Below are 72,089 nucleotides of genomic sequence, written 5' to 3'. Positions count from 1 at the left end.
CGCTATCTTTCACAGCGGAAGGCGGTTATAATCGTCGTCACTATCGTTTATTGTACTTCTTCATGTAAAGTGTCTGAAGGCTGTTTAGCAGAGGTTTCAGATCCTCCACAGTACCAAATAATAGCTTTCGGTGTGTATGTGTGTGTGTGTGAGTTTATGTGTGTGTTCTCATTTTCAGTTTACGGATGAGATTCCTACTGTACAATTGGTGGATGAATAGACAGTGAAGGAATTTTACACACATCACTTGATTCTCATGGAGTAACACACTGCATGTCTGAGTCAAGTGTTGCTGTTCTTAGCAGCTCAATTGCTGTAATATCGGCTCATTTAATAAACAAAAATAAATAAACAAATATATAAAAACGAATTATCATTTGATCCATGAAGTACTACTATCGTTTATTCTCCAGTTGTGTGATTTTTATGCTTGCTACAGTAAATATTGTACCGACAGTTCGCACCTCACATTGTGTAATGGGTGTAGTGTTACGCTTTTAAAACGAATACTGTGGCGGAAACAGTACAAAATTGGGTCTTGCACTTAACACCATCCAACATTCCTTAAACATACATTCAGCAAGGAAGTTTCACATACTATGGTGAGTAGAAGACTTCACCAATAACATAATGTTGATAGGAGCAAACAATATCATGATAACCAGTAATGATTGTTGATTCCAGGATGGATGGACGTGTTTTTCTTGTGTGTGGTACCAGTGTGTCTTAGGCAGAGAGAGATCTCAACCTCTTATAAGCGAGCAACGGTTAAAAATAACACAGTAGCAACGACTGTATTAAGCCACGAATGCATCCTGGCCTTGGTTCTACAGGAAGATGAAACACTGTAATAACATCACACAACTATCGAAAAAAGAAAACCTTAAACTAGGACAGTGCAAGAGTTTTCATCTCGACGTGTGGAATCCCACTGAGCTTTTAGAACCTGTCCTACTCCTCTCCTACCCTTCCCAGTCTCTCCTCAACCATAGGTGGCGATGCTGGCTTTCCAGGCCTGTTCTATCCCGTCGCTGATGGTACAAAAGAGCTCCATGTACTGCAGGTGCTCTGCTTTGGTCGGTGTTTAGTTGATAATAACATTCTGTTTCCAGTCTGCAGCTGGACACTTCGGTAGGCGGTGGTTCTGCTTTACCAGGAATGTTCTATCCTCTCGCTGTTGGAGCACGAAGAAATCCATTTGCACGAAATGTTTTGCTTTGGCCGGTGTCGGGATGACAATGATATACTGTTTCAGATCTGAAGAAATCACACATATTTCTAAGGAATGCCAAACCATGGTACAATGACACCGGAAACCTCCCCAACACCCACCCCCTTCTCCCGCCGACGCTACCTGGCGCTTCCAGCACTAATCTCTAGTAGATCGTGCTCTAATAATTAGTGTCTGTGGACGTCCGGTAAGTAAATTGTCATGCATGTTCACATTACATATACAGGGTTAGTCACTAACTATTGCTACCAAGAATACCTCCGAAACTATGACAGGAGCTGAAAAGTTTGTGTGACAAAAGTTGGATGGGACAATCGGGGCCATAATAATATGACGTCAGAGATATGAATATCAACTTTTTTTTTTTTAAATGGGATGCTATGGTTTGGTACTTATTTTCTGATAGCGGTTATTGAGACGAATCCAATGATGTGTAACAGTAAGGTCTTTGAAGGACAATGAAGGTCACAAAGGTGGCATGAACGTCTACTTACAGAGGGTGTTCGAAGTGATGACCGTTGGTATCAATGCAGAGCTGCAATCTTATTATCATGGACTGAGTGGTATTCCTTATCACATCGGCACTAATCGAAGCACATGCTCTGACAATTCTCTCTCGCATATCTTCAGGTTTAGTTGGAACGTCTTTATAAACAATGTCTTTTATGAATCCCCGCAAGAAAAAATCCAGAGGCGTCAAGTCTGGCGAACGAGCCGACCACGACACATCTCCTCCGCGTCCAAATCAGCGATTTGCAACACATTTCTAGCCATCAGCGAAAAATGTGCCGGACACCCATCATGTTGTTACCACATTCTGTTTCTTGTTCCTAAAGGCATTTCTTCCAGTAACAGACCTAATGTTTCTTGCAGGAATGTGGTGTACTTCCTACCAATAAGATTTCCTGCGATGAAATAGGGGCCCATAATTCTGTCCTCCAGAATCCCCTACCATATATTAACCGACCACGGTTTTTGGTGTGCAACTTTCCACAGCCAGGATGGATTACCAGTTGCCCAATAATGCATGTTATACTAATTTAGATTTCCATGTTTCATGAACAACACTACTCTGGCTGATGCCAGATTCCCTTGCGATTTGAGGCGAACTAACACAACAATCTCGAACCACAGTGGTAAGAGTGCCAATTACCGTTTCCTCGTTAGTAACGTACCTTTTCCGGGTATGTCTCCGATGCATTAAAGATAAAGTTGTAATCTATTTATCATACACATATTTAAATGTAAGACGTGTATGGTCAGTGTGTTGAGGATGTTTTTCAGAGTATAACTCTAGCTCTCACTGAATTTCGTTGGCATTCTCCATAAATGATAAGCATATCGACTTGTTCTTCGAAGGAATAAATCGTACACATCCTCTTGATTCGATGACACTAGGCTTACCACTTCTATTAGTGTTGTATTGCGAAACCGTCGAATGGTGTTTACATGTCAATGACACGTTAGATTTACTATTTGCACGATATACGAGAGAGAATTGTCATAGCATGTGCTTCGATAAGAAGATTGCAGCACTGCGTTGATACCAATGGTCATCACTTCCAATACCTTCTGTAAATGGACGTTCCTGCCACCTTTGTGACCATCGTTAACCCTGAAAGATCTTACTGTTACACATAATTGGATTCTCCTCGATAGCCACTATCAGAAAATTACTACCAAACTATAGCATCCCGTTTAAAAAAACAAAGTTGACCTTCATATATCTGACGTGACCCCACATAGCAACAAAAAAACAACGTCATATTATCGCCCCCTTGTCCCATGCAACATTTGCCCGACAAACTTTTCAGCTACTATTGTCACAGAGTGATGTACTTCTCGCAAGTGAGAGACTGTTTGTTTACTCTTTGGACAATGTATCTTTGACTTGTTGTATTGTATGTTCTGTGACTATGGAATAAAGTGTTGTTGGACTGCTAATCGCTGCTCTATTGTGATTCACGACATATTTTGGTGCCGAAACCCGGGAAGGCGCGTAAAATTTTCGGCGCGAGGACTCGGCCGTATCCGTTCACGTCTTCTCCAAGTGCCCGGAGAGCTTGAATACGTCGCTGGCAACAGAGTGATGTACTTCTCGCAAGTGAAAGACTGTTTGTTTACTCTTTGGACAATGTATCTTTGACTTGTTGTATTGTATGTTCTGTGACTATGGAATAAAGTGTTGTTGGACTGCTAATCGCTGCTCTATTGTGATTCACGACATATTTTGGTGCCGAAACCCGGGACAGACTTTGCCGGAGACAATTTCCACGATTGCCGTTGTGAAACACGAATTCTGGACGCACGTCACGCGGCAATACTACGACGGGGTTTACTGCAGCGATTTGTTACACCACGCAACAAGCTCTTCGACGACAACCGCCATCATATACAGCTAAGTTCAACTGAATTATCACGCAACATGTTTTGTAGTGCCATTTGCAAAAGGAACTGATTACATTATTGCCGCTGTGTACTGCTATTGTAGCTGTTCGATTAGCGCTTTAACGAATTATCAGATCCTACGCTACGCCTACATATTGTTTATGACTAGTGCTGCCATCTAGCGACCATCAATTGAACTACTTCGACTAGCGATCCAAAGATAACGCCTTACTAGGACCAGCTGATCGTTAGCCGACACTGCTTTAAACTTTCGAGTAATCGGACGGAATGGACGTGCCAGACCATAAACCAGAAGCGCAATTACACTCTCTAAAGAGAAAACGTACGAGAGAAAGAGCAAACATTACGCGACTCGTGGCGGAAGTTGCAAGGTTGCCCGACACATCAGAAATCGCGGATTATAAATATTACAATGACAGATTGGGAAGCGTTCTGGACCGCCTCGTTAAATTAGATGAGGATATTCACGAGTTGTTAGACGATGGCGAATACGAAGAAGATGTTCCTAAATGCGAAGATTATATAGACACCGCGAAACTCACAATTTCCCGATTGTCTCACGAAATAGAGAAACAGCTTGCGAAATCGGTAGCAGACATAAAGATTCCCGACAATCCGCCGGCACAATCTGTAACAATGAGTGTTCCCACAGCTTCAGTAAAACTTCCGCCGATCAAACTTGAGCCTTTTTCAGGCGATATTGAAACATGGGCGCGATTCTGGGAGCAGTTTGAGCAGTCGGTTGACAAAGATCCGACGGTAACTACAATCAATAAAGCGTTGCCTACGGAAGGTATTGGGACTCGCAAAGCTCACTGAGGAACAACTGAATACCACCTTGATCAGTATTGAAGCCGCGGTGAACTCCAGGCCCATCACACCAGGAGATGATTGTGATGCACTCACACCATCCCATTTTCTGACGGGAGAAAAACTTACGACTATTCCGACGGGACCAGAGCCTTCAGCGAGCACAAATTTAACAAAGGAATTCCGACTGAGACAGCAACTCTGTGACAGTTTTTGGAACCGTTGGGTTAAAGAATACCTATTGGAGCTCCGGAACTACCATGAAGTTAAACGCCCATCGGGACGAGTCATCCCCTTTCGCCCTGGCGACATCGTGCTGATCCAAGAGGACCTTCGTCCGCGACATATGTGGAAGAAGGCCAGGATAGAAAAGGTACTACCAGGAAGAGACGGCAGGGTAAGGACGATAATACTCCGGACACCAGAAGGTCACATCATTAGTCGTCCTGTGCAGCTGGCCGTACCTTTGGAGGTCGACCAGGGTGGGGAGGATGTCACAGAGTGATGTACTTCTCGCAAGTGAGAGACTGTTTGTTTACTCTTTGGACAATGTATCTTTGACTTGTTGTATTGTATGTTCTGTGACTATGGAATAAAGTGTTGTTGGACTGCTAATCGCTGCTCTATTGTGATTCACGACAACTATCACACTTTAGGCGTTATTCTAGGTGGCAATGCTAAGTGACTCAGCCCGTATAGTGGGGCAGATCCATATTAGATATTACCTGAGGATTATTATCCAAATAGATACACCCTAACCGCTGCCCTCGCGTTTTCATGAGTGAATTCACCCCCCACTACCCCCCCCCCCCCTCCCAAAAAAAAAGAAATTTGCTGGAGCTAGCATGAATAATGTTCCTGGAATTATAACATGCCAGATCCATCCCAAACAATAATCATGGACTTATTACAGGCGGATCCACCTTTCGGGCGCCACGTAAGGTCATACACAGTGGTGGGTCCATTATGAACGTAATCCAGGAATTATCATGTCGATGGATCCAACTCATTCAATATACTCATCCATCCCATATACTACATCAAGGAAGTGACGTGAGCTGGATCCACATCTAATATTATTCCCATATATAGTGCAATGTGGATCTTGCATATTATATGATGAACTACGAGCACCCTCTCCCTCTATGGCTTCTAACTCACCCTTTACAAACGTCCTATCCAGTTAACTGACACTAAAATATCTTGGACTAACCCTTGACCAGAGACTAACATGGAAACTTCACCTACTAACCATCCAACAGAAGGCCACAATAGGGTAAAACTACTCAAAGTACTAACAGAATGAACTTTGGGTTTACACCCTTCCCCTTGAAACACCCCCTTAGAAAAGTTTCTGAATGACTGTGCTGATAAACCTCTTACATTATTTGATTTTCAAACAGCTGAGCAGAACCGAACGTACTCAGACATTTCTCTCTTTACTTATTCTGATCAACAGTAAACTGACAAACTATATTTTTAGCCCAACGCAGTCTGACTTTCAAAAATCCCTACAAAATAATGGCCCTGACTAACAATGACCTATACCTTTCATTAATCACTTACCTCAATAAAATCTTCGTTACTCAAACTACTGCAATTCAGCGTGCGCCAATACAGCCAGCTGAATAAAAGATTCTAACTACTGAAGGCACTAACTACTGGTAGACATAGTTAGCAAATGATATATATATATATATATATATATATATATATATATATAAGTTCCTGATATCCAGCATTACAAATTTACTCTTTACCCATGAACCATGGACCTTACCGTTGGTGGGGAGGCTTGCGTACCTCAGCGATACAGATAGCCGTACTGTAGGTGCAACCACAACGGAGGGGTATCTGTCGAGAGGCCAGACAAACGTGTGGTTCCTGAAGAGGGGCAGCAGCCTTTTCAGTAGTTGCAGGGGCAACAGTCTGGATGATTGACTGATCTGGCCTTGTAACACCAACCAAAATGGTCTTGCTGTGCTGGTACTGCGAATGGCTGAAAGCAAGGGGAAACTACGACCGTAATTTTTCCCAAGGGCATGCAGCTTTACTGTATGGATAAATGATGATGGCGTCCTCTGGTAAAATATTCTGGAGGTAAGATAGTCCCCCATTCGGATCTCCAGGCGGGAACTACTCAAGAGGATGTCGTTATCAGGAGAAAGAAAACTGGCGTTCTACGGATCGGAGCGTGGAATGTCAGATCGCTTAATCGGGCAGGTAGGTTAGAAAATTTAAAAAGGGAAATAGATAGGTTAAAGTTAGATATAGTGGGAATTAGTGAAGTTCGGTTGCAGGAGGAACTAGACTTCTGGTCAGGTGACTACAGGGTTATAAACACAAAATCAAATAGGGGTAATGCAGGAGTAGGTTTAATAATGAATAGGAAAATAGGAATGCGGGTAAGCTACTACAAACAGCATAGTGAACACATTATTGTGGCCAAGATAGATACGAAGCCCACACCTACTACAGTAGTACAAGTTTATATGCCAACTAGCTCTGCAGATGACGAAGAAATTGAAGAAATGTATGATGAAATAAAAGAAATTATTCAGATAGTGAAGGGAGACGAAAATTTAATAGTCATGGGTGACTGGTATTCGGTAGTAGGAAAAGAGAGAGAAGGAAACGTAGTAGGTGAATATGGATTGGGGGTAAGAAATGAAAGAGGAAGCCGCCTGGTAGAACTTCGCACAGAGCACAACTTAATCATAGCTAACACTTGGTTCAAGAATCATAAAAGAAGGTTGTATACATGGAAGAAGTCGGGAGATACTGACAGGTTTCAGATAGATTATATAATGGTAAGACAGAGATTTAGGAACCATGTTTTAAATTGTAAGACATTTCCAGGGGCAGATGTGGACTCTGACCACAATCTATTGGTTATGAACTGTATATTAAAACTGAAGAAACTGCAAAAAGGTGGGAATATATGGAGATGGGACCTGGATAAACTGACTAAACCAGACGTTGTACAGATTGGTTGGTTGGTTGTTTGGGGGAATAGATCAAACACCGAGGTTATCGGTCTCATAGGATGAGGAATGGATGGCGAAGGAAGTCAGCCGTGCCCTTTCAAAGGAACCATCCCGGCATTTGCCTGGAGCGATTTAGGGACATCAAGGTAAACCAAAATCAAGATGGCCAGACGCGGGATTGTTGTACAGAGTTTCAGGGAGAGCATAAGTGAACAACTGACAGGAATGGGGGAAAGAAATACAGTAGAAGAAGGATGGGTAGCTTTGAGGGATGAAGTAGTGAAGGCAGCAGAGGATCAAGTAGGTAAAAAGACGAGGGCTAGTAGAAATCCTTGGGTAACAGAAGAATTATTGAATTTAATTGATGAAAGGAGAAAACATAAAAATGCAGTAAATGAAGCAGGCAAAAAAGAATACTAACGTCTCAAAAATGAGATCGACAGGAAGTGCAAAATAGCTAAGCAGGGATGGCTAGAGGATAAATGTAAGGATGTAGAGGCTTATCTCACTAGGGGTAAGATAGATACTGCCTACAGGAAAATTAAAGAGACCTTTGGAGAAAAGAGAACCACTTGTATGAATATCAAGAGCTCAGATGGAAACCCAGTTCTAAGCAAAGAAGGGAAAGGAGAAAGGTGGAAGGACTATACAGAGGGTCTATACAAGGGCGATGTATTTGAGGACAATATTATGGAAATGGAAGAGGATGTAGATGAAGATGAAATGGGAGATATGATACTGCGTGAAGAGTTTGACAGAGCACTGAAAGACCTGAGTCGAAACAAGGCCCCTGGAGTAGATAACATTCCATTAGAACTACTGACAGCCTTGGGAGAGCCAGTCCTGACAAAACTCTACCATCTGGTGAGCAAGACAGGCGAAATACCCTCAGACTTCAAGAAGAATATAATAATTCCAATCCCAAAGAAAGCAGGTGTTGACAGATGTGAAAATTACCGACCTATCAGTTTAATAAGTCACGGCTGCAAAATAATAACGCGAATTCTTTACAGACGAAAAAGTAGTAGAAGCCGACCTCTGGGAAGATCAGTTTGGATTCCGTAGAAATATTGGAACATGTGAGGCAATACTGACCCTACGACTTATCTTGCAAGCTAGATTAAGGAAAGGCAAACCTACGTTTCTAGCATTTGTAGACTTAGAGAAAGCTTTTGACAATGTTGACTGGAATACTCTCTTTCAGATTCTGAAGGTGGCAGGGGTGAAATACAGGGAATGAAAGGCTATTTACAATTTGTACGGAAACCAAATGGCAGTTATAAGAGTTGAGGGGCATGAAAGGGAAGCAGTTGTTGGGAAGGGAGTGAGACAGGGTTGTGGCCTCTCCCCGATGTTATTCAATCTGTATATTGAGCGTGCAGTAAAGGAAACAAAGAAAAATTCAGAGTAGGTATTAAAATCCATGGAGAAGAAATAACAACCTTGAGGTTCGCCGATGACATTGCAATTCTGTCAGAGACAGCAAAGGACAGCAGTTTAACAGGATGGATAGCGTCTTGAAAGGGGGATATAAGATGAAAATCAACAAAAGCAAAACGAGGATAATGGAATGTAGTCGAATTAAGTCGGGAGATGCTTAAAGTAGTAAAGGAGTTTTGCTATTTGGGGAGCAAAATAACTGATGATGGTCAAAATAGAGGGGATATAAAATACAGTCTGGTAATGGCAAGGAAAGCGTTTCTGAAGAAGGGAAATTTTTTGACATCGAGTATAGATTTAAGTGTCAGGAAGTCATTTCTGAAAGTATTTGTATGGAGTGTAGCAATGTATGGAAGTGAAACATGGACGATAAATAGTTTGGACAAGAGGAGAATAGAAGCTTTCGAAATGTGGTGCTACAGAAAAATGCTGAAGATTAGATGGGTAGATCACATAACTAATGAGGAGGTATTGAATAGGATTGGGGAGAAGAGAAGTTTGTGGTACAACTTGACTAGAAGAAGGGATCGATTGGTAGGACATGTTCTGAGGCATCAAGGGATCACCAATTTAGCATTGGATGGCAGCGTGGAGGGTAAAAATCGTAGAGACCAAGACATGAATGCACCAAGCACATCAGAAGGATGTAGGTTGCAGTAGGTACTGGTAGATGAAGAAGCTTGCACAGGATAGAGTAGCATGGAGAGCTCCATCAAATCAGTTTCAGGACTGAAGACAACAACAACAACAACAACTCTTTCTGATGGACACACGTCCAGATCGTCCACTCTCAAAATTCTGCCATCTCTCTCCCCACATCCACCACTGCTGGCGGCTCACCTCCAACTGCCCAACACTACAATAGCGAATATTCTAACAATGCCAACCTGCCACAGACTGCACACAGCACAGGTCAGTGATTTTCATACAGAGCGCTACGTGACGTTACCAACATAAAAACCTAAACAGCCTACTTACATAGCCCCCATGCTCCCCACAAAAAATTTTACGAATTGTTTTGGGCAGTGGCCAATACAGATTTGAAAAATTTTTAATAATTACAATAACAAAGAAACCAAATGCACAGACTTATTCATACAATGATGGTCTAAAGCTAAAATTTTCTCACAGTCCATAAAGACAGTCCTGATCATTCATCACAGTAAAATTGCAGTGTTTTTTTTTTCCTCAATGTCTGAGCAGTAAAATCAAATGTACACGGAAGTAGTGGATTTCCATGCAGTCATGAAGAAGTAGTGTTGTCCTTGCAACAGAAAGATAAAGCTGACTTGACATGCAGACAGGTAATGGGCCACAACAGAGCAAACCCACAGCAGAGTCAGTCGAAGTTGAAGAATAGTGGTAGGTAGGTCATCACAGAGTAGACCCACTGTAGTCCTGGTAGAGATTATGGTATTGGTGGGCCACCAGAGGTGCAGACCCCTTGCAGTCCTTGTAGAAATAATGGTATTGGTGAGTCATCAAAGGTGTAGACGCACTGTAGTCCTTGTAGAGATGGCCAGCAGCCATCTGTTGCGACTGTATGGGTGCACAGTCACGATTAAAGAGTCTTGCAGACAATATAGCAAGTCCATAAACCACCACTTGTGCATTCACAGATTTTCTGGCATGTCCTTAGAACCAGCAATGCTCTTAACCACTCCCTTGCTGAATTATCAACACACGTGCAAACACTAACTTCTCGTCTACTGTGCATATACTATGACCAACAGAGATGTGTGCAGTGAAATGAATGCTTAATTTGAAGAACTTGTGTCCATACAATTATAAATTTACAACAGAAGAATACATTTACAAAGGTACAAAATCCATCATTAAAGAACATAACAGTACAGATAACGTTTGTCGTAGTACAGGCTTTACAAAAGAATAGAAATAAACAGATACATCAGTGTTACAGAAATTCTGACATAAGTAAATAAATAAAATAATGAGAATAGTTTTCGAAACATTAATTTCACACATGAGCATTGAAACAGAACAGAATTAATAATGTCTAAACATCTTTACAAAATAAATAACACATTATTAATGCAAATTATATTTGAGGATAACAGTATTCCTCATCATAGTGAATGTAGCTTACAAGGGAACCTTCCCATCGCACCCCCCTCAGATTTAGTTATAAGTTGGCACAGTGGATAGGCCTTGAAAAACTGAACACACATCAATCGAGAAAACAGGAAGAAGTTGTGTGGAACTATGAAAAAATAAGCAAAATATACAAACTGAGTAGTCTATGCGCAAGATAGGCAACAACAAGGATAGTGTAAGTACAGTAGCGCTGTGGTCCCGTGGTTAGCGTGAGCAACTGCCGAGCGAGGGGTCCCTGGTTCACGTCTTCCCTCGAGTGAAAGGTTTAATTTTTTATTTTCAGTTTATGTGACAAATTCTTATGTTTTCATCACTGTTTTGGGAGTCATTATAACATCCACAAGAAAACCTAAATCGGGCAAGGTAGAAGAATCATATTACCCATTCGCTAAGTGTACAAGTTATGTGGGTCGACAACATATTCCTGTCATGTGACGCACGTGCCGTCACCAGTGTCGTATAGAATATATCAGACGTGTTTTCCTGTGGAGGTATCGGTTGACCTATGACCTAGCGATCAAATGTTTTCGGTTCCCATTGGAGACGCACGTCCTTTCGTCTACTAATCGCACGGTTTTGCGGTGCGGTCGCAAAACACAGACACTAAACTTATTACAGTGAACAGAGACGTCAATGAACGAACGGACAGATCATAACTTTGCGAAAATAAAGGACCTAAACTTTTCACTCGATGGAAGACTTGAACGAAGGACCTCTCGCTCCGTAGCTGCTCACGCTAACCACGGGACCACGGCGCTCCTTAACTTACTTGTACCTTGATATTGCCTATCTTGGTCACGGACTACTCAGTTTGTATATTTTGCTTATTTTTTCATAGCTCCACACAACGTCTTCCTGTTTTCTTGATTGATGTGTGTTCAGTTTTTCAAGGCCTATCCACTGTGCCAACTTATAACTAAATCTGAGGGGGGTGCGATGGGGAGGTTCCCTTGTTAGTATTATAAAAATTCTACAACACAAATCTTATTAGCTAAACACATAAAGACAGGAAAAACGCAAATACACATAGCGGAATAACACAAAAGAAAAGGACAGGGTTCGTTTTCAGTGTAACATTTGGTACTGCAGTCCAACCCAAAACTTCATTCCATAGATCTTTCCTCTTAGTTCAACATTTGCTCCTGCAAAAAGAAATCCTATCTAACCCTGTTGTCCCTAAACCCTACTGTTTTGTTCGTATCTTCTTTCAAAATGAATATTTCTCATTGTAAAATACTCATTTTTGCCCAAATCTTTTTCATATAACTTCTCAATGCATTCTTTCCCTGTTCTCCATAGTTAGTTTCTTATATGTTGCATTAAAATCTCATTAGCAGTATATGTTATAAGTATGTAAGCCTTATAGTCGTTATGTAATCGTGCAGCTAACAAGCAAGAATGTACACACAATAACACTGTGTCCTCTGTTCACTATAACAATGCATATGTTACTACTTGTCTAAATAAGTTCCCTAGGTTCTTGACTGGATTGTTAACTTCAAACATTATTGCATGTTAACAGTTTCTAAGTGTGACGAAGCGTATTAGTAAAGTGAAGTGAAAGATTTTATGGCAAAGACTAAGTTAAAAAACAGATTATCTCTCAATAAACGGTTTTACATGTGAAATGTGGTGCAATCCTTTACTATTCCTAGTACTCAAAGTTTTAAGTTTAACGCAATAATCATGTGGTATACTAAAATGTTTGTCTGAGCCAGCCGGCGCACGTGACTGCCTGCAGTGCAAGTCATTGTCTGTCTCTTTATTGGCGCACGTCGCTATTAGAATTAGGAGACCTAACTTCTACAAATTCACCTTGACGAGAAGGCCCTGCGTTGTGTGAATCTCGCCAGTTCTGATGAAATTCAGGTCTGTCGTTATGATTATATCGTCTGTCGTCATGTCGGTAATTTCTGTAATTAATTTCTTGTCGGTCACGTGGTGGAGAACTTCTCGCTGAGTCGTAACTGTGCAGTGGACCGATGTCTGAAGTTATTCTGCCTCCCTTGATAATAATTGTTTTGGTGTCCATATTGTCTGTTTCTCTGATTGTCTTTGTCATATTCATTAATACGGAGAGGTGATCTTTCCCTGTGATTATTATTACTTTGCCAGTGGTTGTCATATGGGTGGCGTCTGTTTTGGTCACGATTTGCGTTGTAAGACTAGACTTGTCTTGCCCAGTTATTATTTATGTCGTTGCGGAACTGTGACGGATGTGACCTGTAATTGGTGTGCTCCTGTTTTCGCGTTCCGCGATTGTCAGTGTCAATTTCCAATTCTTGTAACAGTCCCTGAAAAGCTTCAATGTCGTCTTTGCAACGTCCTGCCAAAATAATATGTCATAAATGTTCAGGCAATTTGATTAAGCAAATGTGGATGAGTTCTGAGGTGCTGTATGGGTTTGACAGGTACTGATTATTGTGCAACATGTCTTCACAAGACTGGGAAATTCAGATTGTTCAAAATGTTTCATCATAAATGATGCTATGTTTTACTCGGTCTTGTGTAGCTTGAGACCAATATGCTTAGAGGAAGGTATGATAAAATTCTCCTTCACTGTGACAATCGTGAATGACCGATCGCATTCTTACAGCTGATTCACTTTCTAAATAGCCACACATAAATTCTAACTTGTGCTCCAATGACCACTTGGGAGGAAAACATTGAGAGAATTGATGAAGCCATGCTTGTGGATGAATGTCGTTGCCAGAATTCTTAAATGTTTTGAATTTACGTGTAGTAATGAACAGCTTATAGTCAAAATCATCATATCGGCGAGTCGCATATCGTTCATTGTTACTTCGTTTCGGCGGTTCCATCTCAAAATTCAGTGTGCCTTGCCAATTTCTTTCATAATTTCCGAAATGCCCTGTGTTATTATTTTATGACTTTTCCATACTTCTGAAATATGTAATTCTTGTATTACCTGTGTCAACTGATCTTGTACTTACCGGATTTCTCTTTTGTACTGTGTATTGATTTGGTTTTGATTTTGTTTGAATTTTTTAATTTGTTCATACTCTTCTGTGTCAGTGAAGGCTACGGGTCTTGTGTCATTCAGATCATCATCTACCTTTGTAGATAAGTTAGTGAAGTGATCCGAAAGTTCGGCTACTTTTTCCAATAGTGAACTGATTTCCTCAGTGTGTTGTTCTGAACCAAGTTTCAGAGCGTACATTTATGTTGAAATCGTATCTACTGTGTCCTTTAAGTTTTCCTGAGTTTTTGCAAGTTGCGTAACCGAATCGGTAGATGCAACTGAGTCAATTTTAGCTTGCAAGGTGTCGTGATTTTCATGAACAATAGTTTGCAGTTCTTTTATGGCTGCTTCGTGATTCTGTAATGCATTTTCATGCCACGAAAAAATAGGTTGAAAATGCTCACAAATTTGTGTTTTTACGTCATTACAGACTTATTGACATTTCGATCCGATTTTAAGTAACTCAGCAGTTAAACCTTCACGTGTTTGCTCAAGCGTTTGTTCCATTGAGTCTAACTTTTGAAGCTGTTGCTGTGTTCGTCTCTGATTTTGTTCCATTATGTCTAACTTTTGAAGTTTTTGTTCCATTTGTTGCATTAATTGTAACAAGAATGCACTGGTGTCTGAAACATGTTCCTCAGTGCTATTCGGCAGTACATTTGAACCAGCAATATTCGCATTTTGAAAAGCAGAAAATGTGTCTTGACATATTTGAGAAAACGGTGAGGTCGCAGAACCTGAATCTACAGTATTTGTAAGATTGTGTCCTGTCATTTCGGATCCCAGTGGCGAGCTGTTGCCGACCGACCGATCGACAATACTACCCTGTTCACTAATTGTTTCACTGTCTACAACATTATTTGCAGCCCGCTCCATTTCCCTAGGCACAATTACTAAATTACAATGTTGAACATTAGTTAATTCATTACACGGTGGCGCTAACACACTACTCTCGTCTTCACTGTTATTTCTCAGTTTACTTTGGAGACTAGTATTACGTCTTTCACACGCCATTATTGTCACAATATTTCACATGATAACACAGAAAAGCACAATTTGAAGAGCAAAATAAGAAAACACATTAACATAGCACTGAAAATAATATCTAGTTAATTGCAAGTGCCGCTGCGAAATACTTGGTGCAAATCTACATGCATGCCAACAATGCATGCATGTACAACAATGAAAAACTACAACTACAAAGGAAATTCTCTCTATAATTACGCGCTAGCAATTAACAATAGCTACACTAATTACACAACTTACAAGAAAAAATCAGAAGATTCCAGTGAGCTATCTCGGCTAACGGTCGACATATGAAACACCCCCCTTAGAAAAATTTATGAATCACGGTGCTAATAAACCTCTTACATTATTTGATTTTCAAACAGCTGAGCAGAACTGAACGTACTCAGACATTTCTCTCTTTACTTATTCTGATCAACACTAAACTAACACAATATTTTTAGTGCAACGCAATCTGACTTTCAAAAATCCCTACAAAAGAATGGCCCTGACTAACAATGACCTATACCTTTCATGAATCACTTACCTCACAAAAATCATCGTTAGTCAAACTACTGCAATACAGCGTGCGTCAGCTGAATGAAAGATTGTAACTACTGAAGGCACTAACTACTGATAGCCATAGTTGGCAAATGAAAGATTTTGGTATAGATCAAATTATGTATTTACCTTAATAATGTTCCAAAGTCATCATATATATATATGTTCATGATAACCAATATTACAAATTTACTCTTTCTGATGGACACACGTCCAGATCGTATGCTCTCAAAATTCTGCCATCTCTCTCCCCACATCCACCACTGCTGGCGGCTCACCTCCAACTGCCCAACACTACAATAGCGAATATTCTAACAATGCTAATCAGCCACAGAATGCACACAGCACAGCCAGTGATTTTCACACAGAGCGCTAGGTGACGTTACCAACATAAAAACCTAAACAGCCTACTTACACCCTCTTCTCCACATCTACAAAACCTGATATGACCCATACTCTGCGATACAAACGCTCTGTGCATCTCCAATCCACTAAAGTTCTCTAAGTCCCTCCAAATCGTCTAACTTAATCCACTCCATGTCGCTTTCTGCATTTGTTTACCTTTCGCTACATGGATCCTGTATCACCTCATCAGATTCCCAAACCTCCACACCCACATCCAACAACTCTGCATCTCCTACACTATCTGGAAACTAGATTCCAATAACCCTATTGTCTTCCCTCTGGTCATCAATCCTGATAAGCTGCTGCGCCTTCACAAACACATTCCTCAAATTCCTCTTCTCCTAGACCTACGCACGCTCCATATCCCATCATAACGCAATCAACTCACTTTCAAAGACATGAGATCCTCCCCAATGTTTATCCCTCCTGCCCACTTTAACTATTCTACAACTATCCAAATCAGGGGTCCTTTCTCCTTTTCCCTCTACATTCATCCCTATCTCTTTCCTCTTGTAACCACTGTCATATCCACATACAATACTACTCCTTACGCTCTACCTTTCCCACTGTCTGTATTTCCACTGTACACTTCAACTCCTACCTATCATCTCTATAGTTTTTCCTATCTAACTGGCCCCTATCTTTTCACCCACACGCCTCAAACCTATGGAACATACTTTCTCCTCTCACAATACTTCCCACTCAATGCATGTCCTTCAGATTTCAAATGAAAGTGCAATGCTCAAGAGTTTTTTCATCGAAGAATATTATCACGTTGCATTTGTGTTTTTAAACTCTTTGTATTTTTCGTCCTTCCAGCTGTCCATCTTTATTATTTTAACTTAAAAACGAAAATCAGTCCTCATACATTTTCTCATCTGTGTCATATTTTTAACAAGGCTGTTTGAAGAAGGGAGTATTATACCACTGACAGTCCACCCCCTGCCTGTATGGGGCGAGGGCGATGAAACAACAGTAAATAAAAAAAGTAAAAGTTCACAGATTAGGAGCATACAGCTACTTTTAAAACAGCCATTGCTTCTCGTCTTGGACAACACAACTGTTACTTTCGTTTCGAACTTCAGACAAAGCATTTATATACCTTTACAGAGATCACAATCGGCGGTTTCACAGGTACAAAGATACAAACAAAAGAATTATGCTGTATTTACATCCTTCCGTTACAGTAACCTGACGAACTGTAGAATGAGTATATAATGTAAGCTTTCACATCTAGTACCACAAATCTTCTGGGCTAGTAGACAGTGGTCGACGTGTAAAACTTTTTCCTAACGTTTCCTCTCCGACTGTGGGAGACATATTCAGAGGTAAAATGGCCAACTGCCACGAGATAGCTTTATACATCGACCATGGTCTAATATTCCAGAAGTTTTAAGTGATGTAGAATGAGTAGTTAATGAGGCATTCTTTTACATTATATTTGCAGTATGTGGATTTTCAGTTTCCTATCTAATTGGAACCTATTATACGAAGGTTGGAACTTTAGTAGTGGTAAATATTTATTTACAGCTCGAACAAAATAGATACGTGTTTCAAAGTTTTACTTATCTTCAAATTAGTCGCCAGCATTGTACATAACCCGCTGCTAGCGATATGGAAGTCGTAGGATACTCTTAGCAGTGCCAGTTGTGTTGACAGTTCGAGCGGCGCAGTCTATTGCCCGACGAATTTGTAACAGTTCTGAAGCGAATGCCGTTAAGTGTTTCCTTCAGTTTAGAAATCGAGTTAAACTTTGAGGGCTTCAGTCAGGGGAGTCCAGTAGGCGGTATAGCACTTAGCAGCTCCATCATTCAAACAAATTAGTAACAGCCTCCACTGTACGTGCTTAAGTATTGTGCTGCAAAATGATGTTCAGGTCCTGCAGAAAGTGTCATCACTTCTGTCTCTAAACTAGTCGTAGGTTGTGTTCCAAAAATGAACAGCATAGAGACAGAAGTGGTGACACTTTCTGCAGGACCTGAACATCATTTAGCAGCACAATGCTCAGGCACATACAGTGCAGGCTGTTAGTGATTTGTTTGAAAGATGAGGCTGCTAAGTGCTATACCACCTACTGTCACCTACTGCACTCGCTTCACTTAAGCCCTCGTAAGTTCAACTCGATTTCTAACCTGAAGGAAACACTTAACGGCATTCGCTTCAGAACTGCTACAAGTTCGTAGGGCAATAGATCGCTCCGCTCGAACTGTCAACACAACTGGCACTGCTAAGAGTATCCTACGACTTCCACATCGCTGGCAACGGGTTATGTACAATGCTGGCGACTAATTTGAAGGTCAGTAAAACTTTGAAGCACGTATCTATTTTGTACGAGCTGTAAATAAATAGTTGCCACTATTAAAGTTTCAACCCTCATAGATAAAAAGCTCCCTTCTGATACCTAGATTGGGATGCACAGTATCTTTAGAAATTATTTTTACTTCAAATATTGTGGTTGTAAATTGCACAGTTCATCGTAAATTCACGCCTGTAACTAACCACATTCTTCATTAGGAGTAATTTATTGTAAAAAAAATGTGAGAATCTCTAAGTCTCTATTAAGTCTCTGAAGTGGCCTCAGAGAGATGTCCAGTTACGATCTTTACAGATACCCTTATTAAACGATTTTTTCTCTTTCTGAGTGGGGAGTGAGTTGGATTTCCCCAGGAGTTTATGTCAAAGGACAAGATCAAGTGTAAGTGCCCATAGCATGCGACCAATGTCACCTATAAATTAACAGAACAAGAAAGATTTCGATGTAGTGATACTGCGTAAATTTATTATAAACACAGTCACCTAGAATTATCACACATGGAGTGTCACCCAGTGAATGCCTGGCGAGTTATATTTAGGATGACCGTCAGACAGTGTTATTTGTTTTCATTTTCAGTTTGTGAGATTTTATACGACTAAAGATTAACCTGTTTGCTGTGAAGGTTTTTTAAGCCATTTACACTATCCTCCTACGTGTTTCTCTTACGAATACGGATGAACCTTTTATCACTAAATATGTGTCATCACCAAACATGAGAGATTTTTAAAAATTAAACAACTTCCGAGTAAATCACTTATATAAGTCAAGAGCAGCAGCGAAAAAGGCACATAAATTTGCGAGATTCCATTTTTAATGTTCCTTATTCCCAGTGTAGGCTTACTCCTGTCGTATCACTCGTTAATGTGGCCTTCTGTCTTCTGCTGTTGAGTTTCATGGAGAGAAAGCCTTTAATTCCACACCGCCCTAGTTTCTCTGATAAAGTTTTCTGATGTGCACAATCTAAGGCTATGGCAAGGTTACAGAAAATGCCAACAGGGAGATTTTACTATCAAGTTGACCAAAAACTGAGTTCATGACGTCGTAAACGCCTTCTCAGAAGACAACCCTTCATGGAAGCGAAAGGATATTCTCAGAAACGTGGGTCAGTATTATTGCGTAGACTAACTTTTCGCCAGCCAGAGTGGACGAGCTGTTCTAGGCGCTTCAGTCTGGAACCACGCGACCGCTACGGTCGCAGGTTCGAATCCTGCCTCGGGCATGGATATGTGTGATGTCGTTAGGTTAGTTAGGTTTAAGTAGTTCTAAGTTCTAGGGTACTGATGACCTCAGATCTTAAGTCCCATAGTGCTCAGAGCCATTTGAACTAACTTTTCAAAACAAAAATGGGGAGCACGTAAAGGAGGGAATAGAGTTATTTATTTCGTCGTATGGTTTTACAATCAAATGGAAATGTCCAAATGTGACAACCAGTCAAGAGCACTTTGAGTCACTTGATGTAAAGTCCTTAGATCCTCGGTAAATGCTCGAGGTGGGCACTCATTAACAATGTGATCTATTGTTTGCTCCTCCGCTCCGTAGTCGCAGTCAGCGGATGGACAGAAACGCCGCTTCTTCATGGTGTAACCCTATCTTTCTTGGCCAGTCCTCATATGGTTCAGCCTTGACCGGGTTTGGCGTGGTACTTCGAACCCCTGGACATGCTTTGTTGGGTCTTGAACCATGTGAGTGTTGTTGGGTGGATGTTCGTTCCAGCGGTGTCGCCATTTGTAGGTCACGTCAAAAGAACTGACACCCTCTAAATCAGCCCAGGGTGGTTTGCGTGATTTCAGACGAGTTGGTGGTGGATGTTATAGGGTATCACACAATGGAGAATTCTTATGAGAAGTAATCTTTTTGGGCACGTTTATCTTGGCTCTTTTCTTTCTTATATCTTGCGGAGCAATGTTAGCCAAGACTGGCAGCCACTGACTGGGAGAAGGTCTGATGGTACCAGTGGTTACTCTCATGCTTTCATTAAGCTGCACATCAATCATTGTCAAGTGGTCACTGTTTTCCCACACAGAAGAACAATATTCTGCAGCAATACCCAATTGCGAGTACAACAATGGGTAGAGTTTGGGTCCGCACCCAAGCTGCTTCTGGCAATCTTGCGAAGTAGATTTACTTTTGAACCTAGTTTCTCAGATAACTTGATGCACTGTTGTTTGAATGTCAAGAGCCTATCCGGAATTATTTCCAGATATACTGGATTGTAGTTATGTGGTACTCATATTCCACTGGAAGTAATACGTAGCTTGGGCTTGTTTATTACTTACAATTATATGGAATGCAGTAACATCAGTTTTATCTGGGTTAGTTACATAATTCCAGATCAGTTTCATATATTGTTGTTGTTGTGGTCTTCAGTCCTGAGACTGGTTTGATGCAGCTCTCCATGCTACTCTATCCTGTGCAAGCTTCTTCATCTCCCAGTACTTACCGCAACCTACATCCTTCTGAATCTGCTTAGTGTATTCATCTCTTGGTCTCCTTCTACGATTTTTACTCTCCACGCTTCCTACCAATGCTAAATTTGTGATCCCCTGATGCTTCAGAACATGCCTACCAACTGGTCCCTTCTTCTTGTCAAGTTGTGCCACAAACTCCTCTTCTCCCCAATTCTTTTCAATACCTCCTCATTAGTTTTGTGATCTACCCATCTAATCTTCAGCATTTTTCTGTAGCACCACATTTCGAAATATTCTATTCTCTTCTTGTCCAAACTATTTATCGTCCATGTTTCACTTCCATACATGGCTACACTCCATACAAATACTTTCAGAAATGACTTCCCGACATATAAATCTATACTCGATGTTAACAAATTTCTCTTCTTCAGAAACGCTTTCCTTGCCATTGCCAGTCTACATTTTACATCCTCTCTACTTCAACCAAATCAGTTATTTTGCTCCCCAAATAGCAAAACTCGTATACTACTTTAAGTGTCTCATTTCCTAATCTAATTCCCTCAGCATATATACACTACTGCATACTTTCAAGTAAGAAGTCTTCAGTCATACATTGATTATGGAGATGCCTCAAGGGGATGCTGCGAAGTCAGCACAAGATTTTGATACTTTGATATCTTTATCTGAAATCCATGCCAATTGTTTCCTTTTATAATCCCTTCAACTGTAGTATTGAGTAACGACTCATATCGTAACATGTGCCCAACAACTGTATTTCTTCCATTCATTATCTTCGTAAATAGGCAAATGGATCTCAATGTCCTCACCGGAAATAGTGGAGACAAGTACGACCAACCTTTTTACTTTGTTACTGAGAGCGTATAGCGCTAGTGTGAAGGTTGTGCCACTGTTAATCGCCTTCGCCTCTATTCCTAGTAGTTCCAAGTCTGTATTAGCCTCTTGTGCAGACAGTTTCAGAAAACTGCTTCGCTGCCCCTCTAGTGCACATTCTGAGTTTCATTTCTCTCTTAGCTGCTGACTCATAGTACGGCCCAGTGCTTTGCTATCGCAAGTCATTCCGACCCCTGGGAAAGCTATCCACAAATCACGTAGTGTGTGTCATCCTGACAACACATCACCGCACAGTGGCATTACTTCCATTTGTTACACAATCTGTGATAACAGATTCCGTTCCACCTGCGATAAATCATATATCTGGAGTAGCGAAAGATTATTTTCATGATACTGCATACTGAAATCAAGATAATTACGTAAACAAGACGTATATAAGTTTCTTCGCGAAACAGACAGAGCACTATAGGCTTGTAGTAGCCTGCACACATCTTACGGTCACCGACGTCAGCTGTAAGTGTTTCTGTTGCTTCTCAGTTCTGTAGTTCACAGTGAATGTATATTATATCAATATGTAAGCAGTTTCCATTTCTAATTCTCATAACTTAAAAAAGAGTCAAAGTGTTTCATCTAATCGGAAGCGTGATACTCATTAATGGCAACGATGAATAAACCTGTTGCAAAAGTAAATTTGGGCGTTGCTTATATGTGTTCTGGGGTACTACCTTTAAGCGTGTTAGATTATTCTAATGCAGGTTATTGCACACGAGAGAACTAAAGCGTTAACTTGTCACTGTCAACGCAGAGAAGAGGTCTTCAAGTCCACAAGATAATTTTGTGCTATGGTCAGTTAATTCATGTTCGAAGCAGTACATGAACTAATTGAATTGGAATAATAGGTTCTCATGTAGAAGACTGGCCATAACTTAGCATGTACTGGTACTCTGGTGCCGTTGCTGCTGAGACTGTAAGGTAGGCAACTTACAGAGGGGATAGAGTGAACCAAAACGAAAAAAAAATGTCTCGTGAACAAGAGCTCAAAAATGGAAACCTTAAGAGCTATGTGCACTTGATCAGTAAAAAGATGTATTCCACAGTATCGAAGATGAACAAGTGATCACGGTTGTTAAGGTCGGTATTTCAGAGCCCATGTTCACCACACCTTTTTTACTTGTTTTGGATCATATTATCTCATCCAAAAACGTGGGAACTAAAGAGCTCGCTATTAATGAGATTTGTTTCCTTGAGAATACAGCTACATTTCTTCCAAAGATTCACAATTACGTTCCCTGAAAGATCTGCTACTTTCGTATAGACTACGGTTCTATCACAATGCTTTTGGACTAGTTCGGTATTTACTGCCGTGGTTACTCGATGATGACTCCCCGTGCCGGAGCAGAATGGGTGCATCTAACGTCTTGTAAGGAGTATGTTTTAAAGATGCACTGCACTCTGACAGAAATCTCGTTCGTCTTCAGACTGACTATTTTGGGGAACAAACGTGTACATGTGAACAATAAACATGTATAATGTTAATAACGTTTGTCTCATTTAAAAAACTATGATAGTTTTCACATAGAAAGTTCGGAGGCTGTAATTCTCAGCACAGCTTCATAATTGGAACACTTTCCGGACTCTCGGCCCTGTAATCTAAGTTAATTTTGAAATAACAACTTTCGCTTTATGTGTGCTGCAGTTTTTTCTGAAGTTGCAAAAATTCTTCCTGAAGTTAAAGTTTTTAAAATGTGAAAAACTGTTCTAAGATACAACATGGTCATGCACCTAGGGACAAACATTATATTCGAATTTAGCAGTGCTTGTTTCAAATAACTGCACTACTACAAGCCAATAATCAGTAAGTAAAATCAAATTAAGAAAATGTGTTATCAAAAATTACTTACAAGTTAAAAACTTTTTTAAGTGGAAGCTCATGGCAGCTGACACGAATTTCCATTTCAAGACAGGGAAAATTGTTAACACATTAGAGAAGACTGACTGTGTGGCCGAGAGCTAATAGTAACAATTACTTACTCAGGAGCTGGAGTGCTGCACATTGCAAATTACCTTCCTAGCTGAATGTTGTAAGCTGGTCGCACGGCTCTGAAAGACTTACAAATGAATTTCATTAGTATGACAACCAAGTGTACATTTCCAGTAGAACAAGGCATTGTACTGACACCTGCTCTGTCTGACTGTTGGCAGAGACATCTGGGGAGGATGCGACTGCTGCTGGTGGTGGCGAGTGTGTGGCTGGTGGCCGCCGTGGGGCCGGCAGGGGCCAAGCCGCCCAACATCGTCTTCATCGTCGCCGACGACATGGTGAGTCGCCGTCCTGCCCTGCCGTCAACTGGACAAATAGTATTATACATCCTTGTTTCTTAGGATTTCATAAGGAAACATCGGACAGATTCGTCAGTTATAAGGCTTGAGCTGCCGACGTCAATTTGTTGCAGAGTTACGAGACACCAGATAGCATGTTACAACTTTTTGATAATATAAAGTCTCTAACTTCATTGCTTCTCATTGCAGTAGGTGTTATACGTTTGAAAGAGAGAAACGTAGCTCCAAGGCAACTTTACATTATTTGGCATAATGACTTCATTTCATGGGAGCCATGATTTCACCATCAGCATGTGCAGAGTTTACAGTTCATTATAGATTCTCCAGCTTCTGGTTGGTGTAATTGGCTCGTCCAGCAATCTGCACTGCATGAGTGACAAAGCCTATGATATTACAAAGGAGAGAATCAATTAAAACTAGTGTTTCTAAGTGACTGATATCTACTACTCAGTCGTACCTTCTCTACAGTCCAAGTAACGGAGTTGGCTCCGTACTGGGATCTGCGTCAGGGGTCAACCCTCATCATAACTACATGTGTTCATAGCGTACTCACCAGCCGTACCTGCGAGGGTTGTTCGTCAAGGGAGGTCCGCTCGGCCGCGAAATGGAATCCACAAGGAAAACCATAAATTTTTACATGCAACACCTACACCTTCCAGTTACTTCTTTACATCGTCACCGCTCCGTGACATTTGTCGTAGCATTGTACAAACTTTTCAATACTATCGTCATAGAAGGCAGCCGCCTGTGCCTTCCGCCAATTCTCTAAGCTACTCTACAGCTCGTTGTCTGTGCCAAAATGTTACCGTCTTAGCCAGACGTTCATGAGAACAGAGACAAAAATCAGCGGGAGCCAAGTCTAGGCTGTATGGTAAATGATCAAACACCTTCCTTAGAAAAAGCTGTAGGAGCGTTCTCATTGCCTCTGCAGTGCGTGGGCGAGAATTGTCACGAACAAGGAAGTGCATGACCATTACGTCGTGTGAACTGTACGAAATCAGGTGAAACCTGCTACAGGCACTCAAACTTGGCTAGAGACATCCTTGTTCTAGGCGTATTTACGTGCTCACTGTGCGCTCATCAGCGACGTGACGCAATCGACGAACATACTGGAGACACTGCCCAACAAAGCTATTCAAAGCTTCATCGGATTTTTCACTGTGGTTTCCATTTCGCAACCGATCGGACCTTGCTTTGCGAGTTACCCTCACGCTTTTCAGTCGAATCATCAGGTTGAGCGATAATAAGCCGCAGACTTAGACACAGACTTGTACTTTACAGTTGAGAAATTAAATAAAAAATACTTGCAAGGGGAATGAGGCAACAGTAATTAGAAAGGTTATAGAGAAGAGGGGTAACATATAACGATCTATGCAGTGATCTAAACACAGTACAGTTCCAATCAAGTGCAAAAGAATTCCAGAACTGATATAAAAACCTGAATGACTTCCTAAGGTCTGCTTTTCTTGAGAAAGGTTGGAAGAAAATTGATGACTGAAACGGAACGGCAACGTAAATCAGATATCTAATACATATTCGAGTAATAGGGAAAAGAGTAGGAAAACGGAAGAGTAATAAGCAACACAGAGGAAAGTAAAATCCTGCTAAAACAACTGTCCATGTATATAAATTAACAATTAAGTACACTCTTCTCATATTTGAAAACTCTAAAGCAAAATGATGCTACGTATACCGAGGAAATTAATGTCAAGAAATTAAAAGTAAACAGTTGAACAAGTGAGCTAAGAAACGACCTGCACCATCCGAAAAATAGGTCTTAAAAAGGCTTTTGAAATAAATGTAACAAATGAAGTTGAGTTCCAGATCAGAAAGGGTAGGGAAAGAAATCTACCAAAATCTTGTAAAATTATACGTTATATTTTTTCCTTATGTGCGTAAGTATTCATTTCATTTTTTTAGGCAATGGAAGTAGTCAATGGAGATTAGTTCATTCAAACGTGTCACGTCTATAACGGGTAGTAATAGTATCGATGAGAACTTGTCTTTTTATTTCGTGATATTTTGTTCAACAATACACTGTTTTCAGTCTCTAAACGAAAATTTATTACGTTTGGGGAATAGGCCCAAGCGGCTAGTGAAGACGAGTGGTATTGAGCCGAAGAATGCGTGTGACGTAGCAAAACGTGTTGCAGGGCTGGAACGACGTGAGCTTCCACGGCTCGGACCAGGTGCCCACGCCCAACATCGACGCCCTGGCGTACCACGGGGTGATCCTCAACGGCCACTACGTGCAGCCAGTCTGCACGCCGTCCCGGTCGGCCATCATGACCGGGAAGTATCCCGTCCGGCTGGGTGAGTCTGACGTCAGCTCGGAAGTAGCACTTCTTCGTCATAACGGCTCGTGAGAAATACATAGAAATCCTTCACCAACTTTCTAACTTGCTTTGTGCATGGTTCCTTCTGATAATACCTGCACAAGTTTTCGTTCTTCCTTTTTCATTGCAATGCAGCTCTCAAGCTGTAAGTTACTACACTTCACGATTGAAGTTGCTTTACTGCTGCATTAAATCAGTAAGAATCCCGGTCTTACAGCCGAGTGGTCTTACTTTTACATCTGTCATCACTTTCAAATCCAGGCTCAAAACACAAACTTTTTCTGTCTACAATTTTTCAAACAACCTCTTAGTTGACGACGGACACTGTTCACACTATGTACGAACTGAAAACCCGGAATAAAATATTAAAAACTTATCCTTGTATATTTGTACACATGATCGGGAAAGAATATCGCAGCACGTAGCCCAAGTATAATCAAACGTAAGTTAAAAATGTTGGCGTTAAGACACACAAAGATTGCAACTATGATAGTGACAACTATTTATTTACAACTTATACAAAGAAGATACGTGTTTCCCATTGTGGAAGTCGTGGAATATCCTTAGCAAATTGTTCAAATGGCTCTGAGCACTATCGGACTTAACATCTGATGTCATCAGTCCCGTAGAACTTAGAACTACTTAAACTTAAGTAACCTAAGGACATCACACACATCCATGTCCGAGGCAAGATTCAAACCTGCGACCGCAGCGGTCGCGCGGTTCTAGACTGAAGGGCTTAGAACCACTCGGCCACAACGGCCGAATATCCTTCGCAGCGCTAGTTGTATTTATAGTTCGAGTGGAGCGGTCTGTTCCCTGACGAATCCCTGCAGTAGTTTTGAAGGGAATACCATGAAGTGCTTCCTTCAGTTTACGATTCAAGCTGAAGAGCTTAATTCTGGGCAGTGTGATAGGTGGTACTGTACTTTCCAGCCCCGTAGGCTGAACAAACCAGTTACAACTTGCACCATATGCGCCAGTATTGTCCTGCAAAATGATGGGCGGTTCCTGCAGAAAGTGTCGCCGCTTCTTTCTCTTGGCTGATCAGTAATGCTTTGACGCATATGGCGCAAGTTGTAATTGATCTGTTAGATCTGCGGTGTGCCGTACCCCCACTGCACTCCCAGGACTTAAGCCATCGTGACTTCAATTTCATTTCTTAATTGAAGGATGCACTTCATGGCATTCGTTTTAGAATTGTTACATAAATTCGTTGGGCAATAGATCGCTCCACTCGAACTATAAACACAACTAGCGCTGCCAAGGATATCCTACGACTTCCTTTTTTCTTTGCCGGCCGGTGTGGCCACGCGGTTAAAGGCGCTTCAGTCTGGGTTCGCGCGACCGCTACGGTCGCAGGTTCGAATCCTGCCTCGGGCATGGATGTGTGTGATGTCCTTAGGTTAGTTAGGTTTAATTAGTTCTAAGTCTAGGGGACTGATGACCTAAGATGTTAAGTCCCATAGTGCTCAGAGCCATTCCTACGACTTCCACATCGCTGGCAACGGGTTATACACAATACTTTTCTGAAGGCCAATACAACTTTGAAACATAAGTTGTAAACACATAGTTCCACTGCTGAAGTTCCAATCCTCGAATTTTCGAGACAAAATCTCTTGTGTAAATATTTTACATTATTGTATCCAGCAACATAACTCGTGTTGATCAGAAACGGCTTCCAGACCCTTAACGGCCATCTGACTTGGATCACCTGTCATTTCTCACAGCATTGTTCTTTGAATTAGACCCTTGGAGATATCAGTCGCCATTCTTGACCACTGAGAGCTGGTTTCCAATTTTTAATACCTCTGCTTCAGTGGGGAGCAAAATTGTGAGCTACCTCCTTCTTTCGATCTCGCCAGTAACTGCCGACGGTATTTGCCAATTGAGACCCCTTTTCCTACCTCAGTGAAGCCCCACTAACGTCGGTGACGAAATGTTTTCCCGTTCCCAGCAGATGAGTTACTCCACACATGTACCCTCTACATGTGTGCGCGCTGTGACTAATGGATCCCTCGTGTTGTTGCAGGCATGCAAGGCCACGTGATCCTGGGGGACGAGGTGCACGCGCTGCCCGAGGGCAAGATCCTGCCGCAGTACCTCAAGGACCTGGGCTACGTCACCAGAGCCATCGGCAAGTGGCACCTGGGCCACTACTCCAAGGTCTACACGCCCACATACCGCGGGTTCGACTCCCACCTCGGCTACTGGAACGCCGGCGTCGGCTACTACGACTACATATTTGCAGACCAGGTTAGCAGTCGGCTTCTTTTCTGCGCTTCAGTTCATCTCACAAATTCCCTAGGACCTGCAGAGGGGGTCGGTAGTCAGTGTAAAAGCATTAAATTATTGTCATCAATGTCTTGGTGACTAATTACTTTATTAAACTCTATAACCAGATTCAGTTTTGGAGTCATCATATCATTCAACGATTACAACAATGACATGCAGTACTGACTATGCGTGTTTACATCGTTGCTATATTCCTTGAATTTGATGATGACTGCAAGATCAAAAGAAGTCATCAGTATCAAGAGACTAACATGTGACCAAGAGATTGATTTCTATGGCTTAATCATCTCATAAAGTCTCAGGAAATTTTACTTGCAGCTTTATTAAGAATGCCTTCACTCATGTAAATTTTTAATTCGTGCCTTGTTACAGTTTCCCAAGTGGCTACATAGGAGATGAACATAAAGGCACATCTGTGCCTTCCTCAAAATTTTCAGAGTGGTTGTCAACACCCCATGTTCATTTGGTGTTCCCAATCTATGTCGTATGAAAACATAGTCATCTTTTAAAATAAAACAAGTATATATTGGCGTCAACCTATTGGGTGGCCAGTTAAATGTTTCAGCAAAAATATCTCTGGAACAACTATAGATATTGAAAACCGACTTATTCTCAACGCAAACTTATGTTTATTTAATGGACATTCCATACTGCTTCTTATAGAATCAATAACATAAAAAATCACAAAAAGAATGGCTTTTGTTGCAGCGTAATACGTGAATTATATCCTGAGAAATTCCAAAGCGAAATTGATGTTTGAAATGAACAAAACTCACCGCTGTTGCACATTCCGAGATGCAAGCGTGAACTGCACAGTGCTCGTAATTGCGATGTGATAGACGTACTACGAGGCAATAAACGCTGTACTTTCTGCTATTTACACTGCTATTAAATGGACTGGAAACAATATAGAGGTCCCATCACCCACGATGAAAAATAAAGACAGGGTTTGTTGGTTCATACTTTATTTATCGCTACTACAGTACTAGAATGTTGCATCTTAGAACGCCAGTCACAACATGATTACGACCAACGTGGGGTTCACGCTTGCATCTCTGGATGTGCAATAGCCTCGCTTTTCGTTTATTTTAAACATAATCTTCGTTTTTCTCGTTATGTAATTGACGTATTACGTTACAATCAAGACCATTCTTTTTATGATTTTTCAAATTATCGATTGCGTAAGAAATGACATGGGGCACCCCTTTTTTAAAAAATGTAAGTTTACCTTGAAGATAATAGCTGCTTACGTTTTAGAATGTCTCACACTATTTACTTTCGTGAGCCCCTTGCCTTACACCCATGATCGTGAAAGTTTGTTTTCAGTGTCTATAGCTGTTCCAGAGGTATTTGCGCTGTAACGTTTAAGTAGACCAACCTGCATATCACAAACATATGGAGCATTAGATCAATCATGGTGTAGAAATATCTGTGCTTCAAACCCTGTTATGAGACAACATATACGGCGGAGCCTGCCAGCAGTGTAGAAAACATGTCGTTCACATCCTTATCTGATACAGCATGTATCTGTATCAAGATCATTCCCAGAAAACCTGTACCCCACTGCAACGTTATGTACCGCGGAAACTACTGTATGGAGCATAGTGGAAACAATGTCGTACAAATATTAACAAGTTCCTGTTCTCTCCCATTAACACATGATTTGAGGGAAAAGTAACTGTTCATATATCACAGTATTATTGTAGTAACTCTGATGTTACTCTCGTGATCTTTATTCAGGTTACACGACAGTGAACTGAGCCAAATGTTGCTCAACACCTCTTCCCTAAATATACTCATTTGGTAAGCTAGGGCATCTTCCTTCAGTTATTCGCGTTAAATTCCTTTTGTATATCCCTTATTTAACAATCGTATTAAACTCTAATTATCAGCAGAATCTCTTCTTGAATTATTTTCAGTCGCTGCTGTCGTTAATGTTGTATAAGGCCTTTAAAAAATGGCACAATGCTCTATAATTATTCGCAATGACATATTATGTATGCTTTTATTTTTGTAGATGCACTGCAATTTCCCAGAAAGAAGTCGATGTTTTCATTTGACCTCTCCACTACTCATTTGACGTATTGATACCATTCCACATAGCTTTGTAATACTACTTTAGATAGGTAGGAGATATGACAGTCTGCAATAACTTACCACCAGCCTTGTAACAGGATATTCACTTCAGAGGAAAAAGATGACTTCCTGCTTGTCCTGATGAGCCATTCTCTACTCTAAACGACCGTTAATGCATCTGATCATGCATTTCCGGTATATACGGGGTGTTTCAAAAATGACCGGTATATTTGAAACGGCAATAAAAATTAAACGAGCAGCGATAGAAATACACCGTTTGTTGCAATATGCTTGGGACAACAGTACATTTTCAGGCAGACAAACTTTCGAAATTACAGTAGTTACAATTTTCAACAACAGATGGCGCTGCGGTCTGGGAAACTCTATAGTACGATATTTTCCACATATCCACCATGCGTAGCAATAATATGGCGTAGTCTCTGAATGAAATTACCCGAAACCTTTGACAACGTGTCTGGCGGAATGGCTTCACATGCAGATGAGATGTACTGCTTCAGCTGTTCAATTGTTTCTGGATTCTGGCGGTACACCTGGTCTTTCAAGTGTCCCCACAGAAAGAAGTCACAGGGGTTCATGTCTGGTGAGTAGGGAGGCCAATCCACGCCGCCTCCTGTATGTTTCGGATAGCCCAAAGCAATCACACGATCATCGAAATATTCATTCAGGAAATTAAAGACGTCGGCCGTGCGATGTGGCCGGGCACCATCTTGCATAAACCACGAGGTGTTCGCAGTGTCGTCTAAGGCAATTTGTACCGCCACAAATTCACGAAGAATGTCCAGATAGCGTGATGCAGTAATCGTTTCGGATCTGAAAAATGGGCCAATGATTCCTTTGGAAGAAATGGCGGCCCAGACCAGTACTTTTTGAGGATGCAGGGACGATGGGACTGCAACATGGGGCTTTTCGGTTCCCCATATGCGCCAGTTCTGTTTATTGACGAAGCCGTCCAGGTAAAAATAAGCTTCGTCAGTAAACCAAATGCTGCCCACATGCATATCGCCGTCATCAATCCTGTGCACTATATTGTTAGCGAATGTCTCTCGTGCAGCAATGGTAGCGGCGCTGAGGGGTTGCCACGTTTGAATTTTGTATGGATAGAGGTGTAAACTCTGGCGCATGAGACGATACGTGGACGTTGGCGTCATTTGGACCGCAGCTGCAACACGGCGAACGGAAACCCGAGGCCGCTGTTAGATCACCTGCTGCACTAGCTGCGCGTTGCCCTCTGTGGTTGCCGTGCGCGGTCGCCCAACCTTTCCAGCACGTTCATCCGTCACGTTCCCAGTCCGTTGAAATTTTTCAAACAGATCCTTTATTGTATCGCTTTTCGGTCCTTTGGTTACATTAAACCTCCGTTGAAAACTTCGTCTTGTTGCAACAACACTGTGTTCTAGGCGGTGGAATTCCAACACCAGAAAAATCCTCTGTTCTAAGGAATAAACCATGTTGTCTACAGCACACTTGCACATTGTGAACAGCACACGATTACAGCAGAAAGACGACGTACAGAATGGCGCACCCACAGACTGCGTTGTCTTCTATATCGTTCACATCACTTGCAGCGCCATCTGTTGTTGAAAATTGTAACTACTGTAATTTCGAAAGTTTGTCCGCCTGAAAATGTACTGTTGTCCCAAGCATATTGCAACAAACGGTGTATTTCTATCGCTGCTCGTTTAGTTTTTATTGCCGTTTCAAATATACCGGTCATTTTTGAAACACCCTGTATGTGCCACGTTTGTCTGAAAAGGGTCGAATATCTTCAAAAAGTTGCAGACTGCAAGTTCCACGCTCCACATATGACCCATCTTACCTATCTTAAATGAATGAACAACTACGATGCCACTGTATGAACTGAAGATAGAAAATGTTCCGTAGATTTTGTAGTAACTCACCTAGGTGTTCAGAAGATTTGGTGATTATCGTTTATGGGATTATCTTTTATGCGCACGTACTGATGAAAAAAAAAATGGAAATGAGCGTTGGCGTCAGTGGCCAGGAGGCCCTTTGCGGGGCAGGTCCGGCCGCCTTGGTGCATGTCTTATTACATTCGACGCCACATTGGGCGACCTGCGCGCCGGGTGGGGATGAAATGATGATGAAGACAACACAACACCCAGTCCCTGAGCGGAGAAAATCCCCGACCCAGCCGGGAATCGAACCCGGATCCGTAGGAGGACAATCCGTCACGCTGACTACTCAGCTATCGGGACGGACGGGCACGTTCTAATGTAGTGCTTCTTTAGATGATGAAAAATGAGCATTAGAATGTCGAATTTGGCATTACAGTAAATAAGATCGTTAATTTTCAGCGTGTGGCCTCTTGACCAGAGACTGTCCTTTTTAAGTAGTGTACGGGGTGTAATGAGAGCTAGAGCTTTTGCTATGGAAAATCATGTAACGGCTATTACGTTTTCCCCGGCAGGGTGCCCACGGGTACGACCTGCGGGAGAACCTGACGACGGCGTGGCAGTACAACGGCAAGTACGCGACGGACGTGTTCACCGAGGAGGCGGAGCGGCTGATCCGGGAGCACGACACGGAGCGGCCGCTGTTCCTCTACTTCGCGCACCTCGCCTGCCACCCCGGGGACCACTCGCAGCTCATCAACGCCCCGCAGGACCTCATAAACAGCTTCTCCTACATCTCGCACCCCGACCGCCGCATACTCGCAGGTGAGCTGTGTCGCACTCTGTTTCTGCTTTCCGTCCTATGAACACCTTCATCACCAGTGAGGTGATGCTCGGATGGAACATTTAGTGTCCAAAATGGCACTTCAGCGTTTTGTTTATAGCTTATGGTATTAATATGACTCAGATATTGTTATACACCAAGGTCTGTAAATTATGGTATAATAAGTGGGAATGTTGTTATGTTGACAGCGGTGATGGCGAAGATGGACGAGTCGGTGGGGCGTGTGGTGACAGCCCTCCACGAGCGCGACATGCTCAACAACTCCATCATAGTGTTCGTCGCCGACAACGGGGCGGGCAGCGACGTCAACTGGGGCTCCAACTTTCCCTTCCGAGGAGTGAGTCGACTTCTCCTACACTATCGTACAGTCTGGAGTCGATAATGATTTGCTTCATTTTCAGAAGTCGTTAGCCAGTTCCACATTTTCTACTAGTAAATAATGTTGTGAGGACAAATAAGCCGGCTGCTGTGGCCGATCAGTTCTAGGCGCTCCAGGCCGGAACCCCGCTGCTGCTACGGTCGCAGGTTCGAATCCTCGGGTATGGATGTGTGTGATGTCCTTAGGATAGTTAGGTTTAAGTAGTTCTAACTCTAGGGGACTGATGACCTGAGATGGTAAGTCCCATAGTGCTCAGAGCCATTTGAACCCTTTCAGGACAAATAAACACCAGATCAAAAATGTGAAAGCATCGACAGTAACTTAAAACTAAAACAGCTGCTGTTGTAAACGAATCGTTTTGTGGATGTCGTCGACTGATCATTAAAACTGTCAGCAGACGATTCTGTACAGAGAGTCTGATTCAAATGGCTCTGAGCACTATGTGACTTAACATCTGAGGTCATCAGTCCCCTAGAACTTAGAACTATTTAAACCGAACTAACCTAAGGACATCACACACACCCATGCCCGAGGTAGGTTTCGAACCTGCGACCGTAGCGGTCGCGCGGTTCCAGACTGAAGCGCCGAGAACCGCTCGGCCACACCTGTCGGCAGAGAGATTCTCTTCTGGGGTATGTACTAGAGGGAGATATTTACATTTACTTAACCTGTTAGTACGAATACAATAATGGAGGAATAATGGAGGAAGACAAGTCTTGTTGACCGGTGAAGTTTTAACAGGAGGATAACGCTACGGAGTTTAACTGCAGTTTGAAGCTACTATCTCACACTTTCTGTTGTAAAACATACGTAGTAGTTGTTCTCATAGTCCAGACAAGGAACACAAAACTCTTGCAACGGGCGCATAAACTTCCTGCTATTCTCTTCTTCCTGATGATGATTCTTTCGGAAATACAAACGCTACTTTTTTTTTTCAAGGTCCGATTTGTCGCGAAATAAAAACCGCAATAAAAATAAAAAATGCTTTATTTGAAACATTTAGCTACACTTTCCACTACTTCTCTACGTAGTCGCCGCTCCGACTTCGATAAGCTGTGTTATTCTCGCCTATTCTGCAGGAGATCAAGAACATTCTTCTCGTACTTTTTGCTTCCCTTTCTTGCTGATGGTTCCACTTGGAATGTCCATACCGGTCGGTTTCGAGTTGGCTCAGCTACCCATTATGAAAAACTGTGGTTCATATAACATCCAATCAATAGAGAAGTGCTTTCAGGGTGAGGTGTCAGATTTTTTGATTACCCTGTACTTTCTCACTAGCTCCAGTGAGTATCTGTGGCACTTCCCAAAGAGAGCGGTTGCTCCTGAAAGTTGTGTATTCACTGGAAGAATACGTGAATAGTTTACATAATGTAAACAGAACTTTATGTTTTCTGCCTGTTCACTTTTTAAGTTTAATTTTGCGCCTGGATTCTTTACCAAGATAATTAAGAAATTATCCACAGCAGAATGAAATAACATCTCAGAATTTCTGTAGACCATTATACATGGTGACGTATGGTAGCAAGATCGTTTCTAAAGGATAATAGTAATTGTATTTTAAGAAAATACAAATTTATACAGAATTAAAGATTAACATCTTCTATTCGATTTACTTTGACACTTACGTCATGCAAGTGGAGGTCATCCTCTTGATCCAGTTTCAACTTTTTCTCAGAAGTTCCTCATAACTCGGGCCAACTGGTACTGGGCAATCAAGCACATCTCTTCTTTAATGGCAGTTTACAATTCCACTAAGAATGTTTTCTGTTGTTCTGAAGTTTTGTTACCCCTCGTTGTATTGTATAGCTAGGAGTAGCTGTGCAATTAAGATACCAAGAAAAGATCCATCACATTGCAATGACATACTCAACATCTAGGAAAAAATGTTTACCATACGTGAACACATGAGCTCTATCGGCCACTTTTACTTAGCTACTGAAATGACTGACGGTCCTGAAGTGAGTGACATCCTTCCCACCACTGACAATGATTTACTAACAAACCTAAAAGAATCTGTTTCCCGTACTTCAGTACAACAGAGCCACAAATACTCAGTAAAGATTGCAACGGCTGATGCTGCATTAAAGCCGTGCACCACATCCAGCATAGCTTTAGATATTTTAGAAGACTTCTTCTGAGAAGCACCACGTATCACCTTCAACAGTGCGGTAATCACGTAATGTTGATGACAAGGGGACTAGAGAAATCCGACATATGCAGCGGTGTACAGTCAGTCGATCTTCGTCAAAACTTTTGAACGTTTGAAGGGGTAGGGTATCTGTTGTGCTGGTGTACCTCATATTTCACCTCGTAACATGCGATGGCTTTCACAGTACTAATATAGATTTGTATATAGCTATAGATGTGTAGCATAGAAGTGTTACAGGAGATGCTCAGGTTCCAGTTATATCTGCACAGCTCCACAATTGCCACAACAGGGTCAAAAAATTTACATATCAATTCCCTCGCCAATGTGTTGTGCCTCGAAAAATTGAAGCTAATCCGTTAAACAATGTAAATCATTCACAATATGTAACATGATATATGTTGTGTGAAGTGATGTGACATGTTGCGCTGCTTTGTTTGCAGATAAAGAACAGCCTGTGGGAGGGTGCGGTGCACGGCGTGGCTGCTGTGTGGAGCCCCCTGCTGCAGAACATGTCCAGGGTGGACCACGAGCTGATGCACATATCGGACTGGCTGCCCACGCTGTACGCTGCAGCAGGTACGTCCAGGGGAGAGAGGTGGTGGGAAGAAGGGGCAGGGTGCTTATTTGGTAGCCAGGGAAACGGTCATAGGCAGTGCCCGCATCAGTAGCACTCACATCTAATGCCAGTCATTCCACACAAACACTATGTCCTGAAATACATGTAACACAACTGCACAGCCTGACAAAAAAGAGTGAAGTACCAAGAAGACATGATCTGTTGTGAATGTATGTTTCTACAGCCACAAGCCATCAGCAGATATCACTGATTAGAATTTCAGTTCTCTGCGACAGTTACAACATTCAGCAGAGTGCATTAGCATTTTGTTGCCATCAGGTGTGGTAAGGTATGTGGTAAGGTATATGAAGGACATGAACAGTGTGTGACGTTGAATGATCACTGCGAAACACATGGAGATGCCGTGTAATCCAGAGAGCTTCATCAGCACTGACAAGGGTTAGAGACAGGCCTCATTTTGCGTCTCTATTTGACCGACTGATCAAATTTTGCAGTAACCAAACAGTGACCCAATGTTGGAATGCATTGGAATGTGAGGGCCAGAATACTCGTTGCCAAGTAGCAGTCGACTGTGTCTGACCACCACAAGGTTGAAAGGGGGGAGGGGCGATAGCTGTATTGTGCACCAATCTCATCAAAACCACTTAACATCTGTAACTACCATCTGATAACAAGTTATGGACACTGTACAACACACTGTGTCTTACTGCACCATTCATTTGAGCCATACTAGGAAATTACCATGCGATGCATGCCCTGCTGTTAACAGCACAATACAGAGTGCTTACATATGGAGTGGTGCGATGACTAGGAAGCATGGACTGCTAATGAATGGCTTTGAATTATGCTCAGTAAGGAATGGCGGATCTTCACTACCCTCGATGACCATCGTTGATGAGTATAGCGGGGACCTAGGTAGGGGCCACATTCTTCCAATGTTTTGGAGAGGTACAGCTTTGTACTTCTGGAGTCATGATGTGGGGACTTTTGGGTACGAATTCAGTAGCAGCTGGTAGTCATTGAGTGTGCAACAGTATGTCATGGACATTCTGCCTCCTTATATGTTACCTCTTATGCGACAGTAACGTAGTGTTACTTTTCAGCAAGACAATGCTCATCCAAATACAGAATTTGTCTGTTTAGTGATGTTGAGGTATTCACGTGGCCGGCAAGATCCCCAGATCTGGCACCAACAGAACCTGTACTGTACCAGTGCAGACGTCAACTCCTTACCAGTGCCAGTGTTCAGGATATCAAAAATCGTTTTAGAATTATGGGACATCTTGCCTCATGAGTGGATACAACAGCTCCATAACAGGGTTCCCAACTTCATACAGACCAACCAGTGACGGAGGGCGAGGCGGGGAGAGGGGTGGGGATTGTGCATCATCACACATACAAGTGGGCTGATATACCAAGTTATTTGTGTATCTGGTTCGTTTTTGTAATCGCTGAAATAACATCACATATCCTCTCAGCCCATGAAGTTTTGGTTTGTTTCCTCCTCCCCATCTTGGTGTGCTTCATCTTTACTGTCATGTCATTTAGTTGGCACAGCTGTGCACTGCGATTACATTATGGGTTATGGGTCATAGTCCACATCTCTTTAGAAAATGGTCTTATTGAAATCATTACTTTTCGTCAAAGAGTGTAGCAGTTCAGTTTCGCAGTAGGCTTAATTTTCTTCAGAAACATAGCACTGTGACGATTGCATTTAATTTCTAATAAATATTTTACATTACAGCTACTTCTCACTCACCCTGTTCCACTGCACGTAAGTATAAACTAATGCTTTCACAATATATCTATTGCAGCGTTAGTCTGCAGAGCACAAGTACCTACTTCGCGTTCATTTTGAAAAGACTAACTCCGTGCATCTTTCCTGTGGCCAACACCTGCTTATCGCCCTGGGGCAATAAAATGGATGTTTTGGAGAACATTCATAACTCTCCTGTACAAAGAATTTTTATTACGATTTTTGCAACTAGAAACAAAAGTCCTTCATGTCAGAACATGATGTATTATAGCAAACAGTCTATGTGTATTAAAGGTGGTAATTCGTTAAACGTAATTTTTCTTAATGTTTATGCAGGAGGTAATGCGTCAGACCTGCCGGACGACCTGGACGGCGTAAACATGTGGCCGCGGCTGGTCTCTGGAGAGCCCAGCCAGCGCACGGAGATACTCCTCAACTACGACGAGGTGGCCGAGAACGGCGCCGTCCGCGTCGGCGACTGGAAGCTCGTCAAAGGTGAGTAGCAGCCCTGTCCGCGCTGGCGTTGTCTGGAACCTATCAAATACATCAGACGTTGTGCTACCGGGTCAGTCCACATCCCACAACAGTTGCAGTTGTGGAATGGCACAGCGAACAGTGCACAATTAAGTGATATGTGACAGACTTTGTGTCTGCGATGAGCATAGAGTTCATCTATAGAGGGTGTAACGAGTATAGCTGCAAATAGCTTTATATGTCGTACATTAAATGTGTTGGACTGTGCGGCTGATCCCGGCGGAGGTTCAAGTCCTCAATCGGGCATGGGTGTGTGCGTTTGTCCTTAGGATAATTTAGGTGAAGTAGTGTGTAATGTTAGGGACTGATGACCTTAGCAGTTAAGTCCCATAAGATTTCACACACATTTGAACATTAAACGTGTAAACACTTCAGTGTATTGGTTGTTTTTTCTCTATATCTAACAGGCTTCCCACAAACACCTCACATAATGTACTACCTGATGTTTTCTGCACAGTTGTAACTGCATCATTAAGTGGACTACAGCTGTCGTTATAGACTTACCATTTTGTGTCCACACGTTCACGCTTCAATACCTGACTTGATGTCCAGAGGAAAATTAGCATTAATGGATTACTCTTGCCAGATGTTCTGGCAGGTAAAATCCACCACTAAAAAATACGACTTATAATATCTATAATTGTTAGTGTGCAAATGATGTACATCCTGATATAATGCTGTTCAGTACAGCATCCTCAGTCACCAGTTTCTGCACTTATGCCCATTACATCCTGTATAAGTCTGATGCGTGTTATGAGTTTAATTCTGTATTAATATTCAGTGAAATCGTACCTCGTAGATCGAAAAAAGTTTTGTAAATATTTGCTGTCTTAAGGCAAATCATTCATAAATGGGAAAGTTGATGACATATTTAGGTGGAAGGATTCCGTCAGGTAGTTATATGATGATAAAATTTTGTGACCAGACTTTGGCCATGGAGGATAGAGAATCATATAAACGAAAAAACCTGAATATCGACAGGGCACCGTAAGAATTAATAATGGATGCTCGATTCTTGAAGAGCAGGGTCACATTTCTTACTTTGTCGCCACTGCCAGTGTGCTATGGAAACCAGTGTTGACGGTACTAAAGAAGGAAGGTGTACAATATAGAAACTGGTTACTCATATGGTGTTCGCACATCGTGTAGTTGTTTCCGTGAGATGTGTACAAACCAGCTGGAAACCCGAACCAGTGATCAAAGAAGGGTAGCTACACATTTCTAAATTATTTAATGCACACTGCGCATTCTCATGCGGCGAGAAAAAAAGTAGCAGGTGTGAGAGGAATGAGAGAGTATGAAGAAGTAGTAGTTTTTATGAAGTTGAGCCATTTACTGTGAATTTAACGTTGTAAGTTGTTTGAATCGAAACCGTAAGCGGCGTGCTGGTGCGGCAGGTGTGCAGAACAACGACTACTACGCCGGGGCGAGCGGCGCTGAGGACCCGCTGTTCACGCCAGCCTACGACCCGGAGGAGGTGCTGGCCAGTCCAGTGGGGCAGGCGCTCTCCAGCGTGGTCGGGGCGTCCCCGGAGGCGGAGGACGTGCTGCGGCTGCGCGCTGAGGCGACCGTGTCCTGCCCGGAGCGGCCCGCGCACGGGCTGTGCAACATCACGAGCAGCAGCGGCTGGTGCGTCTTCAACATCAGGCAGGACCCGTGCGAGGCGGGCGACGGCCAGCCGGCCGACATGCCGGAGGGCCTGGTGGACACACTGCTGGAGCGGCTGGAGACGCTGTCGCAGCCGCTGATGCCGCAGCCGGGGGCCAACGTCACGCAGACCGACCTGGCCGACCCCAAGCGCTGGAACAACACCTGGGTGCCCTGGGTCGACTGCATCGCCGACAACGCAGACCCCATGTGCAACGTCGTCACGTAGAGGCCGCTCTCTCTTTCAACACTTACTTTGCCTCAATAGTGTGATGTAGCTATGTAAAGAGCAATAAATGGCTGTCACATATCTTAATTCTTGAATATTCCTCAACATTATGTGTACCTTAAGATCAAGCCCACTACAATACCTACGACAATTGCCCCTGTCGTTATATGTGTACACTGGCTTACCTAATCAGTTAGCAATGAAAGGGTGTTACTTGTTGTATTTACTGAGATGACTGTCAGCTACGGTCCTGAAGAGGAACCAGATGTAGCGCCTGGTGTAAATGGTGTAGCTAATATTCCTGCATTTACGAGCAACAGTGGAAAGTGACGTCCTTTCATAGCAGCATTGAAAAGGACGTTTGGATAAAAAATAATAAATGGATCTAACTAGATGCAGCGAAAAACCATGAAAATTACTCAGACATCTCAGTAATTATACAACCAACCTTATTACACATTACAACGCTGTGAACTAGATAGTTTACCATCTGCTCATGAAGAGGAAAGTCAAACACAAAGGCAAAGTACCTGAAATAGATCATGAGTGTCAGGAGGAGTCCAATGCTCTCACTAGCCCCTTCCAGATGTCAGAACGAACAAGGCTATAAAGGAAAACAAATCTGCTAATGTGTCCAGCGTAGATGCCTTCCCTTTGGAACAAATTAAAACACTTCACTCACTATCAGGTTATAACATGACAGTTCGGGTGCGTTCCATTACAAGGAAGCTGCCCCTTACTATTCCATAAATTTAACTACTCATATTTCAGTGACTTGTAGCTTAAGAAAGCGGATACTGGCAGCTTCGACTCAGAGCACTTACTGTTAGCCGAATACCAACAGTACGGTTTATTACTTAAAACTTATAATACGTGCAGTTTAGCAATATCTGAATACCATCACACCACATTGAACGTTTCATACGGAAATACTAAAGCGAACAAATGCGACGTGGATAATTATATTAAAAGTTAATCACGATATTCATCCGAACAGTGCCGCCAGGTCCATCGTCTGAGCTCCACTCGACTCGACCGCGAATTTTCGAAGCTGACTTTCTCCATTAGCCTGCCATACTAAGCGCTCCCGCCCAACCATAAACATCACATAATAAATGGCTCTGAGCACTATGGGACTCAACTGCTGTGGTCATAAGTCCCCTAGAACTTAGAACTACTCAAACCTAACTAACCTAAGGACACCACACACATCCATGCCCGAGGCAGGATTCGAACCTGCGACCGTAGCGGTCGTGCGGTTCCAGACTGTAGCGCCTTTAATCGCTCGGCCACTCCGGCCCGCCATCACATAATAATTACTTTGGAATACCACCTACGAAAAATCAGAGTTAGTGAAATATATGCTCTACGATAAAGTAGGTCGACAAATTTACGATGGAATGTTAAACATAATGACAAATATTTTGACTCGTGACGATATATGATCCTTACACATCCCCAGATCAAAAATAAATAAATTTCGCCTGAAAATTTATGGCGACATGAAGTTTCAGTATGCAACTGAATACTTAAGAACGGTCCCAGCAGACACGAAACACAGAACAGAACAAGAACACCTATTGTTCAATTAACAAGCATTTGGATTATTTGCAATCAGTACGTGTCACAACGTGAAAACGTATCTTTAAAGTTGAATTATATGTGACGCTATCAAAAGTCCTTTACACTGTGATCATGAAAGTTTGGCAAAGAAAGACAAGAAACAAAACATTCAACAGTAGGCGTCCCTGACGAACAACAGTAGGAATTAAACACAAAGAAATTACAGACATTTGCTGCATGTGGCCACTGATATAAACCAAATTGAAAATCTGTGGCCGGCCGGGGTGGTCTAGCGGTTCTGGCGCTGCAGTCCGGAACCGCGGGACTGCTACGGTCGCAGGTTCGAATTCTGCCTTGGGCATGGGTGTGTGTGATGTCCTTAGATTGGTTAGGTTTGGGTAGTTCTAAGTTCTAGGGGACTTATGACCTAAGATGTTGAGTCCCATAGTGCTCAGAGCCCTTTGAATCATTTTTTTTGAAAATCTGTGCAAGACCAGGAGTCGACTCTGGATCTCGTACTAGGCAGACGCTCTGACCACTGTGGTCAGAGCGTCTGCCTAGTGAGCAGAGGAGAGGCACAAATTTTCATCTTTCCCCATTCATTTACATCGGTAGCCACCTGCAGCCAATGTCTGTAATTACTTTGTTTTAAATTCGTAGTGGTCGGCCGTTGTGACCGAGCGGTTCTAGGCGCTTCAGTCCGGATCCGCGCTGCTGCTACGGTCGCAGGTTCGAATCCTGCTTCGGGCATGGATGTGTGTGATGTCCTTAGGTTAGTTAGGTTCACGTACTTCTAAGTCTAGGGGACCGATGACCTCAGATGTTAAGTCCCATAGTGCTCAGAGCCATTTGAACCATTTTATTTCTAAATTCGTAGTGTCTGCTGGATCAAAACTGTGTCTGTTCTTTCGGACACGTCCAAAACGACAGACACCACATATACAGTATTAATTAAAGTAATTACACTATTAAATACCTGTTGGTTATAATTAAACTTTCCGTATTTAACACGTTATAACACGGAAACTAATTACCGTACGAGTACCAAACTTGGTAGCGTTAATGTCCAGAATATGTGGTGCATGATTTCCGTGGTTCACGGCACCATCGTCCAGCTCCAACTATGGCCGCCAGGTGCCGCGATCAGTCATCGTGATTCTTAATCTCACACACCTGACCAGTCGCAGTGCACTTGAGATGTCAACATGATCTTGTACAAAAGGGGAGGAGCATTATTGGTGAAGATCTACAGTATTATCAAAACAACAGTAATGCTGCAGATGCACTTCGAGAATATCGCCGACCGAAAGGATTACGGATGCGTCCTCTTTGTCCACCTGCTTTTCGGAGCCTGATGAAATTCGAATCAACTGAAGAACCGGGCGTCGCTCCGGGAAGAGGCCGACGAGCAGTTGCACCATAGGCGGTTGATGAAGTCGCTGCTACTATAGCAAACACAGCTGCGAGCAATGCTGTGTCATGACAGTTGAACATCCCGAGGTCCACTGTATGGAAGGTGCTTCGAACCATTCTCAAATGGTAGCCATGCAAGATCCATATCGTACAGCAGCTTGCACTACATGATGTACCACGACGTGTTGACTTCGCTCTCCACTTTCTCGCAAGAATTGAAGTCGACGAGGGCTGGCAATGGACCATCCTATGGGCAGACGAAGGTCATTTTTCTCTGACGGGTGAGGTGAACACACAGAACTGCCGAGTGTGGGGATCTTCACCCCCCCCAGGCACTGTGCACGAAGTTCCTCTGTATGGTGAACATATCACCGTATGGCGTGGCTTCACGGCTACGTTCATCATTGGCCCATTCTTTCTTGAACAGGTTGGCGCTCAAGGACCAATGACGTGCAGTGTGACTGGCCAGCGTTTCTGCGATATGCTTCGCCCTACAGGAGAGAGACCCTGACTATCATTTCTGGTTGAGGGTCTACCTGAAGGACAGGTCTTAGAGGGGAACATTTACAGACGTGCTGAACTGAAGCGCAGCATATCAAGAGAGGTAGCCAGCATACCTACGGACATGCTTCGTTCTGCTGTGCAGAATGCAATCCCGCGCTTTCAGACTCTGCTGGACACTGATGGGCGCCATATTGAGCCCCTCTTGTAGCAGCAATGGTACCGATATGTAATGGAATGATGTACCGTAGCAGCACATTAAAAGTGTTTCAATTGAATTGATTCTGCATTATTTCTCTTCCACGTGTCCTTGACATTAATGCTACCCAATTTGGTACTAGTATGGTAATCAGTTTCCGTATCATAACGTGGTAAATAGGGAAATCTTAATAATAACCAACCGGTAAGACAAGGAGATGGGTTGTCACCTACCCTATTCAACTGTGTATTAGAAAAAGTTATTAGAGAGTGGAGGAAGAAAACGACTGAAGAAGGAATACAAAAAATCAGATTAGGAAGTATAAGGGATGGATTAGAAGTAGATTGCCTCGCTTTTGCTGATGACTTAGCGATTCTGGCAGGAAGTTTGGAAGAAGCAGTCAAACAGATCAATATTCTGAATGAAACAGCGGAAAAAGCAGGACTGAAAATCTCCTTTGAAAAGACAGAGTACCTAACTAATGTAAAAGAGGCACCGAACAATATGATTACAAAGTATGGCCAGATAAAGAAGGTTTCTAATTTCAAATATTTAGGGGAAATCATCCAGCCCAATGCTTCAGATAAAGAAGGAAACAAAACAAGAACAAGAAAAATGGAAATGGCATTCCAGCTAACAAAGAATGTGTACAACAAGAAGTCAGTATCAATTAACGCAAAAATAAGGCACTACAACACTGTGATTAAGCCAGAGTGTCTGTATGCATCTGAATGTTTAGCAATGAACACTAACAAGGAAATGGAAGCTATAGCAAAAAAGGAGCGAAAAATCATTAGAAGAGTACTTGGGCCGAGGTTTGAGAATGGGACTTGGAAGCTTAGAAGTAATAGAGAAGTGTATGACAAAATTGAGAAAGTGGGAGATACTATGAGGAAGAGAAGAGTAAGCTTTTACGCCCATGTGAAAAGAATGAATGATGAAAGTCTGACAAAGAAAATATTCATGTTTTTTGACAAGAACCCCAGAACCCAAATTACCTCGTTCAAAGAAGTCAAAGCAGACTTAGAGGAGATGGGTATAGGAGAAGATGATATAACCAACAGAGACTTAATGAGAGACAAAATTCAACATTTTGAGGGATTTGAAGTGAAGAAGAGAAGAACTGGAAGAACAGTGTGGACAGAAGACCGAAGGGAGCAGCACAGAGATAGGATGAAGACATATTGGCAGAAGAGAAAAGAGGAGGAGCGCAATAGGAGAAATGTACATCGAAAAATAGTTGTTTAACGCGGTACCTAGACGGCCAAAATCGGAATTTAAAAAAAAAAAACAACCGATAGTAGGCACACTTTTAGAGGACAATGTCTGTTACTGTCCACAAAGATTTTATACTCTGATTTGTCAAAAATGTAGTTAAGAAACCAACAAAAACTGTGTCGTAACTAAGGAAGTATCAACTAGTCGTAATTAAATGTCTTCTACCGAATAATGAAAATCTGTCGATGTTATTCTGCTTTGACCACCATTGCAGTTAACATATGTCAAGGCGAATAATTCTTCTCATTTACATCATCATATTAAGCAAATATTAAACTTTTGCGTAGTAATAAAACAAAAGTAATAACATAATCAAGAAAATTTACACACAAAATAGGTAAATGTCCTACTTTAAATACAATACAGGTAAAAATTAATAAAATCAGCGATGTAAAAAGAAAATGGCAAGGGGGAGAGCTACGTTTGTGGCTTGCAGTGTACAAATGTAATTAAATAAATACCTTACGATTCGACATATTCAAACACATACACATTATCACAGCGCTCTTGGTTGCTCTGTTTTTGTAAATACGCTGACTGACACAAAATCGGACCCTGTTGCCGCACCGCTCCGTGTGACTAGTTAATAAACAGGCTGACTCCATGTGGCCTGCTGAGGGACGGCGACGGCACAGCCAATTCGCAAAGCGTGGTTGAGTGAGTTGCCTGTTTTTTGAACAATGGACTACAGTGCCGCTCAGTGGGAGATTCACCAACTGTCGAGCTTGCGTGTTATAACATAGCTGATCACCCGTGAGCCACCTGGTTGCAACCACAGCATGACAGTGACGTAACCTCGTGAACACAAAGAGGGAGCAGCGAGAAGTATCACTTGAAAACAAATCACGCGGCGTTACAGGTTGGTTTTAACATAGAACCAGGACACGGCTTCAAATAGACTATCGCTCAGTCTAATGCACGTTGTCATTCGTTAGAAACTTTCTTTGTATACACAAAACATGTTTGTACACTAGCCCACAACTATTGATAATGCAGTAAATTAATCACACAGAGGAAGCTCAACCAGTTCCTTAGATTACTCCATTGAGAAATGTACTCAGCTAGTCTATTATGTCCCATCAAAAGCATAATGCGAAGTTATCACTCCTACAACACTATTCATTTTCATTTTCTTCTATACACCGACAGTACAGTTTAGTGTTCTCAACATGGTGAAGTCCAGAATACTTTTCGCTACTAAGTTTCTCGAACTCAATAGAAATTGGATACATAATCCTGCGAATTGGAAATGATCTCGAGTAATGATATATAAATATTTTAATTTCGTCCGCTGCCACAGAGCACTTTAAATGTCGTGCCTTAATTTACCCAACGTTGCCATTATCTCCACCAGCTTCCAGCCAATTTGCTTTCTTTCTTCTTTGTAGTTAATTCACAAAAGTTTGCTTCGGAAAATTGATAATCTCATCGAAAATATTGCCGGGATATTTGCGATGTTAAACTGTACAGGGAAGCATACCAGTCCTATCATGTACCAAACTGTTCATCAGATCTTCAAACATTATCCATATCTTACGTTTCTTTCCGCAGTAAACTCGGAACAATCTTCCAAATTCTCTCATTGTACATGCAGCGGGCTTCGAGATTGGCTGGTATATCGACGCAGCAGAGTAATGGATCTTCTCCTTCTCAGTAAACGAGTTCCACACGTTGGAGGTCAGTTGCGGTCCATAATCCTACAGAATACTTTGTAGCCGAATGGTATTCAGAAAATAGTCTTTCTTTAACTTTTTAACTGTGGTTTCCCTCAGCGTAAAGAAGCAAAAAAATTTCGAAAATAATTCGACGCCTGCCAAGACATACGAGAAATTTCTAATAAACTTTTGAAGAGGGCCAATAAGATGAAAACCAGTGATTTCGTCTATTGTGTGAATATTGTGCATGAATCTTTTATGTCGCGTTGTAGACACTGTGGTGTACTGACTTAAGTCGCATTCTTAAATAAGCCTTCGTACTCACCGAGACAGGTTATCAAAGATTACTTGTTCCTGAAGTCGTTGTAAATGTTTCTCTGGACCAAAATGCGAGGAACTCCATATATTTAATCAGGTCATCGATAGTCTGTTTCGGTACGCAGAGCCTTCATGATTCGGAATTTAAGTCTGTCCTGAGGTAGAATACGACCCTCATGAATTAAATAATATCGCCGAATTTTAAACTCCGTTTCATCTAGTTACATTATCTTTATCATTTCTATCACCTAATTTGCTTACTGCTCTACTTTGATGTTACGCGAAAACTTGCGATTTTTTTATTCACCCCCTACTCCTCTCATAAAATTAATCACAATCTCCTTCTCACATGGGATCTCGGCTTAAAACGGCTGCCAAATGTTGCAGTATCAGATACTCGTATCACATTTATTTCGTCTAGAATGTATTGTAGCTAAAATTTGGATTCTCGAAGGGCGAGTGTCCATCTGGCAATGCGTTTATGCAGTATTTTATAGTGAAGAAGGAAAGATAATGCATTATGATCAGTCAGTACGATAGTGTGTCGTCCAAGCAGAAAACGGAGGAGTTGGTGAAAGCCCCAAATAATCACAAGTGCTTTGCACTCCGTCAAAGTGTGTTATCTTCCCCAGATTGACGGAACGCGACTTACGAACGCGACTGTGCGGTGTAGTTCCTGACCATTTTCATTGACTTTTTGATACGAACACGCAAACATGCACCGAGTCCAAAATTACTTGCATCAATCTCAAGGTAAAATGGGTCTTTAAGATCTGGCAGGAGCAATAGTGTAGCATCAAAGAGTTGTTTCTTTATTTCATCAAATGTTTCCTGTACAGACTGAGTTCTTCTATATTAATTTTAGTAACACAGGGGATGAAAAGCAGCGTCCTTTAAGAAATCACCGATAGTTTATGCAAAAACCGAGGAAGCTGTTTTTTAAAAGTTAAAACCGCAATATTTCGAACTGCTTCTAATTTCTTCGGATCTGGCTCAGTTCTTGCTGATAAGATGATATGTCCTAAGAATGGTATCTTCTTCCTCAGCAATTTTGATATTTGCGGATTGAGTTTTACTCCAGCCGATCTAAATGTATTCAAAACTTTTATAGCCTTCACGGAGGTATGTTCCATCTTTGCAACTAAATGGAAGGCAGTTTGCTTTTTGCGATCAGCATTTCGCTTTCTTTTCTTATGAAGTATATTGTGTTTCCTGTAATATATATATATATTAAGGCATCATGCACTGGTTACAAGAGTGTTACTATTTAACATTTTCTGATGTTTTTCTCGTGTCTTCTAATTTATAAAGAACTCCTGCAACACAAGTTGCTTAAGGTCAAATTGTCGTTTGGCGTTACTTACGAGTTACAAAGTTTTTAGTCCATGTGTGTGGCCCTGGAGATGTGTTAATTCAGTCCCTATTCTCCAGATGGCCGATTTTCGGCTTTTTTTTTCTACGCACATTTTTACAATACTTCATTTGCACTTTTCATTGTGTGTTGAATGTGTGTGTGTTTGCAGTAAGTAGTGTTTGTCAACTGTCATTGTGTGTTTAGAGAGAGAGAGGGAGGGAGCGAGGAAGGGAGGAAGAGAGGCAGTAATTAATTATTTATTCTGGTTATGTTTCACATTTCTGTTTGTTATTGTTTCAGTGACTAACATGACCACTGAGTTATTGATTACGTTGATTTGGTCTTTAACTACTTTATATATATGAAGATCTTCAATACATATAGCTAAGGCTCACCGGCCATTTCACCATATTCTTCTGCGCAGATGCACAAACAGTGCCTGAAGTCTTACGGGAATCGGCAGTAACGCCGCGAGTAATCAGTATGATGGGCGGGGGCACTATGAATATAGCGCGGGACAATAAGTTGCGAATGTGGGTCTCACAGGAGGCGTGCCAGAGGTAAGTCCCTGCAGCCGCACTATCCTATGTGTCCTCGGTGGCTCAGATGGATAGAGCGTCTGCCATGTAAGCAGGAGACTCCCAGTTCGAGTCCCGGTCGGGGCACACATTTTCAACTGTCCTCGTTGACTTATATCAACGCCTGTTTGCAGCTAAGGGTTTTTATTTCATTGTATTTAACTACTTTCTTTTTCACTGCAAGGGCTCTTTGTATCTGGAAGTTTTCCTGTAATGTCAGGAGTTACTGTTAATTGTTCACTCTAATAATTTTCATGTCCTGTTCCATGTTGTGTGGTCAATGTCCACGTTTTGTCAGGTGTTCTGAAAAGGTAGAATGGCTATTCTCATACTGTCTACTTGTTATAAATTGTTTATACCTAGTTTTGAAATTGCTGCCTGTCATCCGCAGATATACTGTTTCATATTCTTGACATTCCATCTGGTGTATAACTGCTCCTTGGTATTGATCTGGTTTGTCGATTGCTGATTATAAATGTGTTGGAGTGTTTCTTTTTCTGTAAACAATGAGCAATCATATTTACTTGAATATGTTCGCTATTCTGTGTGTTGATTTGTGTTTATAAGTTAAAATCAACACACATATGTCAGTACAAGGCACCAATGAGTCCTTCACAGTTATCGATCAACATCTGACTCTGTTAACGCCCCATATATATTCTACGAGGTTTGGCACCAACACGAAACACGAACAACACTAAAACACTCTCCCTGTTACAGCACTCCGTCGTCAGGCCACGAGTGGGCTACCGGGACCATCCGACCGCCGTGTCATCCTCATGGAGGATGCGGATAGGAGGGGCGTGGGGTCAGCACACCGCTTTCCCGGTCGTTATGATGGTATTCTTGACCGAAGCCCCTACTATTCGTTCGAATAGCTCCTTAATTGGTATCACGAGGCTGAGAGCACCCCGAAAAATGGCAACAGCGCATGGCGGCCTGGATGGTCATCCATCCAAGTGCCGACCACGCCCGACAGCGCTTAACTTCGGTGATCTCACGGCAACCGGCTCCCTGTTACAGGTAGTTATCATTCTAATCATTTACATACATATCCATCAATGATGCGTGACGAAGTTAAATTGGCTGTAGAGCAGGTTCTCTGGGTGATTCATTCTCTTTGTTAAGAAGTGCAAATTGTAAGAGAAATCAGAAGTTGTTGAAAGTCTGAAATGGAATATTAGGCAACAATTGGCTGTAACCGGGAAAAGGACTACAATACGCAGAATTCGAATGGATCTGAGAGATTAAATATTGAAGGCCGCGGAGGATCAAAGAGGCAAAAATGTTGGCTACTGAAATTACTTGGTGAAATAAGAAAAAATTAAAATGCAGAAAATGAAGCAGATGATGCGTAAAATAGATGTCTAAAAATGAGATTGACAGAAAATACATAATGTATAAGCAGGAATAGTTAGATGGCAAGTATATTGTTGTGGATGCATACATTGGCTACTGAAATTACTTGGTGAAATAAGAAAAAATTAAAATGCAGAAAATGAAGCGGATGATGCGTAAAATAGATGTCTAAAAATGAGATTGACAGAAAATACATAATGTATAAGCAGGAATAGTTAGATGGCAAGTATATTGTTGTGGATGCATACATTGGCTACTGAAATTACTTGGTGAAATAAGAAAAAATTAAAATGCAGAAAATGAAGCGGATGATGCGTAAAATAGATGTCTGAAAATGAGATTGACAGAAAATACATAATGTATAAGCAGGAATAGTTAGATGGCAAGTATATTGTTGTGGATGCATACATTGGCTACTGAAATTACTTGGTGAAATAAGAAAAAATTAAAATGCAGAAAATGAAGCGGATGATGCGTAAAATAGATGTCTAAAAATGAGATTGACAGAAAATACATAATGTATAAGCAGGAATAGTTAGATGGCAAGTATATTGTTGTGGATGCATACATTACTAGGGTAAAGATAGATGCCACTTATAGGAAAATTAAAGAAACCTTTCGAGAAAAAAAGGAGTAACTATCTAAAATACTATTTTAAGAACACGATAGCCCAGTGTATTTTTAATAGCAAAGATAAGATCCAGTTATTAGCCAACAGTGAGGTATACAAAATCACCTGTTCTGATTGTGACGAAGCTTACATCGGTCAGTCAGCCAGAGACATAGCGACTAGGCTGGCTGAACATGAATGCAGCTGGAGGTTGCAAAATTCTGACTCCGCATTTGCTGAGCATGTACTGAGTGAGGGTCACAGCTACCAGCCCGTGCCCCATGTACTTCACTAAGCAAACAAAGGCCATAAACTAAACCTGCTGGAAGCCCTGGAAACATCTTGCTCACAGTCCAGATCTAATCCTAAATGAGCAGACACAACTCAACACTTCCCCTCTCCTAAACTTCGTATAACAATCTCTGTTATTCATTACTTCCCACACTGTCTGTCCCTACATATTCCCATTTTCCTGTATTCATTGGGTTCTTTTGTTTTATTGAAGTTGTCTGTGTATTCCATACAGACTGTAGTTTCAATTGTTAAGGCTTTCATTTAAATGGCACTTGTATTACTGCCCGCCCATGTTTGATACTTCTTGCAGTCGTCGCATCAAATATTGTTTATGTTTTACTTGGTTCATTTATTTAATGCGAACTTTTACATAGCCACAGTTTTGAATATAATGTTAATGTTAAAATGCAGTACCACCAAACTCTAAACAACTGCGTTTGCTGTATGTTCCCTCAAACGCCTCCATTTTCCTGCATTTATTTATTTCTATTTATCTTATTGATATTGCCTAAGTTTCTTATGTATTCTGTAATTACACGGTGGAACAAGGGTGTATTTTTAATACGGGAACTCGTAACGCTATAATGTAATACCAGGGTTGCAACTTAAATAGTGGCAACTATTTATTCACAACCGATACAAAAGAGTTACATGTTTGCACCTTTTACTGTCCTTCAATTGAGTTTCCATCCCTCATCCCAAACCCGGTAATTTCAATCTTGTTCATTTTATACATTCTACTGCATTTTTGCAGCTAAATGACATGCTTTCTAGAAAACATTTCAAAAGCTTTTAGGAGATGGGTCATCAGTGTTTCTGTTGAGGTAAATATACTGACAGAAAAAAAGAAACGCATCACCACGAAGGAGTTGTGCGACATAAATGAAAGTTGGTAGGCGTGTTTCTACATCTAAAAGATGATGTCTATAAAAATTTATCGCCGGTCGCATGAGATGGGCGCTAGTCGCGCCACTATGAGGACGCCGATCAGGTTTGCTTTAAATACACCGACGTAACTGTAGTGAGCGTTAGTTGCCTTTGAACGCGATGAATTGACGTTGGTCAAGAATGCCTTTAAGGCGACAAAGACGCTATTATCAACACCTCACTGAATTTGAACGAGTTCGTCTAACAGGGCTACGAGAAGCTGGATGTTGCTTCTGCGATATTGCAGAAAAAATTGGCAGAGTTGTAGCAACTGTAGATGACTCCTGGAAGCTGTGGTCAAGAGAAGACAGGGCTCCGATCTGCCACGTGGCGCTGCCGACTGAGAAGACCTACTCGTCGCGTTCATCGTCCGGCTCTGACTATCGTACTGCATCTGCAGCAGCAATTTGAACAGCAGATGGCACCACAGTGACACAACGAGCTGTTACAAATTGGTTACTTCAAGGACAGCTCCGAGCAAGATGCTCCGTAGCTTTCATTCCCATGACACCAAACCACCGTCTATTGCGACTTCAGTGGTGCCAAGGGAGGGCACATTGGAGGTCGGGGTCGAAGACTGTTGCGTTTCCTGACGAACGGCAGTGCGTTGATTATAAGGTAGCGTTGAGGGCCTGCAATCAACCTATCTGCGTGATAGACACACTAAACCTACACCTGTAGTTATGGCGTGGGGTTGGATTTCGTATGAGCAGGAAACTCTCGTTGTTATCCCATGTACCCTGACTGCATATTTGTACATTAAACTGATGAGTCAACCTGTTGTGCTGCCATTCATGAACAGCATTCCAGGGTCTGTTTTCCAACAGGATAACGCTCGTCCACATATCACTATCGTAACCCAACATGCTCTACAGAGTGTCGACATGTTCCCTTCGCCTGCTCGATCACCAGATCCGTCCCCAGTCCAGCACACGTGGAACATCATCGGAGGAAAACTTCACCATCATCCACAGTCAGCTTTAACCGTTTCTGTATTGACCGACCAGAAGCGCAACAGGCATGGAACTCCATCCCATAAACTGACATTCAACACTTGTGCAACACAATGTATGCACGTTTGCATGCTTGCATTTAATATTCTGGCGGTTACGCCAGTTATTAATTGCACCAGGATTTCACATTTGCAATGGCTTTCATTAGCCTGTGACCCTGCAATGTTAATTACTTACGTATGTTACCTTCACACATGTATTCCCGAAATTTCTGTGCTCTACGTTAATTATTTTATGGTTTCGTTACTTTTTATGTCAGTGTATTTTGTCATCCATATACAGAGATGATGTGACATACAAGTAAAGTCCTTCCCTTTAATGGTGAACTCAAATTCGGCTGAATTAAGTATACATAAAAATGAATTGAGTGCTCAAACTCTTCTGCCGAAACATCATTTTCATGATCCTGAGTTGCTCTGTTATCATCGTTTTGTTGCTACTTTTTAGGTGCAGACGTGTTTTCCAGCGTTTCAGCACTAATGGCAGTGGACTGGTGTTCGTACCTTTCATTTTATTGATAACCTTCTTAATCTTATTTTAGCGTCATTATTTACTGGAGTACTTAGAACTCGTACGGTATTAAAGAGCAGCTCGATTGCACACTTATACGCTGTGTATTTTTAAGTACCACAATGAAGAAGAGCTCGCTCATTTCTCTATAACTACTCCTGGTTTTCATTCTAAGATACTGAATGGCTAGCATGGTGCAGAAGACTGTCGCTTAAGAATCAAAATTACGTGCCGTTTCTCTCCTAATAAAACGCATTACCTTGCATTTACTGCCATTTCATGCTGATAGGCATTCATAAGGAGCTGGTGTGCAAAACGTAAGAACGAAAGGAAATTTTGGATGCTGTGTTACAGCTCGATGATACTCGGACCATAATACGAGTAGAAAGATCTGCTACAGTATAAAGGATTAAAACTGAAAGAAGTACGTCGTGAGACGAATATAAATGAGACTTTCATTCAAACACAACAATCACACTGAAGTCTTCGCGATTTGTGATGCTCCCCTCGACATTACAAAAGGCAGAACATGGCTATTATTAAGGTATGTGATCACCACGGAAGACAGAGCACGCTCTGCAAAGTGCTCACATATTGGCCGCAAGTTGGGTAGTGAGTTATGATAGGCATTCCACTCCTAAATCACCTCGGTTGACAACAATGGATTGGCGTTGGTACATGTGGACATGTTGCAGTACGACTCTCCACCGTAGACCACACGTGTTCCATTGGATTTACGTCGACGGAACGGACAGGCTTGTCCTTCCGCTGAATATCTTCACGTTTGAAGAGCTCCTCCACCTGTACTGTCCAATGTGGTCGTGCGTTCTCATCCATAAAAATGAAATTAGGAGCATATCAACACCTGAAAAGGCACATAGGAAAGGAGTACAGTGTCGCAGTAACGTTGTCCACCGTGTTCGAAGATTTGTAGGTCAGTATTCTCATGCAACATTTTGTCTCCCCATAGCGTAACACTGAGCGAGATGGCGCGGAGCTTAGCACACTGGACTCGCATTCGGGAAGACGACGGCTCAATCCCTCATCCGGCTATCCTTATTTGGTTTTCCGTGATTTCACAAAAATCGCTCCAGGAAAATGCCGGAATGGTTCCTTCGAAAGGGTACGGCCTACTTCCTTCCCTGTCCTTCTCCAATCCGATGAGACCGATACCCTCGCTGTTTGGTCTCCTCCCCAAGACAATCCAACCCCCATAGCGTATCATCTGGACCAAATAACAAATATGTGTGTTGCATGACACCACCTCTCGCTACACGTCGGTACGCCCAGAGTCACTACCCAGACCGAATCGCTCTCATCCGAGAAGAGCAAGCGTCCCAATTTTTGGTTGGTCTAGTTCTTAAGCTCTTGGCACAAACACAGGCGGTGCCGCCAACGTACGGGCGTTAACGGAACACAACGTACCGATCATTGGACAAAGAGACCACCCAAATTCAGTCGGCGCGCCAATATGCAGCTTGCCTTGCAGATCTGTTAAATGTGGTTCCATCGCAGCCGCTGTTTGACGTGGGCCCCTTCTTGCCCAGTGCACAACGTAGCGCTCGTCTGCTGCTGTAGTTGATCGTCGTCGACCGCCTCCTCTACTTCAGACATCAGTACCTGCGGTTCGAAACGTATCCCACGCCTGTGAAACGATGTGAGCAATACCAAACTCCTCACCTACACTCGTCACAATGCATCCTCATTCCAGTTTCCCGGTGATTCTTCGGCGTGTAAAGGACTCCAAATGCTTTCTCCGAGCCATATTGTAATTGCTCGCTACACACGCTGTCTTTTCCCGTTGATTCAACTGCCTCGGTTTGTGGACCAGCACGATTTGCCACTATAGTCAAGCAGATTTCACGCCGTGTGATGTCCAAATTTTAGTGCTTGACTGTGAGACTTGTGGCACCGAAGGTGGAGCCCCTCCACGCCCACACCGGCATGATGGTCAACACAAAACACTGGCATCTCTGCATAAGGGTTAGTTTCCACTAAAGTGACACAGGATGTGGGTACTCCGATATTTGAATACGTCTGCTTAAGGTTAACCATTAATACTAGCTCATCTGGAGATAGATTGGGTCGAAAGTCGAAGGGTAGCGATTTGAAGGGCAGAGAAAAAAAAGTGCCACGGCAAGAGCCAAGGGAAAACAACCACTGCGACAGTCAGGTCGGGTAGCAAGAGCAGTAGCGGATGTCTTGCTGCCTGCGACAGGTCATGCAAGGGTAGGCTTTGTTAGTAGTGGGAATCACGTATGTCGATACCTAAGACGTTGTGCGGTTCTGTTTCTCGGCTGCTGCCGCTTGGTGCCGGTGTTGATCTCTCGGTCAGCGTCAGCAAATCTATAACCGTTAGGTTCATCATCGTTTTGTGTCCTATAGGTCATATATCAGATGCACAGTATAGGGTGATACTGGCGATTTGTTTGTGCGTCAGTGGATGAGCTCGTCGGTTTGCCTGGTCGGCTTTAATAGCAGCTGGTATATCCCGTCAACGTTGCTGATACACAGGGGCTTTGGTTCAAATGGTTCAAATGGCTCTGAGCACTATGGGACTTAACTTCTGAGGTCATCAGTCACCTAGAACTTAGAACTAATTAAACCTAACTAACCTAAGGACATCACACACATCCATGCCCGAGGCAGGATTCGAACCTGCGACCGTAGCGGTCGCTCGGCTCCAGACTGTAGCGCCTAAAACGGCACGGCCACTCGGGACGGCCACAGGGGCTTTACGACGTTTGTCGCTTGTTGGTGTATGTTAGTTTGCCATAGATGGTTATGCCCTAGCTTGTAGTGTCTTTGGCCGCTTATGCTTCCACCTATGGTTGTGATACACTTGTGGCAACGTGCTCCCGCACTTTTTTTCATTTTCACTTAGTAGTTATTGTTATGTTTCATAATCTACATCGGGCTCCCTCATGAAAGTCCTTAGACAAAAAAATGGTTCAAATGGCTCTGAGCACTATGGGACTTAACATCTGTGGTCATCAGTCCCCTAGAACTTAGAACTAATTAAACCTAACTAACCTAAGGACATCACACACATCCATGCCCGAGGCAGGATTCGAACCTGCGACTGTAGCAGTCGCGCGGCTCCGAACTGAGCGCCTAGAACCGCGAGACCACCGCGGCCGGCGTCTTTAGACTCATTTTATCTTATGTGTAGGCAGATTTTTGCAACTTCGTTTTTGCAAAGCGTAGCTGGATTTAGCCCAAAGACCTCTTGCTCATCACGTGGTTCATACGATGCCCAGCGTGGGCCTAAAGTAATTTTTAAAGCATCCGATAGAGCAGTTAAAAATTAGTCAGATGTTTTTCAGTCGCTATGCATTAAAGGGGACTGTAAAGCATGAAGAGTAACTAATACTCCAGCTTCGGCTGAGCAGCGCTACTGCATGGCGGTAGCAGTCAGCGCGGGTCAGAGCGGTGATGTCGCAGCCGGAGTACTGCTTGTTATTCGTGTTTTAGCGTCCCTGTTAATACATATCGCTAAACGGATGACTGTTCTGTGACCGCTCTCTCGGCTGGGAACGTAAAATTTCTCTTTAATATATTTTGTTTATAACGGGAAACAAATCGACGCTGGACGTCGCGTGAAAGACGTGATGAGCAGTACTTGTTTCGACTGACTCCAGCTACACAGTGAAAAAGGAAAACTACAAATATCTTCCGAATTATCAAGGAAAAGGTGCTGATGACTCTTAGGAGTGACACCCTGTACACATAGAACCACATATTTATTATATGCAAAGTGTTACACGCTCGCTGGAGACTTAAGCATGCTACCTCTCAGAACACGCAGCCTAGCCCGATTCTTCATCAAACTTCCAGCTTTATACCGATAACAGTATTTATAAATACTGTATCACACGACTTTTCCGCCTCACGATACATTGTAAGGTATGTAGTGATAAGTGTTGAAAGCGTTATCATAATTATCCTTTGTGTTAATGCTCGTATGAAATACTAAAAATGTATGTTTTGTTTGTTTGTATGTTTCATGTTCTTCATGCGGAGTGATGGAAGGGGAAGGACGAAAACTGTCAGCCACAGAAGACAGCAGATGCAACGAACCAGCCCCCACAGAGTCGATTAAAAAAACTTGAAATATTGTGGGAAAATGAAATGATAAATGTAAAATTAAATTCTGATATACCCGTGTATGCCTTTACTTCATATTGATTCAGTTAAAGTTTGTAACATTGCAGTATCTAGTACATAGCTCTGTGTAGTAAATGTGTCTAATATTTTGAAGCGTATATAAACGTCTTGGTGTCGTAATTTATTTGACAGTAACGGGACAAATATTTATTTAAAACTTACCAACTAAGAAGGTATATTATGACATGATAATAGTAATTTCAAACTCGAAAAACGTCTTTGCGTCGCTTAACAGCATGTTAGTCGTTATCTCTGCCCATTAAATGTTATGACTGCTGGTAAATATTATCAAGTATTTTGGAGTATGCGGAACATCTGAAGCAAGATATTTGTCAGAAAGTGAGAAGTACCGTAATTAACCATATGGAAGCGATTATACTGTGCACCAGATGCAAATAATAGTTTGTATTTAAATGATGATTACCAGCTGTCGACTCAGAGATTATTTCCTGCTACGACTTTGCAGTTAAGTTACCTCTGGTTTGCTATAACGACAGATCAGCAACTAACTTGAATCGATCTGAAATACGGGTTTATTGGATGCTAATTAAATAATGACTTCAAGCCCTCGACATTCTCTCAGTAAATTAATAGAGCTTCCAACCCTAACACAATTTATACTTCCGACAGCTGCACTGGTACGCGCCCGGCGCGCAATTAATTAAGCAGCATCCCACAACCACCACTCCAGTGTTGCGTACACTCTGCAACCTTTGCATACTACGGTAGAAGGATGTACATATAGTAAAGGTATGTACTGATGTATCCGATATTAAGCTGCAAGTCAGAGTTAATTACGCTTGCTGGAAGCGTACCGATTGTGTTCCGAGAGCAGAAGGTATTCCTGCACATTACTCTGCATCAGAAGGAAACGGTAATGTGAATTTTTGTTATTTGGTCCCAGGCCTTTCAACTATTTCACAAATGACTGTATTACATGTTGATATAATAGAATCAGTTGTGATGCTTACAAGAGAAGTATGCGACCTTGAACGGTAAGACCCGCACGAAAATATGCGTAGAGTATAAATCGATCATCCCAAAAACAATGGTATGCGCAATTTGCTCGCAAAACTGCGTGACTTACTACGAGACTTATTTGAATCATCACCTATTTAATATCTAAGAGAGTAACTTTGATAACGTGAAGGACAAAATATCGATATAGGACCAAAAATACACACATTTTAATGTCGTGACTTCTTGCTGTATTTCCCTCTGCTTAAATTAATTACTCTGTCTGAACAACAAACTGTTCTTACTGACTCGACAGGGTTGCACGGCTGTTCAGTCTTCAAAATGCAGGTGTGGCACGTCAATGGATTTAGGCGCTGAGAACCATAAGGGCCTAAGGCACACCGTGTTCGAGCCCACATGGAAGTAAATATCAGAAAAAATTGTGAATATGCATATACACAATTAGAGCCTATAGCACAGATAAACGTGGCTCACAACAATATCAACAGGTAAGGGAGCATGCACAAATGCTACAAATCTGTGTGTCCTGAGCAGGAATCCCCACAGCAATACGCTCTTCGCATCGTCACGTACCAAGAACTGTATTTAGAAAACATATGCTCTTTCGTCGTTTTGCCGCTTTTGCTTGCCCCCGTATGAATGTTTCGTGGACATTTTGCGTCAAGTCTCTTTGAAACATTGGTCTAAAAGTGTCTTGTGGCTGTTGATAACAAATATTAGATTGTTAGCTAATCTGCCACTCATTGATAAACCCACATCGGTTATGTATCTGTGTGTAGAACTATGCACAGACCACAACACATCAACTATAGTTTTCTGTCTTTTGTGAGATAGCGTTTACAATGAAGACATTTCATAATTAAACTGACTTTAGCCACTTTTCCAAATATTTTCTTAGTCCACATTCTAGTCTGTTATATATTTGTTCACTTCCTCCACAAACCTTTGTACCTTCTGACGAAAACTGTGATCTACATACACATCATTACTCTGCAATTCACAACTGAGAGCCTGGCAGAGGGTTAATCGAACCACCTTCGAGCTACTTCTCTACTGTTCCACTCGCAAAAACGCGCGGGAAAAGTGAGCACTTAAATCTTTCCGAGTGAGCTCTGATTTCTCTTATTTTATCACGATGATTATTTCTTTTCATGGTCGGCACGACAGAATATTTTCGCAATCAGAGGAGACGTTGGTGATTGAAATTTCACAAGAAGTCTTGCCGCAAAGAAAAACGCCTTTGTTTTAATGATTGCCACTCCAATTTACGTATCATGTCTGTGACAAGCTCTCCCCTGCTTCGCAATAATACAAAATGAGCTGCCCTTCTTTGAACTTTTTCTACGTCCTCCGATTCTGATACGCGTCCCAGAAGAGGGCAAACCGGCGTGGAGTAAGCCGTCTCTTTAATAGACCTGCTAATAAATCAATGTCTTTGGTTTGCATCACCCACAACATTATCGATATGATTATTCCAGGTTATGTTATTCGTAACTGTAATCCCTAAGAATTTAGTAGTGTTTACAGCCTCTAGATTTGTATGATTTATCACAGGATCGAAATTTAATGGATTTCTTTTAGTACTCATGTGGGCGACTTGACATTTTTCATTATTTAGAGTCAACTACCACTTTTCGCACCACACATGTATCTTCTGTAAATCATGTTGGAATTGACTTTGACCATCTGATGACTTTACAACACGATAAATGACTGCATAATCTGCAAACAATCTAAGAGGGTTGCTCAGATTGTCTCCTGTGCTGTCTACGTGCACCAGGAACAGCAAAGGGCCTATAATATCCCGTCAGAGAACGCCAGATATTACTTCTACCGGATGAACATTAACAAAACCAACAAACTGCCGGGACTTCATGTGGAGGAAAATAAGTCCTACGAACATGTGGCTGGAAATGCGTCGTTGCCACGGTAGATGGCGCTGAAGAGTGACAGTTCTTCCGACCACGTGCCCTGTGTTCCTCGCGTGTTGTAGGCAGTGTGATTGACGCAGCGTATTGAAGCAGCAGATCAGGTATTTTGCCGGGAACAAGCCGAGATGGTGTCTGTGTACGGCAAATCAGATAGCAACAGTAGAAAGTCAGCACGGCTATATCGAAACAATTACCGTCACAGACTCAACATTTCAAGCCCTTTTTGGGCGTTTGTGTGAGCATGGATCTTTCCAGAGACACGAACGTGCAGGGAGGCGTCACAGAGTGCGTACACTAGGTCTGGAGGACCAGCTTGTACGTGATGTTGAGACGACCCCTAGTACAAGCTCCAGGCAAGTGGCCCACCAACATGGTGTAAGCCAAAGTATCATTATGTGTATCCTGCATGACAAGCGCTACCATCCCTATCACCTGTAACGAGTGCAAGGATTATAAGCGGCGGATTTACCTCTATGGGAAGAATTATGTCGATGCAAGCCCAAGGAGGCCACCTCGAACACCTGTTATGACGTAGATGCTATGCAGCTCTGTACTGTGCTCCGGGACAATTTGTTGCGTTGCACGCAAACGGTCAATTTCCGGACACATGTTCATAGGACCTTTCTTCCTTCGTTTCCAGTCAAGAATCCGTCCATGCAGTTTGTCGGTGTTATTAAATTTCAGCCTGTATCTTACCATATGGCATTCCGTCAACCGTCAGTTATTACGAACTGTGAACTTTCTGACAGTAAATCACGAATACAGCCACACAACTGTAGCGATACTCCATAGGCACGCATTTTCATTAGAAGACGCTTGTGACGAACGGTGTTGAAAGCCTTATCTGAATCTAAAAATATGGAATCAATTTCGCATCTCCTGTCGATAGCACTCATTACTTCGTGAGAATAAAGAGCTGGATTTGTTTCACAACAATTATATTTTCTGAAGCCATCTTGCCTATCTGTCAATAAATTGTTTTCTACGAAGTAATTCATGTTACAACACAATACATGTTCCAAAATTATCCTGCAAATCGACGTTAGTGACATGGGTCAGTGGATTACTCTTATTTGTTTTGTTGCGTATTGGTGTGAAATCAAATGGCTCTGAACACTATGGGACTTAACAGCGGAGGCCATCAGTCCCCTAGAACTTAGAACTACTTAAACCTAACTAACCTAAGGACATCACACTCATCCATGCCCAAGGCAGGATTCGAACCTGCGACCGTAGTGGTCGTGCGGTTCCAGACTGAAGCGCCTAGAACCGCTCGGCCACTCTTGCCGGCCGTATTGGTGTGACTTGTGCAACTTTCTAGTATTTATGTACTCATCTGTGTAAGAGCGAGCGGTCGTATTTAACTGCTAAATATGGAGCTATTGTATCAGCAAAGTTTGAAAGGAACTTGACAGGTATACAGTATGGAGCGGAGGGCTTACCTTTGTTAAGTGATTTAAGCTGCTAGATTCTAAATTTGGAATATGTACGTGGTATTCTTATTTTAAAGATTTCTGGAAAACCACGTGTAGTAAATCTTCTGTAGTGGCGTTGTCATCAGGAATGTCCCCATTGTTATCACGCAGTGGAGGATATTGATCCTTTTGTACATACTTAAGTGTGAGTACGTATGTAAGGAATGCTATATTCAACCTTAAGTGTGTTGATAAAAGCAATCTAAACTGTGAAATTGTCCAGGTCCGCCATATGAAACGCTTCTAGTGTCCACATTCGCAGATGGCAAAAGTGAACAGCAGATCTCTCCGCTCTTGTCGTATCAAAATTTGACATTACATACCCTTTCAAAATTCTGTGTCAGCTTGTTTCCTTTGAAGTGAGACCCGTCTCGCCTTTTGTTAGTCGCCTAATCTACAGTTATCTCGAAATTTGATTGACTTCAAATGCACTTCCAGCACCTCGTAAGTTAGCTACGGGAGTTGAAGCCACAAGCGTGGTAGTCTTGATAAACGTTCTCCAAAATGTTGTCACCAACATCTTGTAATATACTGGGCCTCGAAGTCTTAGATGGCTATCATTCGTTCTCACTTCAAAGCGAAAGTTTACTGTTGCTCTGGATATGAAAGTCGTTTATTACTGGACGAACCAACTTCAGGTACGGGGTCTTCCTGTCCTTCAGAATCACGATACCCCTTCAGCGTATCTTCTTGGATATCTGCGTCACCCCCATTTTGCTATATAGCATATCGATGAACTCCATATCCTCGACTCCGTTTACATTTCCATGTTTAGCACGTCGTAAATTTGCTTCTAATGTTTTGACAACACTCATGGTGATTGATTCGTTACATGGTACCAACCTACACTCTTTACACTATGACCCACAACCGAACATTTCAGAAGATGGCCCTCTACTGCAGCTATACTATTCATAACACCAGAATAAGTGCTTCCTTGTGCAGGTACAACATGCCACTGTCGGATGGCGGCAGCACACTACAGCTGCGTTTTGCAAGCGAACGGCCTATGCCATTGTTTTCGGGTTGAGCAGTTCAAATTCTGAGCACACAGGCGTGCGGTTCTGTACATTCGAGGTCACGCACTTCCCTTCTTAGTTCTTCTCATCATGTTCTAAATCTGGACACACAAATGTGTGCCCACGTAAATTCATTTAGTTTTCCAATCAGAGAGGACACACATAGGAAGAAGTGTGCATACTGCTCCATCCTTTCCATCTTCCCACTATCCCCCCTAACAACTTCCTTCTTTTTCATAGATACGACCTAACAGTCAATATTTCTACTCACAACCTTCCCCGTAGAGAACACCCATTGTTTTCGTCTCCCCACAACCACTTTTCTTCCTTTCACGTCCATTAGCTTTTTAATGAATGCGTATTCTAATTATCTATTTATTTCTTCTCTATCTTTACATGATAACCCTTTTTATTTTACTTTCGAAGAAACGAAGAGAACGGTATCGTATTTTATGTAACTAGCGCCATTCAATCAATTTTCTTAAATATTTTAAAAGCTTTATTCTTGCAGCCTTAAATATAGTTGCCATGTCTTTATTTCTATTCTAATTCTCTTGCCTGAAGAGAGGGATATTGTACCGCTGACAGCCAACCCACAACCCATAATAAAGAAAAACAGCAAGTATGCATTTGAAAACCATACCCATGTCAGATAAGGCGCACGATACCGTGACATCGAGTCTGAGGCAGCTATGTTATCTCAGCAGCGTAGAAGAAACAGTTATACTCAAGCGGAACCTAAAATCGAACCTTTACAAGTCACTTCGATATCCTATGTAATTCTTCTCCTGGTGAAGAAAGTTGAACTGGTAGAAAGTTACTCGCCGTGGATAAGTTACACCAAGTACTTCCGAAATGCATAAAAAGAGTGACTGTTCATTAACTGTACTTTCCGAAAATCATACGCATGTTGGTCACCAAGAAGTGCCATCTAGGTGGTTCGTGGTGAGTTTCGAATATCTTGGGGAAAGTACTTGAAGTGGCTCTTCAGCTGCCAAGTTATCTTCATTACTTTGGGAAAAGTACTTGAAGTGGTCCTCGTTATCTCCGTTACAGTGCAAACTTATACTGTCACTAGATTACGGATGAAACCTAAAGTGATATATAGTACGCACTGTCACCAGTGTTATCAGCATAAATAAACCACTTCAATCGACTGTATTGTGGATCTCACTTGCTGGAATACCAATAAAACATTTGTCATTCGTAAAAAGTCATACGGCATGAGGATGGAAAATTCCAGAAATGCTGGATATTACCGGCATCACCTGCGAACTAACGCTTAAAAAAGAAGCATCCTTTCCACAAGGTCAACTGGCGCACAGTACTTGCAGGGGCCACCAAGTCACGATCATGCTGCCAAACGCAAAATTGTGTCTTATAACAGATATGATGTTTCAAATGGCTCTAATCACTATGGGACTTATATCAGGTCATCAGTTCCCTAGACTTAGAACTACTTAAACCTAACTAACCTAAGGACATGCAAACACATCCATTCCCGAGGCACAATTCGAACCTGCGACCGTAGCATCAGCGCGGTTCCAGACTGAAGCGCCTAGAACCGCTCGGCCACAACGGCCGGCCTAACAGATATAATGAAACATCTTTAAGCCACAGTCAACCATGGGCAGTGGGTGTAGGGAAATGCTAGTGGTCAGACCAGAGTCACACACACAGGTGCGGATCAGAAGGATATGGAGGTTAGGAAGTATCGTGGACGTCATGATTTCCTCTCCAACCCCATCCCTATCCCTGCAAACAACACTTTATTATTGGGTTGCGCATAAATTCGTAGCGTCTTTCCACAAGTTTAATAAACACAACAGATACACATTATAGAGACTTCATCCATAGATAATATAGTCTCTTTCAGTATTTACAAGTCTGCCAACGCAGGGGTAATTTTTCGATTTCGCGACTGTAGAAAGCACGTGGTTTTGAGGAGAAGCACACGTCGAGCCATGTTCGGAATGCATTTTTATCCGGAAAGGTAAAGGAAGTTCGTCGAAGGTTGATGCATAGAGAGCGGAAAGGTGAAAATCTGAGGGCGCAAGATGAGATGAATATAGTGAGTGTGGAATGATTTCCAAAGCCAACTGCCCTATAGTGCTTTTGTCGGTCTAGCAGAATGCGTGCGGGCGTTATCGTGGAGCTGCATCTGTTCAAGCAGTCCTCTTGGTCGTTGTTCTGAAGTTGCGTCCCAAGAGGTCTCTGTTGATGACATCAAATGTCAGCAATGACGGTTACACCTCGTGGGAGCAATTCGTCGCTGTTCCACCAGATGCGTAACATTATCTTCTGCGGATGCGTACAGCTCTTCGTAGGGAGAGCTGCAACTTTCTTTGGGCTGAACAGTTCCTTTCTTTCCTTACGTTAGCATAAAGACATTTCTCGTCATCAGTAACGATACTGGATAGGAATGGTCGGCGTTGTTCACGAGCCAACTTATGACAAGCAAGCGGAGATGCACATGTTGTCACCCGCTGATTTTTCTGATTTTGGGTTAGAGCATGTGGTACGCACACATCCGATTTTTTAACCTTCCCGACGGCATGTAAATGTCGCATGATGGTGGAATGATCACAGTTGATCACATTTGCCAGTTCTCGAGTACACTAACGTGTATCATTGTGGATTTATGCGTTTAAATGATCTTCAACAAACCCAGAATGTCTTCTTGAATGCAGAGGGTCACTAATGTCAAAAATATACTTCGATGCTGTCATCCCTCTATTGAACTATGACTGAAGAATATGTCGGAAATGTCCCGAATTCTCCCCTTGGCACTCCATTTTCTAAATGACAAAATGACATTATGTACGAGTAAATTCAAATAGCAACGGCGAACTACAAATAAAAATGTCAATCGATAAATAAACCTATAGCAACCGGAATAGACATGCAAAACAAAAATTCTACGAAGTTATGCATCAACCTAATAAAAAAGGTAATATATTTTCCAAACTTTTCACATGTCTTTCAGAGAACACAGTATCGTTAGAAAAAAGGGTCTCGAAATTAACAAGAAAGTCTATAGAATTAAATGCTTCATTTAACTCAAAATACTTTTCAGTTCCGTCCTTGAGGTTTAGCCCTCGTGGATCGGTTTGCGACTTGAATGATGGCAGAAAACATGGCAGCAAGTTAAATGTCTCTATTCAAAGGATCATCATACCTGCTGTCAACAATAAATATGAGCCCAACGGTGGCAGCGACAACGGAAAGTTGAGGAAAGGTAAAACGGAATGGAAAATATGCTCAGCAAAGAGAAAATAACATAAAGAATGAATTTGTTGAACGTAGGTGGGATCGAGAGAAAGAAACAGAATTCCCCCTTCCTCCCTTATTTGCTCGCATGACTATAGTCAGCAGACTCGTATTCATGGTCTCACGGGAAGTGAAATAATGACGACAGTGAGAGAACAATTCGCTTTTACACCGTATAAATCACACCGAGGTGACGCAAGTCATGGGACAGCGATATGCACATATACAGATGGCGGTAGTAACGTGTACACGAGTCATGAAAGAGCAGCGTATTGGCAGAACTGGCATCGGTACTCAGGTGATTCATGTGAAAGGTTTCCGACGTGATTCTGGCCGTACGACGAGAATTAACAGAGTTCGAACGCGGGATAGTAATTGGATCTACGCGCATGGGGCGTAAGAGTGTGCCAAGAATACCAAATTTTTAGGCATTACCTCTAAACAAATGGTTCAAATGGCTGTGAGCACTATGGGACTTAACATCTGTGGTCATCAGTCCCCTAGAACTTAGAACTACTTAAACCTAAGGACATCACACACATCCATGCCCGAGGCAGGATTCGAACCTGCGACCGTAGCGGCATTACCTCTCGTCAGGGACAATACAGTGGCTGACGGCCTTCTCTTAACGACCGAGAACATCGGCTTTTGCGTAGAGTTGTCATTTCTAACAGACAAGAACACTGTGTGAAATAACCGCAGAATCCGGCCGCGGTGGTCTAGCGGTTCTAGGCGCTCAGTCCGGAACCGCGCGACTGCTACGGTCGCAGTTTCGAATCCTGCCTCGGGCATGGATGTGTGTGATGTCCTTAGGTTAGTTAGGTTTAAGTAGTGCTAAGTTCTAGGGGACTGATGACCACAGATGTTAAGTCCCAAAGTGCTCAGAGCCATTTGAACCATTTTTAACCGCAGAAGTCAGTGTGGGACGTACGACGAACGTATCCGTTATGACCGTGCGGTAAAATTTGGCGTTAATGGGCTATGGCAGCAGACGACAGTCACGAGTGCCTTTGCTGCCAGCACGAGATCGCCTGGAGCTGCTGGGCTCTTGAGCATATCGGTTGGACCCTAGAGGACTGGAAACCATGGCCTGGTCAGATGAGTCCCGATCTGAATTGCTAAGAGCTGACGGCAGCGGTCGAGTGTGGCACCACGAAGTCATAGACCCAAGTTGACAAAAAGGCACTATGCAAGCTGACGATGGCCTAACAATGGGATGGGCTGCGTTTATATACACTCCTGGAAATTGAAATAAGAACACCGTGAATTCATTGTCCCAGGAAGGGGAAACTTTATTGACACATTCCTGGGGTCAGATACATCACATGATCACACTGACAGAACCACAGGCACATAGACACAGGCAAAAGAGCATGCACAATGTCGGCACTAGTACAGTGTATATCCACCTTTCGCAGCAATGCAGGCTGCTATTCTCCCATGGAGACGATCGTAGAGATGCTGGATGTAGTCCTGTGGAACGGCTTGCCATGCCATTTCCACCTGGCGCCTCAGCTGGACCAGCGTTCGTGCTGGACGTGCAGACCGCGTGAGACGACGCTTCATCCAGTCCCAAACATGCTCAATGGGGGACAGATCCGGAGATCTTGCTGGCCAGGGTAGTTGACTTACACCTTCTAGAGCACGTTGGGTGGCACGGGATACCTGCGGACGTGCATTGTCCTGTTGGAACAGCAAGTTCCCTTACCGGTCTAGGAATGGTAGAACGATGGGTTCGATGACGGTTTGGATGTACCGTGCACTATTCAGTGTCCCCTCGACGATCACCAGTGGTGTACGGCCAGTGTAGGAGATCGCTCCCCACACCATGATGCCGGGTGTTGGCCCTGTGTGCCTCGGTCGTATGCAGTCCTGATTGTGGCGCTCACCTGCACGGCGCCAAACACGCATACGACCATCATTGGCACCAAGGCAGAAGCGACTCTCATCGCTGAAGACGACACGTCTCCATTCGTCCCTCCATTCACGCCTGTCGCGACACCACTGGAGGCGGGCTGCACGATGTTGGGGCGTGAGCGGAAGACGGCCTAACGGTGTGCGGGACCGTAGCCCAGCTTCATGGAGACGGTTGCGAATGGTCCTCGCCGATACCCCAGGAGCAACAGTGTCCATAATTTGCTGGGAAGTGGCAGTGCGGTCCCCTACGGCACTGCGTAGGATCCTACAGTCTTGGCGTGCATCCGTGCGTCGCTGCGGTCCGGTCCCAGGTCGACGGGCACGTGCACCTTCCGCCGACCACTGGCGACAACATCGATGTACTGTGGAGACCTCACGCCCCACGTGTTGAGCAATTCGGTGGTACGTCCACCCGGCCTCCCGCATGTCCACTATACGCCCTCACTCAAAGTCCGTCAACTGCACATACGGTTCACGTCCACGCTGTCGCGGCATGCTACCAGTGTTAAAGACTGCGATGGAGCTCCGTATGCCACGGCAAACTGGCTGACACTGACGGCGGCGGTGCACAAATGCTGCGCAGCTAGCGCCATTCGACGGCCAACACTGCGGTTCCTGGTGTGTCCGCTGTGCCGTGCGTGTGATCATTGCTTGTACAGCCCTCTCGCAGTGTCCGGAGCAAGTATGGTGGGTCTGACACACCGGTGTCAATGTGTTCTTTTTTCCATTTCCAGGAGTGTAGAATGAACTGCGTTTTCTGATCTAAATAAATCAATCACTCACCGCAAATGGTTATGTTCAGCTACTTGGAGACCATTTGCAGCCATTCATGTTCCTAGACAACAATGGAATTTTTATGGATAACAATGCGCCATGTCAACGAGCCATAATTGTGCACGACTAGTCTGAAGAACATTGAGGGCAATTCGATATGGCCACCGAGATCGTCTGACACGAATCCCATCGAACATTATTTATGGGACATAATCGAGAGGTCAGTTCGTGCGCAATATCCTCCGCCGGCAACACTTCGCAATTATGGACGGCTGCAGAGGACTCAATGTGTGTACAGGAGACTTCCAGCGACTTGTTGAGCCCTTGACACGTCGAGTTGAGTCCAGTCAATGCCGGGCTAAAGTAGCTTCGACACGATATTAGGACATATCCCATGACTTTTGTCACCTCAGTATACTGATGAACACCGAGCGAGGTGGCGCAGTGGTTAGACACTGGACTCGCATTCGGGAGGGCGACGGTTCAATCCCACGTTCGGCCGTCCTGATTTAGGTTTTCCGTGATTTCCCTACATCGCTCCAGGCAAATGCCGGGATGGTTCCTTTCAAAGGGCACGGCCGACTTCCCTCCCCGTCCTTCCCAAATCCGATGAGACCGATGACCTCGCTGTCTGGTCTTCTTCCCCAACCAACCAACCAACCTATACTGATGATGGTGAGTGCACGCTTCGATTTTGTGAAGTATAAATTACGAAGTCGTCAAAAGTTGGGAAAATTTGTTTGCCATCATAGTTCTCAAAGTAGTTATATGATGTTGAATACCCGGGTTAAGGTATACAAAAAATGTCACTATATAAGCGCAACCACTCGCCTGGCAGCTCTCAATTCCTTGGAGCAGCCTCCAGATGGCGCTCATAAATTCGGACTAGTTTGCGTTTCCACGCCACGTATATACTCGTCCACAGATAGTGGCGACAGTTGCCAAAGAGCCTGCTATCAATCGTGGACTACATTGCTTCCGCCGTATTCTGGCAGAGATGGAAATGTTTCCACTTTCAGGCACGAAATACGACGCGGCGTCGACATTCAGACAGTTATAGTCCTGCAGCCAGTTTAGTGTAGTACCTGCGGTTAGCTCAGTATAGTTCATATAACTACGCTGCTACGTAGAGTCCTACTAGTCCCGTTAAGAAGATAACATTCCGACTTAGTAGTCGCTATTTTCAGAGTAACAGGACAATCAAGAGTGTCTGCAGTATTACTTTCAATCAAAGTGAAAATATCATAGACTGCCAAGAGACAACAATGTTTTTACATATCACTGTATTCGTTTTAGAACATCAAGTGCCACGAATCAAAGTGTACTGAAGTTGTTGTATTGTACTGTATGTTAAACAGGGGCCTAGGAACGACGGACTCCGTCCCCGCCGCAGCCGCAGTGATCCACAACACCACGACGACTACTGCAGTCCACTTCACCCCTCCGCCGCCCCACATCAAACCACTCTCTCAGGGTTATTGTGCGGTTTGGCCCCCGGTGGACCCCCCCCCCCCCCCCTCCCAGGGAACGTCTCACACCAGACGAGTGTAGCCCCTATGTTTGGGTGGTAGAGTAATGGTGGTGTACGCGTACGTGGAGAACTTGTTTGCGCAGCAATCGCCGACATAGTGTAGCTGAGGCGGAATAAGGGGAACCAGCCCGCATTCGCCGAGGCAGATGGAAAACCGCCTAAAAACCATTCACAGACTGGCCGTCTCACCGGACCTCGACACAAGTTCGCCGGGCGGATTCGTGCCGGGGACCACGAGCTCCTTCCCAATCCGAAAAGACGTGCGTTAGACCGCACGGCTAACCGGGCGGTGTACTGAAGTATCATTTTGTAACATACTGTTTCTTACGGGGAACGATGCGGGAGACCCGCACCGCTGTACTAGGCAAGGTCCTAATGGAAGTGGTTTTCCGTTGCCTTCCTCCGACCTTAATGGGCACGAATGATGATGATCAAGACGACACAACAACGTCTAGTCATATCGGAATAGGAGAAAATCTCGGAACTCGACGGGAATCGAACCCGGGACCCATTGCTCGGTAAACGAGAACGCTACCGCGAGACCACGAGCTGCAGACTAAATGTAATATACAATACTGTGTTATTATTATTTACATTTGTGGGGAAGGGGTGTTGGAGGGCTGGCCGAAGCCTAAATTCGCACTTGCACACATGCCACTAATATTGTTTGCCCTGCGTTGGACTAAGGGGAACTCGGTGTGATTGAGGATGGAATTAAAAGGTCGAGAGACTTCCCCGGGTTTCGAGCTCGCTAAATTTCACTGTTAAGTGTTGATGTTTCCCTCTTTAGAAAATATGATGCGTCAGTAACACGACTATTAAGCTCACGACAATGTGAATGAGAAACTATAGCAAGAGCAATAATTTAAATGAAATGCCAAAACATTCTAGATCTGGTA

The 72,089-nt window shown here is 42.7% G+C and overlaps 1 protein-coding gene across 1 annotated transcript; it reads left to right on the top strand.

Moving 5' to 3' along the window:
* The first annotated feature begins 21,926 nt into the window (after positions 1 to 21,926).
* Positions 21,927 to 40,599, top strand: LOC126101013 (arylsulfatase B-like). The gene is made up of 9 exons (XM_049911681.1): positions 21,927 to 22,033; positions 23,723 to 23,839; positions 26,014 to 26,173; positions 28,229 to 28,452; positions 33,017 to 33,266; positions 33,474 to 33,622; positions 36,254 to 36,389; positions 38,483 to 38,641; positions 40,078 to 40,599. The coding sequence occupies exons 2-9, from the start codon at positions 23,738 to 23,740 to the stop codon at positions 40,554 to 40,556; spliced, it is 1,659 nt and encodes a 552-aa protein (XP_049767638.1). The 5' UTR covers positions 21,927 to 22,033; positions 23,723 to 23,737; the 3' UTR covers positions 40,557 to 40,599.
* The last annotated feature ends 31,490 nt before the right edge of the window (positions 40,600 to 72,089 follow it).

This window comes from Schistocerca cancellata, chromosome 9 (assembly GCF_023864275.1).
Source record: "Schistocerca cancellata isolate TAMUIC-IGC-003103 chromosome 9, iqSchCanc2.1, whole genome shotgun sequence".
Classification (NCBI taxonomy): Eukaryota; Metazoa; Arthropoda; class Insecta; order Orthoptera; family Acrididae; genus Schistocerca; species Schistocerca cancellata.
Note: the sequence above shows the minus strand (reverse complement) of the source record. Positions and strands in the feature narration are given on the sequence as shown.

Bases quoted from the DNA above. Each gene is read 5' to 3' on its own strand.
- LOC126101013 (XM_049911681.1), top strand. From the start codon at position 23,738: ATGCGACTGCTGCTGGTGGTGGCGAGTGTGTGGCTGGTGGCCGCCGTG. The intron at 26,174-28,228 runs GTGAGTCTGACG...GTGTTGTTGCAG, and splicing joins GAAGTATCCCGTCCGGCTGG to GCATGCAAGGCCACGTGATC. The intron at 33,623-36,253 runs GTGAGTCGACTT...CTTTGTTTGCAG, and splicing joins CCAACTTTCCCTTCCGAGGA to ATAAAGAACAGCCTGTGGGA.